At 32.8% G+C, this 72,089-nt stretch overlaps 6 protein-coding genes across 6 annotated transcripts; 5 read left to right on the top strand and 1 right to left on the bottom strand.

Annotated features, from left to right (window-relative positions):
* Nucleotides 1-6,888: 6,888 nt before the first annotated feature.
* On the top strand, nt 6,889-8,149 carry LOC115975257 (abscisic stress-ripening protein 3-like). The gene is made up of 2 exons (XM_031095969.1): nt 6,889-7,190; nt 7,752-8,149. Exons 1-2 carry the CDS (start codon nt 7,044-7,046, stop codon nt 7,929-7,931), a joined length of 327 nt encoding a protein of 108 aa, XP_030951829.1. The 5' UTR covers nt 6,889-7,043; the 3' UTR covers nt 7,932-8,149.
* Nucleotides 8,150-14,106: 5,957 nt separating this feature from the next.
* Nucleotides 14,107-15,382, top strand: LOC115975258 (abscisic stress-ripening protein 3-like). Its single transcript, XM_031095970.1, has 2 exons — nt 14,107-14,412; nt 14,982-15,382. The coding sequence occupies exons 1-2, from the start codon at nt 14,266-14,268 to the stop codon at nt 15,159-15,161; spliced, it is 327 nt and encodes a 108-aa protein (XP_030951830.1). The 5' UTR covers nt 14,107-14,265; the 3' UTR covers nt 15,162-15,382.
* A 14,669-nt stretch (nt 15,383-30,051) lies between these two features.
* On the top strand, nt 30,052-31,183 carry LOC115975256 (abscisic stress-ripening protein 3-like). Its single transcript, XM_031095968.1, has 2 exons — nt 30,052-30,311; nt 30,873-31,183. The coding sequence occupies exons 1-2, from the start codon at nt 30,165-30,167 to the stop codon at nt 31,050-31,052; spliced, it is 327 nt and encodes a 108-aa protein (XP_030951828.1). The 5' UTR covers nt 30,052-30,164; the 3' UTR covers nt 31,053-31,183.
* Nucleotides 31,184-36,995: 5,812 nt separating this feature from the next.
* On the top strand, nt 36,996-38,246 carry LOC115975255 (abscisic stress-ripening protein 3-like). Its single transcript, XM_031095967.1, has 2 exons — nt 36,996-37,255; nt 37,795-38,246. Exons 1-2 carry the CDS (start codon nt 37,109-37,111, stop codon nt 37,972-37,974), a joined length of 327 nt encoding a protein of 108 aa, XP_030951827.1. The 5' UTR covers nt 36,996-37,108; the 3' UTR covers nt 37,975-38,246.
* A 2,755-nt stretch (nt 38,247-41,001) lies between these two features.
* Nucleotides 41,002-41,869, top strand: LOC115966118. The gene has a single exon (XM_031085458.1). It carries the CDS (start codon nt 41,062-41,064, stop codon nt 41,680-41,682), a length of 621 nt encoding a protein of 206 aa, XP_030941318.1. The 5' UTR covers nt 41,002-41,061; the 3' UTR covers nt 41,683-41,869.
* Nucleotides 41,870-55,153: 13,284 nt separating this feature from the next.
* LOC115975254 (probable serine/threonine-protein kinase clkA) lies at nt 55,154-57,977 on the bottom strand. Its single transcript, XM_031095966.1, has 5 exons — nt 56,782-57,977; nt 56,246-56,346; nt 56,054-56,137; nt 55,822-55,932; nt 55,154-55,703 (listed from the first exon to the last, which is right to left on the bottom strand). Exons 1-5 carry the CDS (start codon nt 57,656-57,658, stop codon nt 55,665-55,667), a joined length of 1,212 nt encoding a protein of 403 aa, XP_030951826.1. The 5' UTR covers nt 57,659-57,977; the 3' UTR covers nt 55,154-55,664.
* Between the last annotated feature and the right edge of the window lie 14,112 nt (nt 57,978-72,089).

Genomic DNA, 72,089 nt, shown 5'->3' with positions numbered 1-72,089 from the left:
GAAATCATTGTGCCTTCTAAGAGAAGGACTTTTAGTCTTTAATGTTCATATGCCTTCCATGAGAAAGGGCTTTTGTAATGTGTTCTTGGAAGAGTGTTTGGTATCTTTTAAGATGTATAGAGATGGTAAGAAATATATATGTTTTGTGAGATATGTTGTTTGTAAGGTAGATTAGAAATATATGTAAAAAGTATGTATGGATAGTTTGTGAGGAATTTGTTTGTAAAATATATGGGAGTAAGAGATAGATAATATGAAGGTTAATTATAGTAAATACATGAGCTTATAGTTGTTGCTGGAGTTGTTTTTTGTGTTATGACATTGGTTATGTAGCTTTCTACGAAAGAGGTATTGTAAGAGAAATAGAGAAAGAGATGGAGATGTGTTTATGGGCAACAAAATGATGATATTTCAGAATAATAGAGTGTGGGAAAGATGGATAATGGATAATGGTGTGATGTAATAGGTGTGTTGTAATGGTGTTATCTAAAAAGAGATATTTTTGTAAGAGAGATGGAGAAGTATAAAAATGCTTAGAGATATGGGCAACAAAGTGAATGAAGTTTCCGAATGAGGGGGTAAGAGGAATGGATGGTGGTACCCCTTGTTAGTGTGTAGCTTGGTCCTCTTTATATAGAGCCAAGTATGTAACTAGATTAGAATTAGTTGAAGGGAAATTTAGCAAATAAGGAAAAGTCTTTGACAAAGTAAGTGGTTTAATTAGTGAGTTTTTGTTTTTAGCCAAAAGAAGAAAGTTTGAGACTTTAATGCTACTAGAGCTGCTGTTACAGTTGTCAGTCATAACTGTCAGCTCTACAGTAGTAGCTGTTGTATGATGTCATCTGAATGACATCTTCTACTGGAGGAAAATATTTGGCATTAAATTCGTGGTTTGGTTGAAAATGGTAAGATAACCTTTATGAGACCTTTCTATTTCTGATATTGCAGTTGGAAGCTAAGGATCTTAGCTTAAAATGGTAGGATTTCTTTTATGGCATCCTTACTTCTTTTGGTATAGCTGGCAGTTGCTGGGATTGACCATTAATGGGCAATTGATGTCATTTTAGGACATGTGTCAACTACTTAAGTTGCTGTTGGAACTATTGCAGTTGCTGCTAGAGCTACTGCTGCTTCCATTGGAGTTGTTGCAACTTCTACTGGAGCTGTTGCAGCTTTTGCTGGAGCTGTTACAGCTTCCACTAGAGGTGTTCAACTTCTATTGGAGCTGTTGCAGCTTCCGTTGGGGTTGTTGCTAGTATTTTTTTTGCTAGGTTTCCTCTTTTGGAAAGTTATATGTTTAGTCTACGGTTTTCTTACAATATAATTTTGGTAAGTAATAAACTAGTTGGTTGATATTTAATGAAGTTTTAGAAATGTAATTATAGCTCTTTGTGTTTTGACCAAAGCAAGGAGAGCATTTAATGCTAGATATTAATATAGATTTAGCCATCTGCTTGAGATTGATTCAAATGAAAATAATAATATAATTAATATGAAATGATATAATTACATTTTTAAACTTTAATATATGATGGACATTAATTTTTATGTAAAGAGCATGGAGAGTTTTATCATTTTAAGTATTATGTGATATGAGAGGCTTACCAAATGTTACCTAATGCACACTCACCCGTCAGAGTTCAGGGAATTGGGGAAGACATGTCAAGCAACATGTTGTCCCTTATCAACTTTGAACCACTAGAGCTTAACTAAACATACTTCCTAGTCCTCCAAACCACGACTCCCAAAATTCCCCCGACGAGACTCATGAGCTTGGATCATGAGCCGAAAATGAGATGTTGTGCCACGAGATTGAACCATGGGCTTTGATGAGATAATATCGCTATGGGTTTTGGACCATGGGCTTTGACGTCTTTTTGTGTAAATATGGGCTCTTTTGGGTTTTAAAAGAGATTTTCCTAAAATCCATGATAATATTGATGTGGTGTGGGTTGCCAATGAAATAAAGGCATGTGGTGTGAAAAATTTTTCCTCAACACCCATTTTGGCCCAAGATAGTGTCTCATAAAGATTGATAGCCATTACCATTTTTTGTGCATAATACTAAAGTTCTGTTGTAAAATAAAGGATTTAGTAGGTTATAAATCTATATTTTAACTAGAAATTAAAGGTTTTATTTTTTTCATATATACAATATATTAATGATACATATATAAGTAAAGATATATATTTGTTTACTAATTCAATCGAAGTTTGAAAATTATTTACCCTCATTCTTTATAGATTAGTTTAATTTAAAAGTTTTAGATCTATAAATAATATGACCATTTTAAATAAATAAATATTGTGTGATCCAATGTGCTTTGGAGGGTGCTGTCCTATCATATGTAGTTTCTTCCATAAAATTTTATATATTCAATCCAACTAAAAATATTTCAAACAAATTATTTGACTATATATAAGAGAAGAATAAAAGAAAATTTCTTGCTAATTATTTCATAGAAAAGTTCTTGCTAATTATTAGTAAATTAAGAAAGTGAACATAGAAGTACTAACGATATATGCAGTGGCAAAGTCATAAAATTTCCTCAAGGGGGGCTCAAGCCAAATATATGATTGTATTCTGTAGCTTTAACTCTTTAAATATAAATGTGAATGACTTTATTTTTGAAAAAATAAAAATAAAAAAATTTTGCTGAAGAGATTTACTTGTATATTTTTATAAAATTATGCTTTAAATGCTCCTAAAATTAATAACTTATATATGACAAAAAAGTGAATATAAAAAAGATAATAAATAGACAACAATAAATTAAAGAACATTTACACTTTAAAAAAAAAAGGGGACCGTTAATTAAAATTTATTCAATATTTTAAATTTTTAACATTAAAAAAGAGGGTGAGGGGCATGTTAGAAAAATCCAAGGGCGGCCCAGGCCCTCCTACCTCCGCCCCTTATATATGATAAAAGATTAATAAAAATTTTCAAAATTCCTTGTATCTTTTTTATTATATTTTTTAAAATATAATACTCTCTCTTCCTTTCATTCTTCTCGAATTTTAAAGCAATAAAAGCCAAATTACCAACAAGACTAGGAATATGTTTTTCTCACAAAAGCCAAATTACTAGCAAGACTAGGAATATGAGAAAAGTAGAAAACAAAATAATTATAAATTACTTGGATAGTTGAATATTATTTAGGAAGTTGACATATAGATGTATAGAAAGTTGGTATGGATGTGTGTGTATATGAGAAAACTGCTAAACAAGAATATTTATTAAAATATCATATAGGAAGTTGACATATGGATGTATAGAAAGTTGACATATAGATGTATAGAAAGTTGGTATGGATGTGTGTGTATATGAGAAAACTGCTAAACAAGAATATTTATTAAAATATCATATAGGAAGTTGACATATGGATATGTAAGTACGCTCACTCCTAAGGGTTTGAGAGGTAGATGTCTCAAGTTGAATCCTGCAATGGGGAGCAATTGAGAAATAAATTCATGCTCTCAACTCATTCTCACTAACGTCCTCAATAGGGATGGGCACACAATTACGATTCATCCAGATTCCTTGCTCTATATCCTCAAGCCTAATGGGTAGTATGGGCGCAACGGGAGGGGAGTATGCCTCAGCCGAGTGGACCTAGATTAGGTCTAGAAACCATATAAATAACGTCCTTTATGGAAAGAAATATCTTACTACCAAAGTATGGGTTCGGAGTTTAAGTACAATTTGGGAAGGTGTTAGGCACCCCAGACTGCTTGACTCGTGGGTTGGCTTCCACTCATTGTGTCTTACGTCTTAATCTTGTTAAAGGCATATTCAATACTGTCATTCTAGACTCACACATACACTAACATACATCTAGCAAACAAACATGGCATTTTATCCCAAACCCTAACATACATCTATCATGCATCTCATATTATATCTTAGCATACATCTATCACACATAGCATTATATTACATCCAAGGCAGAAACATGTAAATATCAAATCAAGGTAGAAAAATAGGCATGGCAAGATCAAAACAACATGTTCACATATTCATAGCAAACCTAGATTGCATATCTAACGTCATATCCATCACATCCACAACTAGATGCATGTACATGTGAATGCATAACTTACCTCACTCCATCACAGTACCTATGCATCAATGTATGGTCATATGGATGCGTGTTCATGGCAAAACAAAGAAAAACAATAAAGGAACCCTAATCTAACATGTGAAGAACAAACCAACAAACAAACAGAGAAACAGAATATAAAATAGATGGGGTATATTCTCTTCAAAGTAGGTTTTATCTAGTACTCTTGCTATGTGAAATATTATAGTGTCAATGTTCAGAATATAATATCGTAATCTGAGAACTTTTCCTTATTATTTTTTTTTTATAAATGAAAGATCTTTCTATATTTGAGTTTCTTTTTTCTATAATCTTCTATGAAGTTTTTGTAGTCCTCCCTTTTCGCATAAATTTTGCACGATGAAGTCTAACGCCAGCGCCTAACCTTTGAGTAAAGGACATAACAAGGTTCCTGCGGGTTGCTTTCAAAAAAAAAACCTCCTATGGGTGAATCTTTTACATACATAACAAGGATCAACATTAAGTCCATATCTCTTTGCACTGATAACGGATGAGCTCATTACATCAATCTAAAAGTCCCTTAATGTATGCCTTTTGTAGATGATATAGTTTTGGTGGATGGAATTAATGCCAAATTAGAAATTTGGCAAGATACTATAGAATCTAAAAAAAAAATCGATTAAGTATGACTAAAATGGAATACATAGAATGTAGGTTTAGTAAAGGTAAAAACAAAAATGAAAGGGCAGTAATACTTAATGGTCAAGAGATACTAAAGAAAGATAGTTTTCTATTTCTTAGATCAATATTTCTTAAAGGTGAAGAAATTGAAAAGTGTGTGAATTAAAAGATATAAGCAAGGTGGATGAAGTGGAGAAGCACATCCAGTAGAGGAAGAGTGAAATAATCAAAGTCGAGGGAACAAAAAAGGTAGAGAAAACCAAAATTCACTTTGGTAAAAGTAATAAAAAAAGCCACGTCAGTTAAGGAAGTAATAAATAATATGACTTTAGATATAATCGAATGGAAAAAAAAAAATACATGTGGCAAACTCTAACTAATTAATCTTAAGGATTCATAGCACATCCCCAAATTTTGGGACTAAAAACTGTGATTTAAAAAATGTTTTGAAAACACGTGTTTATAATATTCATAAAGCAAAAAATTTGTTTGGTTCAATGTTTCAAATAGCATGTTTCAATATGCAAAAAAATATAAATATAATTTTGCAGCTTAAATATGTTCTCGAGTTTGGGAAAGGTGTAGAAAATTTTGCAATGGGGAATTGTTCTCCCAAAGGGGTCACTTTGGTTTGTCAAAACTCTATCCGGATTCTGATGGATTCTGGGGCTGTACTAGAATTTAATGGCCCGATTAAAGCTCGGGAAATCCTCGATGATCACCCAGGGTATGGCATTTTCCAGCAGGGTCAAGCTTCATCATCATTGCAAGACCTTGAGTGCTTAATTAGTGGCAGATTGTATTATCTACTTCCACTAAGCAAGGAGCACAAGCTTTGCAAAAAAGGGGTCACTGAGCAAGTGAAAAATATAGGGATCATTGAGCAATTGGAGGCTGAGTGGATGAGTGTGGTTGAGCCAGCTAAGATGTCATCACACGTTGCATCAAATTTTGTTGATAACTTAGCAAATGGTTCAACTCTTGAAGTCCTACCAATGGTTCGAGATAGAGTTTGGAGAGTGAAGTTGGTGATGGACACAAAACAATTGGAGGAAATCTTGTCAGAATAAGTGTATACTGAGGCATTGATTGAGAAAATGAGAATGGTTGCAAGCTCTGGTAGCCTAACACCAAAGAGAACAGAGAGTGCTTGGGGAATGTGTTGGAAGCCAACCCTCCTGAACCTTTTCAAGTTGCCACTTGATAATGGCAAATAAAAGCCAAGTTTCAAGCCTATGCTTAACTTTATTTTCCTTGCTCTTAGAGTACCTCTAATTCTCTCATGAGTTTGTTCTACTGTCCCAAGAGCAAACCAATCTTGTCTTGTACAATTAATGAGGGAAATGGGAAAGATGTTAAGTTGCTTGGTTAGGAAACTAAGAAACAAACTCAAGTTCAACGGTGATGGCAGCACAGTGGCTAATGACACAACTCCAGCGATCGGTGTCAACAATCTTGTGGCAAGAGACACCTTACTGATAATCTATGCTGGCAATTCGATGGTCAGAGACACCTCACCGGCGACCAGTGACCAAAAACGTGACCCCGCAACTAGTGTCGGAGGTCCGATCATTTTATCAATCAATGTTGGCGGTCCAGTCACTTGAGATACTGCTCCAACAGTGATTGTCAGTAGTCCGATCGTCAAAGCTATTGCTCACACTGCCAATTCTAGTGGTCTACTCACCGAGCCTTTGGTACCAACGACTTTGGTGTTGAGCCATCGCTTTGATGATTTACTTGAAAAGTTTTACCCGACATATTTAATACCTGAAAATATTTTACTAACAATGTTTTATACATAAAAATTTTTACATATAAAATATTTTACATTTAAAAATATTTTACTTCAAAACAAACAGAAAGTAAATATACAAATTGAATTTCAATTGAATACCTTTTATAAAAGCCTAGATTTAATTCTAAGTGGTCAAATGACTAAGCCCTCCCCAGGCCATGAATTTTGTCATCAAAGGTCAAGACTTAAGGAGTAAGTTATATTTATAATCTACAATACATTGGCCTGAATTTTTGTCATCATAGGTCAAGACTTAGAGATTAAGTTTTATATATATACACACACGTTACACGCTTATAGATATATACACACACGTTACACGTTACACGTTCATGTCCTGGGGGAGGGCTTAGTCATTTGACCATGATCACCACTATATATAATCACCCTAACCCAAACCCTTAATCCACATCACACAGAGTAATTAATAACCTTTCTCATTGATTTCTGGCATTGTAGTTCTTCTGCTTTCTCAAGTCACATATTACTTTACCACCACGATGGCTTACCACCACCACCATGACCGCCATCTCCACCTCAATAAAGATGAAGAAAAACCTGTTGATCATAAGAAGGAAGAGAAGCACCACAAGCATCGCGAGCACCTAGGTCAGCTTGGTGCTGTTGCTGCTGGAGCTTATGCCTTGGTAATCTTCCTCGTCTAGTAGCCATTTTTCCTTTTAATTCCATCAGTTTTTTTATATAATTGCCTGTTTACGTTTTAAAAATTGCTATTTTCATTGTATTGAAGTTTTTCTATTATTGTTACAGATACTGTTTTTTATCTCGAGTACCATGAACCAATATCTTTAATTAATCGAAAACGCTATAGAAAAGAATGTTTTTTTGGGGATCAATGAGAGATTTCATTGAAAACAAAGCACTATACAATAGCATATATGATCCTACACATAATACATATACACTAGAGAAATCAAACAAAACTTGCTGCGAAGACAAACAACCAAACCTTTTACAAATTAAAAGCAGCAAAGCTAGTATATACATAGCACTTCATTAGTTATTTAGTCATGTGTTGTGTTGGCTATATCAGGTGTTTCTGTGAGCATGCATGCATATTCGGGATTTCTTGATGGAAATAAAATCTATGTTGAATCCAATTGACCTTAAAATTTATTTGTGTATAGTTGTTTTAGCCCTTTTCAAATTCGTACTAGAACTCTAATTTGTTTCAATTATTGTTTCAGCATGAAAAGAAAAAGGCAAAGAAAGATCCAGAGCATGCCCACAAGCACAAGATAAAGGAGGAGATTGCAGCAGCAGTTGCAGTAGGAGCCGGTGGGTACGCGTTCCATGAGCATCATAAGAAGAAAGAAGCAAAGAAAGAAAAGAAGGCTCATGGAAAGAAGCACCACCATCTCTTTTAAGAGTCTATAAAATATTTATATATGTTTTGTTTTATTCAGAATATTTGAGACGTACATGTTAATCGTCAATAAGCGACTACCCCAAATAATATTATTATTATTAGGAATGAATAATGAGTTTATGAATCTCTTCTAGATGGGGTATATTCTTTTCAAAGTAGATTTTATCTAGTACTCTTGCTATGTGAAATTTTACAGTGTCAATGTTCGGAATATAATATTGTAATCTGAGAACTTTTCGTTATTTATTTATTTTTATATAATTGAAAGATCTTTCTATATTTGAATTTCTTTTCTCTGTAAGCTTCTATGAAGTTTCTGAAGTCCTCCCTTTTAGCTTAAATTTTGCATAATGAATTCTAAGGCCCGCACCAAACCTTTAAGTAAAGGAAAGTTCCTGCGGGTTGCTTTCAAAAAAAAAAAACTTCTGTGCGTGAATTTATTGCATACATAACAAAGATCAACATTAAGTCTGTATATCTTTGCACTAATAACGGATGAGCTCATTACATTGATCTAAGAGTAAGTCCCTTAATGTATGCCTTTTATAGATGATATAGTTTTGGTGGATGGAATTAGAAGTGGGATTAATGCCAAATTAGAAATTTGGCAAGATGTTGTAAAATCTAAAAACTTTCAATTAAGTATGACTAAAATAGAATACAGAGAATAGAATACAGAGAATGTAAGTTTTGTAAAAGTAGAAACAAAAATGAAAGGGCAATAATACTTAATGGTCAAGAGATGAATTATAGGATATGAGTAAGATGGATGAAGTGAAGAAGCGCATCCAATGGAAAAAGAGTGAAATGATCAAAGTCGAGGGAACAAAAAAGGTATAGGAAACCAAAAATCACTTTCGTAGAAGTAATAAAAAAAAAGACACGTCAACTAAGAAAGTAATAAATAATATGACTTTAGATATGATAGAATGGAGGAAAAGAATACATATGACAAACCCTAACTAATGAATCTTAAGGACTCATAGCACATCCCAAAATTTTGGGACTAAAGTTTTGTTATTATTGTTGTTGCATTGATCAATATGCGTGAAATGGCTACATCTCATTCTAATTTAGATGCACATTTTTGCTAAAATTAATAAAGGTTTCAAGCAAAAACTGTCCTTAGAAAGGTTAGTATACATTGCTATCATACAATCAGGGGCAACTGAATGCATTTGGGGGCCTAAGCAGAGGCGGCATTATGTACTGGCCAGGGGGTTCAAATGAACCCTCTGACCTGCAATTTTTTTTTTCATATATAACTTATTTTACAAATTTTTTTTGACTCCGATCAAATAAATTTCTAAACGCTTTGATTATAAATTATGTTTAAATCTAGCTAAAATAAACTTGAATATAATCATTTTAATGCTATTTTCACAATAATTTCACAATAGAGAGTAAGTGACAATTGTAACTAGTTTTTATTTTGACTCACAACTAACATCACTTTTTTACCTTTCTTTTTTGCTAATATGTCACTTTTTTTTTTTTTTACCTACCTTTAACAACTTGCCACCTATATTTTGTGGTGAAATTTTTGTGCAAGTGTTGTGTCAACAGTACTACTCTTAAAATATTTAATTTTATAATAAAGAAAAAATGTTTCAAATTTTTGCTCATTCGTTAAAAATAAATAAATAAACCTTCTATCTGGGACTCTAACTTACTTTTTGTTGACAACAAAATGAAGTTGTTTTTCCTACACTTTTCTTCTTCAGTAGCAAAAAATTACACTATCGTTCCAACCAACTTATTTATATTTATATCTGTGATTTCTTTCTTCATTCTCTCCATCTCTCTTTCTCCAATCTATGTTTTCTTAGCTTTTATCTTTGTTTGATCAAGTAGTTTTCTTAGCTTTTATCTCTGTTTGCTCCAATTCTAAGAGAGTGACCATGTGTATGGTTAAAAAAGCATACGCTTCAAAAGCAAAAATTTATATGAGTTTATTTTTTTTCTTAGTTCACATTTACTCCTAGTCCCACTCCTAGGTTTGTTATTATTCTTCTCTATCATATATTTTATTTAATTAATATTACTTATAAATATAATAAGTTACTATGCATTCAATGGTTGTTGTCTTACTAATCTTCAAGTTATTAATAAATTTCTTAGACTATTACACGATATAGTTGTATTGTATTTTAAATTGTATATAATATAGAAGTTGTATATACAAAAAAAAATTAATAATAATAATAATAATAATCATTTTATTTTATTTTTTAATCACCTCCATGATCAATTCCTAGCTCTAATACTATTGACCCTCCTAAAAAACAATCTTGGAGTCGCCACTGGGCCTAAGACGAAAATCGATTATCTTGTTTTAGATGCAAAATTACTACAAAAATAGATTATCTTGTTTTTAGAAATTTTATAGACACAAAAAATTAGACAAAACTTTTGGCACTTGACATGGCAGATTGATAGTAGTAAGTAAAAGAGTGGTGTTGGTGATAGATCTAGATGAGAACTAGTAAAAGTTTGCTAACTCAACTCTTGTTATTATTCTTTTTTTTTTTTTTTTAGAAATGCAAAATTCACAATATTTTTCACAACAAATCTTAGGTTTTAAGTTGCTTCTTGTTTTCAATTTGAAAACACCACTATAATTATTTTTTTTGTCTTCAATAACAGGCTATAACAACCTGCTACTTGGCATTTATTGTTTAAATGTGGTGAAAAATATTGTGGATGTAGTATTTTTCTCTTTTTTTTTTTCATTTGGTAAAAAAAAAAATTATTTTATTTATTAATTATGAATAACCCTATTGGTCAAAATTTGGGGCATTTTTTTTACTTAGGGCCTTAGGCGACCACTTCTATTACTTCTACTATTCAGCCCGCACTACATACAATAACTCTATTTTGATTAAAAACAAACTCCCTACTCTCTAGAAATAAGAAACCAAAAAATTCTATAAAAAAAAAAAAAAAAAAAAAAATCCATTTATGACACCGAAATTAACAATATAAAAAATTAATTCCACATTTTATCCTAAATAAATCACATATATATCGAAATTATGATCCTTCCTTTATTAAAATAGTTTACCAAAACTAATCTTACGAACTCCATCTGAGTTGTAATATTCTTTTGGATTCACGTAGAACTTATTGATTTGAGAAGTATAGCAAGATGGTGCATGCATGCATAATCTCAAGTTGGCATTTTTGAAGGCGGCAAAATGAACATCAAACAAAGGGTTAGTTTTGGGAGAGAGGGGTATGCTGGCTTGCTTTTGTGGGCATGGGCTTAAGTAATTTAAGCCATGGAATAATCATCATTTGAAAACATTTTTTTTATTTCTTGGGGGGAAAAAGACTATTGGTGTAAATTTCTAGAATTCTTGAAAGAATATTTTCATTTGATTAGACTAGAGTATAATTTTTATATTGTAAATAAAATTTAAAAAAAAAAAAAAAACCTAATACCAAAATTTATATATATATATATATAAACATATTCAGAAAAGGATCTCATCCCATGTTCAGCTCACTTCCACTTGTTCACGGTCATATCTATATTATATTCATTGAGAATATTTCTTCAAGCCCTGTGTGTGCAAGGCAATTCACGGAAGTGAAATCACTGTGAGTGCAAATGATGGTAACTTTTTAACTATTTTAACTGTGGAGCTGTGCACCTTGATTTCCGTTCAATTTTTTACCTGATGATGACATCTTTGTCATAATATTAACTGTTGTAAATTTAATGATTAGCCAAGTTTTCTTCTTGATGTTGATACATTGAACCTATGGTTTCAAATAAAATTGAAATCTGTTAGATACCTATTGGATCAAAATGGAATCAAACATAAAAAATTACACATCCCCTAGCAAAGAAATTTGAGCTTGGTCTGTTTCTCAATTGTCGTTTCCAACTGTTTTTACTTTACCTAACTCTTATTATATTCCTTTACCTTGGATCATTTCAATTTTTTCTTAAATAATTGTCCCAACGGTCCAATTTACATGGCACCGTTTCAAGTTTCTGAAAAAATCACAGGCCTTAAAATGTCTCTTCTGACACACCTTCGTTGTCTCTCCACTAGTGTTTGCTTATAGGTTCTACAACTTAAATATGTGCTTGAGTTTGTGAAAGAAGGTGTAGAAAATTTTGCAGTGGGGAACTGTTCTCTCAAAGGAGTCACTGGGGTCTGTCACAACTCTATCCGGGTTTTGACGGCTTCCGGAGCTGTATTAGATTTCAAAGGCCGGATTAAAGCTTGGGACATCCTCAATGATCACCCGGGGTATGGCATTTTCCAGCTTAATCACCATTGCAAGACCTTGAGTGCTTAATTAGTGGCAGATTGTATTATCTACTTCCACTAAGCAAGGAGCATAAGCTTTGCAAAAATGGGGTCACTGAACAAGTGCAAAACATTGGGATCATTGAGCAATTGGAGGCTGAGTGGATGAGTGTGGTTGAGCCAGCTCCTGAAGTCCTGCCAGCGGTTGGAGATGGAGTTTGGAGAGTGAAGTTGGTGATTGACACAAAACAATTGGAGGAAATCTTGTCAGAACAAGTGAATACTGAGGCATTGATTGAGAAAATGAGAATGGTTGCAAGCTCTGCTAGCCTAACACCAAAGAGAACAGAGAGTGCTTGGGAATGAGTTGGAAGCCAACCCTCATGAACGTTTTCAAGTTTAATTTCCACTTGATAATGGCAAATGAAAGCCAAGTTCCATGCCTATGCTTAACTTTATTTTCTTTTCTCTTAGAGTACCTCTAATTCTCTCATGACTTTGTTCTACTGTCCCAAGAGCAAACCAATCTTGTCTTGTACAATTAATGAGGGAAATGGGAAAGATGTTAAGTTGCTTGGTTAGGAAACTAAGGAACATACTCAAGTTCAACGGTGATGGCAGTGCAGTGGCTAATGACTCAACTCCAGCGATCGGTGTCAGCAATTTGGTGGCAGAAGACGCCTTACTGATGATCGATGCTGGCAGTTCGATTGTCGAAGACACCTCAACGGCGACCAGTGACCAAAATCGCGACCCCGCAACTAGTGTCGAAGGTCCAATAATTGAAGATGTCATTTTGTCAATCGATGTTGGTAGTCCAGTCACCTAAGATACTGCTCCGACAGTGATTGTTAGTAGTCCGATCGTCAAAGCTATTGCTAAGAAACATACTCAAGTTCAACGATGATGGCAATGCAGTGGCTAATGACTCAACTCCAGCGATCGGTGTCAGCAATCTGGTGGCAGGAGACGCCTTACTGATGATCGATGCTGGCAGTTCGATGGTCAGAGACACCTCATCGGCGACCAGTGACCAAAATCACGACCCTGCAACTAGTGTCGAAAGTCCGATAATTGAAGATGTCATTTTGTCAATCGATGTTGGCGGTCCAATCACCTAAGATACTGCTTCGACAGTGATTGTTAGTAGTCCAATCGTCAAAGCTATTGCTCTGACTACCAGTTCTAGTGGTCTAGTCACCGAACCTTTGGTACCAACGACTTTGGTGTTGAGCCATCGCTTTGATGATTTACTTGAAAATTTTTACTTATCATACTTAACACCTGAAAATATTTTACTAACAATATTTTATACATAAAATTTTTTTACATATAAACATATTTTACTTCAAAACAAACATAAGGTAAATATACAAATTGAATTTCAATTGAATACCTGTTACAAAAGCCTAGATTATGCTATTTAATTCTAAGTGCAAAGTCATGTGGCTTAAGCTAAACTACCTTACAACTATAAGTTTGGTAATTCTTTAATTAAATAGTCTTAGCCAAATTGAAATTTTTATATAAATAAAAATGAATTTTTTTTTTTTAAGTATCTCAAACGTATGATTTGCTTGTAAGATCTTTAAAGTTGTCGGGACAAAAAAATGTAAACAACAACTACAATGCCATAAATCAATGAGAAAGGTTATCAATTGCTCTGTGATGTGGATTAAGGGTTTGGGTTAGGGTGATTATATATAGTGGTCAAATGACTAAGCCCTCCCCAGGCCGTGAATTTTCTGATCAAAGGTGTAAGTTATATTTATAATCTATAATATATTGGCCTGAATTTTTGTCATCATAGGTCAAGACTTCGAGATTAAGTTTTATATATATACACACACGTTACACGCTTATAGATACATACACACACGTTACACGTTACACGTTCATGTCCTGGGGGAGGGCTTAGTCATTTGACCATGATCACCACTATATATAATCACCCTAACCCAAACCCTTAATCCACATCACACAGAGTAATTAATAACCTTTCTCATTGATTTCTGGCATTGTAGTTCTTGTGCTTTCTCAAGTCACATATAATACTTTACCACCACGATGGCCTACCACCACCACCATGACCGCCATCACAACCTCAATAAAGATGAAGAAAAACCTGTTGATCATAAGAAGGAAGAGAAGCACCACAAGCATCGCGAGCACCTAGGTCAGCTTGGTGCTGTTGCTGCTGGAGCTTATGTCTTGGTAATCTTCCTTGTCTAGACTCTAGTAGCCATTTTTCTTTTTAATTCCTTCAGTTTTTTTATATAATTGCCTATTTACGTTTTAAAATTTGCTATTTTCATTGTATTGAAGTTTTTCTATTATTGTTACAGATAATGTTTTTGATCTCGAGTAGCATGAACCAATATCTTTAACTAATCGAAAACGCTATAGAAAAGAATGTTTTTTTGGGGATCAATGAGAGATTTCATTGAAAACAAAGCACTATACAATAGCATATATGATCCTACACATAATACATATACACTGGAGAAAACAAACAAAACTTGCTGCGACGACAAACAACAAACCTTTTACAAATTAAAAGCAGCAAAGCTAGCATATACATAGCACTTCATTAGTTATTTAGTCATGTGTTGTGTTAGCTCTATCAGGAGTTTCTGTGCGCATGCATGCATATTCGGGATTTCTTGATGGAAATAAAATCTATCTATGTTGAATCCAATTGACCTTAAAATTTATTTGTGTATAGTTGTTTTAGCCCTTTTCAAATTCGTACTAGAACTCTAAAGTTTCAATTATTGTTTCAGCATGAAAAGCATAAGGCAAAGAAAGATCCAGAGCATGCCCACAAGCACAAGATAAAGGAGGAGATTGCAGCTGCAGTTGCAGTAGGAGCCAGTGGGTATGCGTTCCATGAGCATCATAAGAAGAAAGAAGCAAAGAAAGAAGAGAAGGCTCAAGGAAAGAAGCACCACCATCTCTTTTAAGAGTCTATAAAATATTTATATACGTTTTGTTTTATTCAGAATATTTGAGACATGTTAATACGCGACTACCCCAAATAATATTATTAGGAATGAATAATGAGTTTATGAATCTCTTCTAGATGGGGTAGATTCTTTTCAAAGTAGATTTTATCTAGTACTCTTGCTATGTGAAATTTTACAGTGTCAATGTTCAGAATATAATATTGTAATCTGAGAACTTTTCCTTATTTATTTTTTTATAATTGAAAGATCTTTCTATATTTGAGTTTCTTTTCTCTATGATCTTCTATGAAGTTTCTGAAGCCCTCCCTTTTCGCTTAAATTTTGCATAATAAATTCTAAGGCCCGCACCTAACCTTTAAGTAAAGGAAAGTTCCTGCGGGTTGCTTTCAAAAAAAAAAAAAAAAAACTTTTATGGGTGAATTTATTGCATACATATCAAGGATCAACATTAAGTCTATATATCTTTGCACTAATAACGGATGAGCTCAATACATTAATCTAAGAATAAGTCCCTTAATATATGACTTTTGTAGATGATATAGTTGTGGTGAATGGAATTAGAAGTGAAATTAATGCCAAATTAGAAATTTGGCAAGACAATGTAGATTCTAAAAACTTTTGATTCAATATGACGAAAATAGAATATATAGACCGTAAGTTTAGTAAAAGTAGAAACAAAAATGAAAGGCAGTAATACTTCATGGTCAAGAGATACTAAAGAATGATAGTTTTTTATTTCTTAGATCAATATTTAATAAAGGTTAAGAAATTGAAAACTGTGTGAATCATAAGATGTGAGCAAGGTGGATGAAGTGGAGAAGTGCATCCACTAGAGGAAGAGTGAAATGATCAAAGTCAAGGGAACAAAAAAGGTAGAGTAAACCAAAAAATGACTTTGGTAGAAGTAATAAGAAAAGACACATTAATTGAGAAAAGTAATAAATAATATAACTTTAGATATGATAGAATGGAGGAAAAAAAAATACATGTGATAAACCCTAACTAATAAATATTAAGGATTCATAGCACATTCCAAAATTTTGGGACTCAAGTTTTGTTATTATTGATGCTGCATTGATCAAAATGCTTGAAACGACAACATCTCATTCTAATTTAGATGTTCATTTTTGCTAAAATTAATAAAGGTTTCAAGCAAAAACTGTCCTTAGAAAGGTTAGTAAATATTTCTGACATACAATGACTCTTTTGATTAAAAACGAACTCCCTACTGATCACTAGAAATAAGAAATAAAATTCTAAAATATTAAAAAATCCAATTATGACACCGAAATTAACGATATCAAAAATTTATTCCACATTTTATCCTAAATAAATCACATATAGATCGAAATTATGATCTTTCATTTCTTAAAATAGTTTACTAAAACTAATCTTACGAACTCCATCTGAGTTGTAACATTCTTTTGGATTTATGTAGAACTTATTTGATTTGAAAAGTATGGCAACATGATGCATGCATAATGTCAATTTGGCATTTTTTATATCTATATGAAGAAATCATGAGCAAGGATAGAGCTAGAAATTTAGTTGAGGAAGGGCAATACTGAAAGAAAACAACTATAGAACACGAATAATTTTTACAAAAAGAAAATTGTAACCTTCATATTTGCAAGACTATAAATGCAGCAACATTATTACTGATCAGTTTGTTCATTCCAATCATGCCATCAAGTCTGGTTCAGCCTCACAAACCTCAGGTACAAAATACCCCTTATCTCATTTTCTTGGTTCTTCTACTTTATCTCCATCCTATGCCCATTTTTGCTCTCTTATCACTGCTGTTTCTGAACCCCAATCCTATCATGAGGCTGTCCAAGATCCCAAATGGCAGAATGCAATGGCTGCTGAGATTGCAGCATTAGAATCTAACCAGACTTGGTCTCTTACTCCCTTACCATCCCATAAAAGGGCTATTGGGTGCAAATGGGTCTATAGAGTGAAGTATAAAGCTGATGGCACAGTGGAAAGGTATAAGGCACGTCTTGTGGCTAAGGGGTTCACACAGCAGGAGGGTTTGGATTTCACTGAAACTTTTTCCCCTGTTGCTAAAATGACCACTGTTAAAACTTTGCTTGCCATATCTGCTGTGAGGGGTTGGCATCTAACTCAGCTGGATGTAAACAATGCTTTCCTTCATGGAGAGCTTCATGAGGAAGTTTACATGCAGCTGCCTCAAGGTTTCCACAGCAAGGGGGAGAATATAGTGTGCAAGCTTAACAAATCCTTGTATGGCCTTAGACAGGCATCAAGGCAGTGGTACTCAAAATTTTCATCCACTATTCTCAAATGTGGATTCAAACAGTCAAGGTCTGATTACTCTCTTTTTACCAAGAAGTTCAATCAATCATTCATAGCACTTTTAGTCTATGTAGATGATATTCTTATAGCCAGCAATGATATTCAAGCTGTTGAAGAGCTTAAAGTGTTCTTGGATCAAGAATTTAAGCTAAAAGATCTTGGAAACTTGAAATTCTTCCTTGGCCTTGAAATAGCTAGATCGGATAAAGGCATTTCCTTATGTCAAAGGAAATATGCTTTGGAAGTGCTCAAAGATGCAGGCATGACAGGATGCAAGCCTAGCAAAGTTCCTATGGAGCAAAACTTAAAGTTAAGCAAATACCATGGGGAGCTGTTACCTGATCCTGGCATTTATAGAAGGCTGGTTGGTAGGTTAATATACTTAACTATTACCTGACCAGATATCACATACTCAGTGAACAAGCTGAGTCAATTTATGTCAAAACCAAGAAAACCCCACTTGGATGCAGCCTATAAGGTGTTACAGTACATAAAGGGAAGTCCTGGACAAGGTATTTTGTTATCATCCAATTCAGATTTGCACTTAAAGGCATTCACAGATGTAGATTGGGCATCCTGTGTTGACACTAGAAGATCAACCACTGGTTATTGTGTCTTTTTGGGTAATTCTCTGGTTTCATGGAAGTCTAAGAAGCAGTCCATAGTCTCTAGATCATCTGCAGAAGCAGAATATCGAGCCATGGCAGTGACTGTGTGTGAGATGACTTGGATTTTGGCCTTGTTGAAAGATTTAGAAGTGTATCATCCAAAGCCTGCAATGCTGTTTTGTGATAATCAAGCTGCTATATACATTGGTGAAAACCCTGTATTTCATGAGAGGACCAAACATATAGAAATAGATTGCCACTTGATCAGAGATAAGGTTGAGGATAAAGTCATTAGGTTGTTCTTCACTCCTACTCACTCACAGCTAGCTGATCTACTTACAAAGGCACTTAGTGGTCAACAATTGAAGTCTTTACTTGCCAAGATGAACATTGTAAATATTCACAATCCTGATTGTCATCTTGAGGGGGAGTATCAAAGTTGTGATTCAGATCAGAAAGCAAGAAAAGGAACGAAGCAAGTGCAGGGATGAAAATCTGATATAAACGACAGCTTAGCATTGTAGTTTAGCTGTACAGTGTAGCTTAATAAAATGCTGTAGTTTAGTGACTTGTAGTTTAGTGATGTATTTAAGTGTGAAATGATTCACACGTGACTCAGCTGACAAGCAAGAGTGTTGTAATTGTTTCCGTATTGTTAGGGATATTTTACTTGCTCTGTTTTTCTGTATTTAATCACTGATTCATGTATAGATTCATTCAATTGAGTAATATATAGAAGTTTCTCTTCATTCCAGAATTCTCTCTCTAGCTTTAGCTTCCTTTCTTCTTCCAATACTTGCTCTCTGTACTTTCTTATAGTAAGGTAATATTAAATAATAATAAAAATGACAATACACTTCCTGCGGGAAAAAAATGACAATAAATTTGTAATAATTCCTTTCTAATCTTGAGCACAATAAAAGCTAGGAGAAACTAATACAGGATAGTGAGCCAAAATGGATATTTGTCCCTTTCGCCAAAACTTTCCAGTTAAATGCCCATGTTTTAAACTCGATTTTCTAAAAATCGAGTTTCAATGAAAAACTCGATTTTAAGAAAATCGAGTTATGTGAAATCAAACTTAAAAAAATAAATAAATAAAATAAAAATAAAAATACATGGAAACTTTAGTTTTTCTCACATTACTCGATTTTCATCAAAATTGAGTTTCAAAACAGAGGCATTTTACTATACATCTTTTGGGTGAAAAGGGCAAATGTCCATTTTGGCGCAGGATAGTGTCTCGTAAAGATTGATAGCCATTACCATTTTTTGTGCATAATACTAAAGTTCTGTTGTAAAATAAAGGATTTAGTAGCTTATAAATCTATATTTTAACGAGAAAATAAAGGTTTTATTTTGTTCATATATACAATATATTAACGATACATATATAAGTAAAGATATATATTTGTTTAATTATTTACCCTCATTCTTTATAGATTAGTTTAATTTAAAAGTTTTAGATCTATAAATAATATGACCATTTTAAATAAATAAATATTGTGTGATCCAATCAGCTTTGGTAGGGTGCTGTCCTATCCTATGTTGTTTCTTCCATAAAATTTTATATATTCAATCCAACTAAAAATATTTCAAAGAAATTATTTGACTATATATAAGAGAAGAATAAAAGAAAATTTCTTGCTAATTATTTCATAGAAACGTTCTTGCTAATTATTCGTAAATTAAGAAAAGTGAACATAGAAGTATTAACGATATATGCAATGGCAAAGCCATAAAATTTTCTCAAGGGGGCTCAAGCCAAATATATGATTGTATTCGCTAGCTTTAACTCTTTCAATATAAATGTGAATGACTTTATTTTTGAAAAAATAAAAATAAAAATAAAAATTTTTTGCTAAAGAGATTTACTTATATATTTTTATAAAATTATGCTTTAAATGCTCCTAAAATTAACAACTTATCTATGACAAAAAAGTGAATATTAAAAAGATAATAAATGAGACAAAAATAAATTAAAGAACATTTACACTTTTTAAAAAATAAAAATAAAAGGGGACCATTACTTAAAATTTATTCAAAATTTTAAATTTTTAACATTAAAATAGAGGGTGAGGGGCATTTTAGAAAAATCTAAGGGCGGCCCGGGCCTCCTACTTCCGCCACTAATATATGATAAAAGATTAATAAAAAATTTCAAACTTCCTTGTTTCTTTTTTTATTATATTTTTTAAAATATAATACTTTCTCTTCCTTTCATTCTTCTCGAATTTTAAAGCTGTAAAAGCTAAATTACCAACAAGACTAGGAATATGTTTTTCCCACAAAAGCCAAATTACCAGAAAGACTAAGAATATGAGAAAAGTCGAAAACAAAATAATTATAAATTACTTGGATAGTTGAATATTATTTAGGAAGTTGACATATAGATGTATAGAAAGTTGGTATGGATGTGTGTATACGAGAAAACTGCTAAACAAGAATATTTATTAAAATATTATATAGGAAATTGACATATGGATATGTAATTACGCTCACTCCTAAGGATTTGAGAGGTAGATATCTCAAGTTGAATCCCGCAATGGGGAGTGATTGGAAAATAAATTCATGCTCTCGACTCATGCTCACCAACGTCCTTAATAGGGTTGGGCACACAATTATGGCTCATCTAGATTCCTTGCTCCCGTATCCTCAAGCCTAATGGGCAGTGTGGGCTCAACAGGAGAGGAGTATGCCTCGACCAAGTGGACCTAAATTAAGTCTAGAAACCATATAAATAGCGTCCTTCATGGAATGACTGATCTTACTACCAGAGTATGGGTTCGGAGTTTAGGTACAATTTGGGAAGATATTAGGCACCCAAGACCTCCTGACCCATAGGTCGACTTCCACTCATTATGTCTTACATCTTAATCTTGTTAAAGGCATATTCAATACTGCCATTCTAGACACACACACACACTAACATACATCTAGCAAACAAACATGGCATTTTATCCCAAACCCTAACATACATCTATCATACATCTCATATTACATCTTAGCATACATCTATCACACATAGCATTATATTACATCCAAGGCAGAAACATGTAAATATCAAATCAAGGTAGAAAAATAGGCATGGCAAGATCAAAACAACATGTTCACATATTCATAGCAAACCTAGTTTGCATATCTAACGTCATATCCATCATATCCACAACTAGATGCAAGTACATGTGAATGCATAACCTACCTCACTCCACCACAGTACTTATGCATCAATGCATGGTCATATGAATGTGTATTCATGGCAAAACAAATAAAAACAATAAAGAAACCCTAATCCAACATGTGAAGAACAAACCAACAAACAAATAGAGAAACATAATATAATATAGATGGGGTATATTCTCTTCAAAGTAGATTTTATCTAGTACTCTTGCTATGTGAAATATTACAGTGTCAATGTTCATAAGATAATATCGTAATCTGAGAACTTTTCCTTATTTATTTATTTTATTTATTTTATAAATGAAAGATCTTTCTATATTTGAGTTTCTTTTCTCTATAATCTTCTATGAAGTTTTTGTAGTCCTCCCTTTTCGCATAAATTTTGCATGATGAATTCTAACACCAGCACCTAACCATTAAGTAAAGGACATAACAAGGTTCACGACAACAACAACAACAAAAAAAATAAATAAATAAATAAAAACTCCTATGGGTGAATCTATTACATACATAACAAGGATCAACACTAAGTCCATATCTTTTTGCACTGATAACAGATGAGCTCATTACATCAATCTAAGAGTAAGTCCCTTAATGTATGCCTTTTGAAGATGATATAGTTTTGGTGGATGAAATTAGTGCCAAATTAGAAATTTGGCAAGATGCTATAGAATCTAAAAAACTTTCAATTAAGTATGACTAAAATAGAATACATAGAATGTAGGTTTAGTAAAATTAAAAACAAAAATGAAAGGGCAGTAATACTTAATGGTCAAGAGATACTAAAGAATGATAGTTTTCTATTTCTTAGATTAATATTTCATAAAGGTGAAGAAATTGAAAAGTGTGTGAATTATAGGATATGAGCAAGGTGGATGAAGTGGAGAAGTGCATCCAGTAGAGGAAGAGTGAAATGATCAAAGTCGAGGGAACAAAAAAGATAGAGAAAACCAAAATTCACTTTGGTAGAAGTAATAAAAAAAGCACGTCAATTAAGGAGGTAATAAATAATATGACTTTAGATATAATCGAATGGAGAAAAATAATACATGTGGCAAACTCTAATTAATTAATTTTAAGGATTCATAGCACATTCCAAAATTTTGGGACTAAAAACTGTGATTTAAAAAATGTTGCGAAAACACGTGTGTGTACCCAAAATATAAGACTATTGGGCTAGACTTCTATTTGGGCTCACAATCTATTTGTTTTGTGGGCTTTCGGGTTTCCTACTGTGGGTAGTCCAGTACTCGGTAGACCCAAATATACTTCTATTTCCTCACACCTTTCACTCTTCCTCATAGAATCACTCTTTTGCTTTCTCTGAGTGTTTACTCTCTTTTCCTAGTGCTCTTCCCAGAATTGCCAACCCCCTTTCCTCATTCTCTCTTCCTATTTATAGGCAAGGATGAGTGGAGGAGTTATAATTACTTCTCCTTCTTAGTACGAATGGCGGTCCAATTTCATCGTCTCAAGGTGGACATTTCGTTAGGAAGGTGGGAGTGGCATTGGAACTGATTCCCACTTCCGTCATTTGTTCAGTAGTGACATTGTCAAATGCACGGTCGGGTAGCTGGGCATAAGGCGCCTCCGGGCAATAACTCTCCCGTCCAGGTCAGGAATGAAGGGGGGGGGGGGCTTACTTGGGGTGTTTGATATGGTCTTATTCCAGGTTCCCGGGTCCAAATTGGGCTCAAAGGCATCTGGGCCGAGGTTTAAGGTCCAAGTGTGAGGATGGGTGTATGACGTGCTGTGGGCCTTGGGCCTGGGGAGGACAAGTTCAAGGGCCCAATCCCTATTTTGGGGGCCTAATTCCCGTACAATGTGTTTACAATATTCATAAAGTAAAAAATGTGTTTGGTTCAATTTTTCAAATAACATGTTTTAGTATGTGAAAAAACATAAATATAATTTTGCAACTTAAATATGTGCTTGATTTTGTGAAAGGTGTAGAAAATTTTGCAATGGGGAATTGTTGTCTCAAAGGGGTCACTAGGGTTTGTCACAACTCTATTTGGGTTCTAACGAATTCCGGGGCTATACTAGATTTCAAAGGCCTGATTAAAGCTCGGTACATCCTCTAGATTTCAAAGGCCTGATTAAAGCTCGGTACATCCTCTATGATCATCCAAGGTATGGCATTTTTGGGTAGGGTCAAGCTTCATCACCATTGCAAGACCTTGAGTGCTTAATTAGTGGCAAATTGTATTATCTACTTCCACTAAGCAACGAGCATAAGCTTTGCAAAAATGGAACTAAGCAAGTGAAAAACATAGGGATCATTGAGCAATTGGAATTTGAAGGCTGAGTGGATGAGTGTGGTTGAGCCAGCTAAGATGTCATCATATGTTGCATCAGATTTTGTTGATAACTTAGCAAATGGTTCAGCTCTTGAAGTCCTGCCAACTGTTGGAGATGGAGTTTGGAGAGTGAAGTTGGTGATTGACACAAAACAATTGGAGGAAATCTTGTCAAAACAAGTGAATACTAAGGCATTGATTGAGAAAATGAGAATGGTTGCAAGCTCTGCTAGCATAACACCAAAGAGAACAGAGAGTGCTTGGGGAATGAGTTGGAAGCCAACCCTCTTGAACCTTTTCAAGTTGCCACTTGATAATGGCAAACAAAAGCCAAGTTTCATGCCTATGCTTAACTTTATTTTCCTTGGTCTTAGAGTACCTCTAATTATCTCATGAGTTTGTTCTACTGTCCCAAGAGCAAACCAATCTTGTCTTGTACAATTAATGAGGGAAATGGGAAAGATGTTAAGTTGCTTGGTTAGGAAACTAAGAGACAAACTCAAGTTCACCAATGATGGCAATGCAGTGGCTAATGACTCAACTTCGGTGATTGGTGTCAGCAATCTAGTGGCAGGAGACGCCTTAGTAACGATCGATGTTGGCAGTTCGATGGTCAGAGACACCTCACCAACGACCAGTGACCAAAAACACGACCCCGCAACTAGTGTTGGAGGTCTGATAATTGAAGATTTCATTTTGTCAATCGATGTTGACAGTCTAGTCACCTGAGATACTGCTCAGACAATGATTGTCAGTAGTATAGTCGTCGAAGCTATTGCTCTGATTGCTAGTTCTAGTGGTCTAGTCACTGAACCTTTGGTACCAACAGCTTTGGTGTTGAGCCATCGCTTTGATGATTTACTTGGAAATTTTTACTTGTCATACTTAACACCAAAAAATTTTTTACTAACAATTTTTATACATAAAAATTTTTACATATAAAATAGTTTACATTTAAAAATATTTTATTTCAAAACAAATAGAAGGTAAATATACAAATTGAATTTCAATTGAATACCTTTTACAAAAGCCTAGATTATGCTATTTAATTCTAAGTGCAAAGTCATGTGTCTTGCTAAACTACCTTACAACTATAACTTTGGTAATTCTTTAACTAAATATTCTTAGCCAAATTGAAATTTTTATATAAATAAATAATGATTTTTTTTTTAACTAACTCAAACGTATGATTTGCTTGTAAGACCTTTAAAGTTGTCGGGACAAAAAATGTAAACAAGAACTACAATGCCAGAAATCAACGAGAAAGGTCATTAATTGCTCTGTGATGTGGATTAAGGGTTTCTCCCCAGGCCATGAATTTTGTCATCAAAGGTCAAGACTTAAGGAGTAAGTTATATCTATAATCTATAATATATTGGCCAGTATTTTTGTCATCATAGGTCATGACTTAGAGATTAAATTTTATATATATACACACACATTACACACGCTTATAGATTATAGATATAACTTACTCCTTAATAAGTCTTGACCTTTGATGACAAAATTCATGGCCTGTGGGAGGGCTTAGTCATATGACCATGATCACCACTATATATAATCACCCTAACCCAAACCCTTAATCCACATCACAGAGCAATTAATAACCTTTCTCATTGATTTGTGGCATTGTAGTTCTTGTGCTTTCTCAAGTCACATATAATACTTTACCACCACGATGGCTTATCACCACCACCATGACCGCCATCACCACCACAATAAAGATGAGGAAAAACCTGTTGATTATAAGAAGGAAGAGAAGCACCACAAGCATCGCGAGCACCTAGGTCAGCTTGGTGCTGTTGCTGCTGGAGCTTATGCCTTGGTAATCTTCCTCGTCTAGTAGCCATTTTTCCTTCTAATTCCTTCAGATTTTTTATATAATTGCCTGTTTACGTTTAAAAATTTGCTATTTTCATTGTATTGAAGTTTTTCTATTATTGTTACAGATACTATTTTTTATCTCGAATAGCGTGAACCAATATCTTTAATTAATCGAAAACGCTATAGAAAAGAATGTTTTTTTGGGGATCAATGAGAGATTTCATTGAAAACAAAGCACTATACAATAGCATATATGATCCTACACATAAGTATCAACATTAAGTCTATATATCTTTGCACTAATAACGGATGAGCTCATTACATTGATCTAATATTAAGTCCCTTAATATATTCCTTTTATAGATGATATAGTTTTCGTGGGTGAAATTAGAAGTGGGATTAATGCCAAATTAGAAATTTGGCAAGATGTAGAATCTAAAAACTTTCGATAAAGTATGATTAAAATAGAATACAGAGAATGTAAGTTTAGTAAAAGTAGAAACAAAAATGAAAGAGCAATAATACTTAATGATCAAGAGATGAATTATAGGATATGAGTAAGGTGAATGAAGTGGAGAAGCGCATTCAGTGGAAAAAGAGTGAAATGATCAAAGTCGAGGGAACAAAAAAGGTATAGGAAACCAAAAATCACTTTGGTAGAAGTAATAAAAAAAAGACATGTCAATTAAGGAAGTAATAAATAATATGACTTTAGATATAATAGAATGGAGGAAAAGAATACATATGGCAAACCCTAACTAATTAATCTTAAGGACTCATAGCACATCTCAAAATTTTGGGACTAAAGTTTTGTTATTATTTTTGTTGCATTGATCAATACGCGTGAAATGGCTACATCTCATTAAAATTAATACAGGTTTCAAGCAAAAACTGTCCTTAGAAAGGTTAGTATATACTGCTATCATACATTTAGGAACAGCTGAATGCATTTGGGGGCCTAAGCAGAGGCGGTGTTATGTACTGGCTAGGGGGTTCAAATGAACCCCCTGACCTGTAATTTTTTTTTTTCATATATAAATCTTTTTACAAAATTTTTTTTTACTCCGACAAAATAAATTTCTAAACACTCTGGTTATAATTTTTTTTTAAATCTAGCTAAAATAAACTTGAATATGGTCATTTTAATGCTATTTTCACTATAATTTCACAATAGAGAGTGACAATTGTAACAAGTTTTTTTTTTGACTCACAACTGACATCACTTTTTTACCCTTTTTTTTTTACTAATATATCACTTTTTTTTTTACCTACCTTTAACAACTTGCCACCTATATTTTGTGGTGAAATTTTTGTCTAAGTGTTGTGTCAATAGCACTACTCTTAAAATATTTAATTTTATAATAAAGGAAAAATATTTCAAATTTTTGTTCATTCGTTAAAAATAAATAAAACCTTCTATCTGGGACTCTAACTTACTTTTTTGTTGACAACAAAATGAAGTTATTTTTCCCTGCACTTTTCTTCTTCAATAGGAAAAAATTACACTACCGTTCCAACCAACTGATTTATATTTATATCTGTGATTTCTTTCTTCATTCTCTCTATCTCTCTTTCTCCAATCTATGTTTTCTTAACTTTTATCTTTGTTTGATCAAGTAGTTTTCCTAGCTTTTATCTCTATTTGCTCCAATTCTAAGAGAGTGATCATGTGTATGGTTAAAAAAGCATATATTTCAAAAGCAAAAATTTATATCATTTTTTTTTTCTTAGTTCACATTTACTCCTTGTCCCACTCCTAGGTTTGTTATTATTCTTCTCTATCATATATTTTATTTAATTAAAATTACTTATAAATATAATAAGTTATTATGCATTCAATCGTTGTTATCTTATTGATCTTCAAATTATTAATAAATATTTTAGACTATTACACGATATAGTTATATTGTATACTAAATTGTATATGAAAGTTCAAATATGTGTGTAAACACCCTTGAACGTTTAGACCCCCAAATTACAACTTAACCAATTCAAGCATTATGTCAAACAACTAGTGTGCGGAAACTTAACATAAGCTACAATATGGAATTGGTAAAACTATCTAAGCCAAATTAAAATCACAACCCACAGCAGATAATAAAAAGGCAAAGATAAAGAGGAAGGAAGATGCAAACACAAAGACAACACGCGATGTGTTATCGAAGAGGAAACCAAAACCCTCAGCATAAAACCTCTCCGCCGCCCTCCAAGCGATAAACAATCCACTAGAAAATATAGTTGGGATACATGGACAGCAATAGACCCTCCAAGCCTAATCTACCCAGTGTACCTAAGCCTTCCAAGCTTCTTGCTCCAACGAGGTTGCGCCGAATCTTTTTCTTTTCTAACTTCCCGGATTCCGCTACTAGACCGTAGCATCAACCAATGAAGATTGGTTCCTTCCTAACTGCTTTCCAGAAATCCAAACAGCTCTCTCACAGTAATGAAAATGGTGAGAATAAGGTTTGGTAAGACGCCTCTCAAGGATTTGACAATGGAGAGGAAGAGAGTTGAGGAATTTGAAGAGACTCTAATGTATAGATTGTGGGTGAATCAATCTTGTTTTTCTTTAGGGTTTCTCTCTCAAAATTCTCTCTGGAAGCTCTCTTACATTTGTGGGTAAAAGAGGTATTTATACTGGAGTGGGAGAGGAATGTGAAACGTCAGGTTTTATAAAACAGGGGTGGCTCGCGGCTTGACCTCGCGGCTTGACTAAGTCGCGAGATCTAGTCGCAAGATAACCGTATGGCCAATTGTCATGTTTTGTCCTGTAGTGCTCCAGCTAGCATGACTGTTCACCTTCCGGCATGCTTGGCACGTGTGCTGCATTTGGCGGCTTGCAGCCGCGAGTCACCCGCGAGGCCAAGTCGCGAGTCTCTGTTTTCTTGCACACTCTTGAGCAAACTTCACTCTATCTCACTCACTACCCTTACAACAAACCCACCTAAATACAGGGTTACTAAATGCTGAAATACAAGCAAATTTGGCACGGAATAAAGCCAATTAGATGGTTGAATAAATTCAACCTTACAGTATATAATATAGAAGTTGTATATACAAAAAAAATAAATAAATAAATAAATAATCATTTTATTTTTTAATCGCCTCCATGATCAATTCCAAGCTCTACCACTATTGACCCCCCTAAAAAACAATCTTGGAGTCGCCACTGGGGCTAAAACAAAAATTGATTATCTTGTTTTAGATGTAAAATTACTACTAATTAACATGAACTACATAGAATTTTTTTTTCTCTTTTTTTTTAGAAATTTTATAGACATGAAAAATTAGACAAAACTTTTGGCACTTGTTAACGTGGTAGATTAATAGTAATAAGTAAAAGAGTGGTGTTAGTGGTAAACCTAGATGGGAACTAGTAAAAGTTTGTTAACTCAACTCTTATTATTATTCTTTTTTTCTCTTAGAAGTGCAAAATTCACAATATTTTTTACAACAAATCTTAGGTTTTAAGTTACTTCTTATTTTCTATTTGAAAACACCACTATAATTATTTTTTTTATCATCTATAACAGGCTATAACAACTTGCTACTTAGCATTTATTGTTTAAATGTGGTGAAAAATATTGTGGATGTAGTATTTTTCTCTATTTTTTGTTTGTTTTTCATTTGGTAAAAAAAATATTATTTTATTTATTAATTATAAATAACCCTATTGGTCAAAATTTGAGACCTTTATTTTACTTAGGGCCTTCGGCGACAACTTATATTACTTCTACCATTCAGCCCGCACTACGTACAATAACTCTATTTTGATTAAAAGCGAACTCCCTACTCTCTAGAAACAAGAAGAAAAAAAATTCTAAAAAAAAAAAATCCATTTATGACACCGAAATTAACAATATAAAAAATTTATTCCACATTTTATTCTAAATAAATCACATATAGATCGAAATTATGATCCTTCCTTTATTAAAATAGTTTACCAAAACTAATCTTACGAACTCCATCTGATTTGTAATATTCTTTTGGATTCACGTAGAACTTATTGATTTGAGAAGTATAGCAACATTGTGCATGCATAATGTCAAGTTGGCATTTTTGAAGGCGGCAAAATGAACATCAAACAAAGTGTTAGTTTTGGGGGAGAGGTGTATGCTGGCTTGCTTTTGTGGGCCATGGGCTTAATTAATTTAAGCCATGGACTAATCATCATTTGAAAAATAAATAGTCTTAGCCAAATTGAAATTTTTATATAAATAAAAATGAAATTTTTTTTTTTTTTTAGTATCTCAAACGTATGATTTGCTTGTAAGATCTTTAAAGTTGTCGGGACAAAAAATGTAAACAAGAACTACAATGCCAGAAATCAATGAGAAAGGTTATCAATTGCTCTGTGATGTGGATTAAGGGTTTGGGTTAGGGTGATTATATATAGTGGTCAAATGACTAAGCCCTCCCCAGGCCGTGAATTTTCTGATCAAAGGTCAAGACTTAAGGACTAAGTTATATTTATAATCTATAATATATTGGCCTGAATTTTTGTCATCATAGGTCAAGACTTAGAGATTAAGTTTTATACATATACACACACGTTACACGCTTATAGATATATACACACACGTTACACGTTACACGTTCATGTCCTGGGGGAGGGCTTAGTCATTTGACCATGATCACCACTATATATAATCACCCTAACCCAAACCCTTAATCCACATCACACAGAACAATTAATAACCTTTCTCATTGATTTCTGGCATTGTAGTTCTTGTGCTTTCTCAAGTCACATATAATACTTTACCACCACGATGGCTTACCACCACCACCATGACCGCCATCACCACCTCAATAAAGATGAAGAAAAACCTGTTGATCATAAGAAGGAAGAGAAGCACCACAAGCATCGCGAGCACCTAGGTCAGCTTGGTGCTGTTGCTGCTGGAGCTTATGCCTTGGTAATCTTCCTCGTTTAGTAGCCATTTTTCCTTTTAATTCCATCAGTTTTTTTATATAATTGCCTGTTTACGTTTTAAAAATTGCTATTTTCATTGTATTGAAGTTTTTCTATTATTGTTACAGATACTGTTTTTGATCTCGAGTACCATGAACCAATATCTTTAATTAATCGAAAAAGGTATAGAAAATAATGTTTTTTTGGGGATCAATGAAAGATTTCATTGAAAACAAAGCACTATACAATAGCATATATGATCCTACACATAATACATATACACTAGAGAAATCAAACAAAACTTGCAGCGAAGACAAACAAACAAACCTTTTACAAATTAAAAGCAGCAAAGCTAGTATATACATAGCACTTCATTAGTTATTTAGTCATGTGTTGTGTTGGCTCTATCAGGAGTTTCTGTGAGCATGCATGCATATTTGGGATTTCTTGATGGAAATAAAATCTATGTTGAATCCAATTGACCTTAAAATTTATTTGTGTATAGTTGTTTTAGCCCTTTTCAAATTCGTACTAGAACTCTAATTTGTTTCAATTATTGTTTCAGCATGAAAAGCATAAGGCAAAGAAAGATCCAGAGCATGCCCACAAGCACAAGATAAAGGAGGAGATTGCAGCTGCAGTTGCAGTAGGAGCCGGTGGGTACGCGTCCCATGAGCATCATAAGAAGAAAGAAGCAAAGAAAGAAAAGAAGGCTCATGGAAAGAAGCACCACCATCTCTTTTAAGAGTCTATAAAATATTTATATATGTTTTGTTTTATTCAGAATATTTTAGACATGCATGTTAATCGTCAATAAGCGACTACCCCAAATAATATTATTAGGAATGAATAATGAGTTTATGAATCTCTTCTAGATGGGGTATATTCTTTTCAAAGTAGATTTTATCTAGTACTCTTGCTATGTGAAAGTTTACAGTGTCAATGTTCGGAATATAATATTTTAATCTGAGAACTTTTTCTTATTTATTTATTTTTATATAATTGAAAGATCTTTCTATATTTGAATTTCTTTTCTCTGTAAGCTTCTATTAAGTTTCTGAAGTCCTCCCTTTTAGCTTAAATTTTGCATAATAAATTCTAAGGCCCGCACCTAACCTTTAAGTAAAGGAAAGTTCCTGCGGGTTGCTTTCAAAAAAAAACTTCTGTGGGTGAATTTATTGCATACATAACAAGGATCAACATTAAGTCTGTATAGCTTTGCACTAATAACGGATGAGCTCATTACATTGATCTAAGAGTAAGTCCCTTAATGTATGCCTTTTATAAATGATATAGTTTTGGTGGATGGAATTAGAAGTGGGATTAATGCCAAATTAGAAATTTGGCAAGATGTTGTAGAATCTAAAAACTTTCAATTAAGTATAACTAAAATAGAATACAGAGAATGTAAGTTTAGTAAAAGTAGAAACAAAAATGAAAGGGAAATAATACTTAATGGTCAAGAGATGAATTATAGGATATGAGTAAGATGGATGAAGTGAAGAAGCGCATCCAATGGAAAAAGAGTGAAATGTTCAAAGTCGAGGGAACAAAAAAGGAATAGGAAACCAAAAATCACTTTGGTAGAAGTATTAAAAAAAAGACACGTCAATTAAGGAAATAATAAATAATATGGCTTTAGATATAATAGAATGGAGAAAAAGAATACATATGACAAATCCTAACTAATGAATCTTAAGGACTCATAGCACATCCCAAAATTTTGGGACTAAAGTCTTGTTATTATTGTTGTTGCATTGATCAATATGTGTGAAATGGCTACATCTCATTCTAATTTAGATGCACATTTTTGCTAAAATTAATAAAGGATTCAAGCAAAAACTGTCCTTAGAGAGGTTAGTATATATTGCTATCATACAATCAGGGGCAACTGAATGCATTTGGGGGCCTAAGCAGAGGCGGCATTATGTACTGGCCAAGGGGTTCAAATGAAACCTCTGACCTGCAATTTTTTTTTTTCATATATAAATTATTTTACAAAAATTTTTTGACTCCGATCAAATAAATTTCTAAACACTGATTATAAATTTTGTTTAAATCTAGCTAAAATAAACTTGAATATAATCATTTTAATGTTATTTTCACAATAATTTCACAATAGAGAGTAAGTGTCAATTGTAACTAGTTTTTATTTTGACTCACAACTAACAACACTTTTTAACCTTTCTTTTTTGCTAATATGTCACCTTTTTTTTTTTTTTTACCTACCTTTAACAACTTGCCACCTATATTTTGTGGTGAAATTTTTGTGCAAATGTTGTGTCAACAGCACTACTCTTAAAATATTTAATTTTATAATAAAGAAAAAATGTTTCAAATTTTTGCTCATTCGTTAAAAATAAATAAATAAACATTCTATTTGGGACTCTAACTTACTTTTTGTTGACAACAAAATGAAGTTGTTTTTCCTGCACTTTTCTTCTTCAGTAGCAAAAAATTATACTATCGTTCCAACCAACTTATTTATACTTATATCTGTGATTTCTTTCTTCATTCTCTCCATCTCTCTTTCTCCAATCTATGTTTTCTTAGCTTTTATCTTTGTTTGATCAAGTAGTTTTCTTAGCTTTTATCTCTATTTGCTCCAATTCTAAGAGAGTGACCATGTGTATGGTTAAAAAAGTGTACGCTTCAAAAGCAAAAATTTATATGAGTTTATTTTTATTCTTAGTTCACATTTACTCCTAGTCCCACTCCTAGGTTTGTTATTATTCTTCTCTATCATATATTTTATTTAATTAATATTACTTATAAATATAATAAGTTACTATGCATTCAATGGTTGTTGTCTTACTAATCTTCAAATTATTAATAAATTTCTTAGACTATTACATGATATAGTTGTATTGTATTCTAAATTGTATATAATATGAAAGTTGTATATACAAAAAAAAAATAATAATCATTTTATTTTATTTTTTAATCACCTCCATGATCAATTCCTAGCTCTACCACTATTGACACCCCTAAAAAACAATCTTGGAGCTGCCATTGGGCCTAAGACGAAAATCGATTATCTTGTTTTAGATGCAAAATTACTACAAAAATCGATTATCTTGTTTTTAGAAATTTTATAAACACAAAAAATTAGACAAAACTTTTGGCACTTGTTAACATGGCAGATTGATAGTAGTAAGTAAAAGAGTGGTGTTACTAGTAGGCCTAGATAAAAACTAGTAAAAGTTTGCTAACTCAACTCTTGTAATTATTCTTTTATTTTTCTTAGAAATGCAAAATTCACAATATTTTTCACAACAAATCTTAGGTTTTAAGTTACTTCTTGTTTTCAATTTGAAAACACCACTATTATTACTATTTTTTTCATCAATAACAGGCTATAACAATCTGTTACTTAGCATTTATTGTTTAAATGTGGTGAAAATTATTGTGGATGTAATATTTTTCTCTCTTTTTTATTTGTTTTTCATCAGGTAAAAAAAAATTATTTTATTTATTAATTATGAATAACCCTATTGGTCAAAATTTGGGGCATTTTTTTTACTTAGGGCCTTAGGCAACCACTTCTATTACTTCTACCATTCAGCCCGCACTACATACAATAACTCTATTTTGATTAAAAACGAACTCCCTACTCTCTAGAAATAAGAAAACAAAAAATTCTATATAAAAAATAAATAAATAAATGATCCATTTATGACACCGAAATTAACAATATAAAAAATTAATTCCACATTTTATCCTAAATAAATCACATATATATCGAAATTATGGTCCTTCCTTTATTAAAATATTTTACCAAAACTAATCTTACGAACTCCATCTGAGTTGTAATATTCTTTTGGATTCACGTAGAACTTATTGATTTGAGAAGTATAGCAAGATGGTGCATGCATGCATAATGTCAAGTTGGCATTTTTGAAGGCGGCAAAATGAACATCAAACAAAGGGTTAGTTTTGGGAGAGAGGGGTATGCTGGCTTGCTTTTGTGGGCATGGGCTTAAGTAATTTAAGCCATGGAATAATCATCATTTGAAAACTTTTTTTTATTTTTTTGGGGGAAAATGACTATTGGTGTAAATTTCTAGAATTCTTGAAAGAATATTTTCATTTGATTAGACTAGAGTATAATTTTTATATTGTAAATAAAATTTTTTTTTTTTAAAAAAAAAACCTAATACCAAAATTTATATATATATATATATATATATATAAACATATTCAGAAAATGATCTCATCCCATGTTCAGCTCACTTCCACTTGTTCACGGTCATATCTATATTATATTCATTGAGAATATTTCTTCAAGCCCCGTGCGTGCAAGGCAATTCACGGAAGTGAAATCACTGTGAGTGCAAATGATGGTAACTTTTTAACTATTTTAACTGTGGAGCTGTGTACCATGATTTCCGTTCAATTTTTTACCTGATGATGACATCTTTGTCATAATATTAACTGATGTAAATTTAATGATTAGCCAAGTTTTCTTCTTGATGTTGATACATTGAACCTATGGTTTCAAATAAAATTGAAATCTGTTAGATACCTATTGGATCAAAATGGAATCAAACATAAAAAATTACACATCCCCTAGCAAAGAAATTTGAGCTTGGTCTGTTTCTCAATTGTCGTTTCCAACTGTTTTTACTTTACCTAACTCTTATTCTATTCCTTTACCTTGGATCATTTCAATTTTTTCTTAAATAATTGTCCCAACGGTCCAATTTACATGGCACCGTTTCAAGTTTCTGAAAAAATCACAGGCCTTAAAATGTCTCTTCTGACACACCGTCATTGTCTCTCCACTAGTGTTTGGTTATAGGTTCTACAACTTAAATATGTGCTTGAGTTTGTGAACGAAGGTGTAGAAAATTTTGCAATGGGGAACTGTTCTCTCAAAGGAGTCACTGGGGTCTGTCACAACTCTATCCGGGTTTTGACGGCTTCCGGAGCTGTATTAGATTTCAAAGGCCGGATTAAAGCTTGGGACATCCTCAATGATCGCCCGGGGTATGGCATTTTCCAGCTTAATCACCATTGCAAGACCTTGAGTGCTTAATTAGTGGCAGATTGTATTATCTACTTCCACTAAGCAAGGAGCATAAGCTTTGCAAAAATGGGGTCACTGAACAAGTGCAAAACATTGGGATCATTGAGCAATTGGAGGTTGAGTGGATGAGTGTGGTTGAGCCAGCTAAGATGTCATCATAGGCTGAGTGTGGTTGAGCCAGCTCCTGAAGTCCTGCCAGCGGTTGGAGATGGAGTTTGGAGAGTGAAGTTGGTGATTGACACAAAACAATTGGAGGAAATCTTGTCAGAACAAGTGAATACTGAGGCATTGATTGAGAAAATGAGAATGGTTGCAAGCTGTGCTAGCCTAACACCAAAGTGAACAGCGAGTGCTTGGGAATGAGTTGGAAGCCAACCCTCCTGAACGTTTTCAAGTTTAATTTCCACTTGATAATAAAAGCCAAGTTTCATGCCTATGCTTAACTTTATTTTCTTTTCGCTTAGAGTACCTCTAATTCTCTCATGAGTTTGTTCTACTGTCCCAAGAGCAAACCAATCTTGTCTTGTACAATTAATGAGGGAAATGGGAAAGATGTTAAGTTGCTTGGTTAGGAAACTAAGAAACATACTCAAGTTCAACGGTGATGGCAGAGCAGTGGCTAATGACTCAACTCCAGCGATCGGTGTCAGCAATCTGGTGGCAGAAGACGCCTTACTGATGATCGATGCTGGCAGTTCGATGGTCGGAGACACCACATCGGCGACCAATGACCAAAATCGCGACCCCGCAACTAGTGTCGAAGGTCCGATAATTGAAGATGTCATTTTGTCAATCGATGTTGGTGGTCCAGTCACTTAAGATACTGCTCCGACAGTGATTGTTAGTAGTCCGATCGTCAAAGCTATTGCTCTGACTGCCAGTTCTAGTGGTCTAGTCACCGAACCTTTGGTACCAACGACTTTGGTGTTGAGCCATCGCTTTGATGATTTACTTGAAAATTTTTACTTGTCATACTTAACACCTAAAAATATTTTACTAACAATATTTTATACATAAAATTTTTTACATATAAACATATTTTACTTCAAAACAAACATAAGGTAAATATACAAATTGAATTTCAATTGAATACCTGTTACAAAAGCCTAGATTATGCTATTTAATTCTAAGTGCAAAGTCATGTGGCTTAAGCTAAACTACCTTACAACTATAAGTTTGGTAATTCTTTAATTAAATAGTCTTAGCCAAATTGAAATTTTTATATAAATAAAAATGAAATTTTTTTTTTTTTAAGTATCTCAAACGTATGATTTGCTTGTAAGATCTTTAAAGTTGTCGGGACAAAAAAATGTAAACAAGAACTACAATGCCAGAAATCAATGAGAAAGGTTATCAATTGCTCTGTGATGTGGATTAAGGGTTTGGGTTAGGGTGATTATATATAGTGGTCAAAGGACTAAGCCCTCCCCAGGCCGTGAATTTTCTGATCAAAGGTCAAGACTTAAGGACTAAGTTATATTTATAATCTATAATATATTGGCCTGAATTTTTGTCATCATAGGTCAAGACTTAGAGATTAAGTTTTATATATATACACACACGTTACACGCTTATAGATACATACACACACGTTACACGTTACACGTTACACGTTCATGTCCTGGGGGAGGGCTTAGTCATTTGACCATGATCACCACTATATAATCACCCTTAATCCACACCACACAGAGCAATTAATAACCTTTCTCATTGATTTCTGGCATTGTAGTTCTTGTGCTTTCTCAAGTCACATATAATACTTTACCACCACGATGGCTTACCACCACCACCATGACCGCCATCACCACCTCAATAAAGATGAAGAAAAACCTGTTGATCATAAGAAGGAAGAGAAGCACCACAAGCATCGCGAGCACCTAGGTCAGCTTGGTGCTGTTGCTGCTGGAGCTTATGCCTTGGTAATCTTCCTCGTCTAGTAGCCATTTTTCCTTTTAATTCCATCAGTTTTTTTATATAATTGCCTGTTTACGTTTTAAAAATTGCTATTTTCATTGTATTGAAGTTTTTCTATTATTGTTACAGATACTGTTTTTGATCTCGAGTAGCATGAACCAATATCTTTAATTAATCGAAAACGCTATAGAAAAGAATGTTTTTTTGGGGATCAATGAGAGATTTCATTGAAAACAAAGCACTATACAATAGCATATATGATCCTACACATCATACACATACACTGGAGAAAACAATCAAAACTTGCTGCGAAGACAAACAAACCAACCTTTTACATATTAAAAGCAGCAAAGCCAGTATATACATAGCACTTCATTAGTTATTAAGTCATGTGTTGTGCATGCATGCATATTCGGGATTTCTTGATGGAAATAAAATCTATCTATGTTGAATCCAATTGACCTTAAAATTTCTTTGTGTGTAGTTGTTTTAGCGCTTTTCAAATTCGTACTATAACTCTAATTTGTTTCAATTATTGTTTCAGCATGAAAAGCAGAAGGCAAAGAAAGATCCAGAGCATGCCCACAAGCACAAGATAAAGGAGGAGATTGCAGCAGCAGTTGCAGTAGGAGCCGGTGGGTATGCGTTCCATGAGCATCATAAGAAGAAAGAAGCAAAGAAAGAAGAGAAGGCTCATGGAAAGAAGCACCACCATCTCTTTTAAGAGTCTATAAAATATTTATATATGTTTTGTTTTATTCAGAATATTTGAGACATGTTAATCGTCAAGAAGCGACTACCTGCAAATAATATTATTAGGAATAAATAATGAGTTTATGAATCTCTTCTAGATGGGGTATATTCTTTTCAAAGTAGATTTTATCTAGTACTCTTGCTACGTGAAATTTTACAGTGTCAATGTTCAGAATATAATATTGTAATCTGGGAACTTTTCCTTATTTATTTATTTTTATATAATTGAAAGATCTTTCTATATTCGAGTTTCTTTTCTCTGTAATCTTCTATGAAGTTTCTGAAGTCCTCCCTTTTCGCTTAAATTTTGCATAATTAATTCTAAGGCCCGCACCTAACCTTTATGTAGAGGCAAGTTCCAGCGGGTTGCTTTCAAAAAAAAAAAAATTTCTATGGGTGAATTTATTGCATACATAACAAGGATCAACATTAAGTCTATATATCTTTGCACTAATAACGGATGAGCTCATTACATTGATCTAAGAGTAAGTCCCTTAATGTATGTCTTTTATAGATGATATAGTTTTGGTGGATGGAATTAGAAGTGGGATTAATGCCAAATTAGAAATTTGGCAAGATGTTGTAGAATCTAAAAACTTTTAATTAAGTATGACTAAAATAGAATACAGAGAATGTAAGTTTAGTAAAAGTAGAAACAAAAATGAAAGGGCAATAATACTTAATGGTCAAGAGATAAATTATAGGATATGAGCAAGGTGGATGAAGTGGAGAAGCGCATCCAGTGGAAGAAGAGTGAAATGATCAAAGTCGAGGGACCAAAAAAGGTATAGGAAAACAAAAATAACTTTGGTAGAAGTAATAAAAAATAGACATGTCAATTAAGGAAGTAATAAATAATATGACTTTAGATATAATAGAATGGAGGAAAAGAATGCATATGGCAAACCCTAACTAATTAATCTTGAGGACTCATAGCACATCCCAAAATTTTGGGACTAAAGTTTTGTTATTATTGTTGTTGCATTGATCAATATGCGTGAAATGGCTACATCTCATTCTAATTTAGATGCACATTTTTGCTAAAATTAATTAAGGTTTCAAGCAAAAGCTATCCTTAGAAAGGTTAGTATATATTGCTATTATACAATCAAGGGCAGCTGATTACATTTGAGAGCCTAAGGCGAAAATCGATTATCTTATTTTAAATGCAAAATTACTACTAATTAACATTAATTACGTATAATTTTTTCTTTTTCTTTTAGAAATTTTATAGATACAAAAAATTAGACAAAACTTTTGGCACTAGTTACTGTAGCAAATTGATAGTAGTAAGTAAAAGAATGGTGCTAGTGGTAGACCTAAATGAGAGTTAGTAAAAGCTCAACTCTTATTATTATTCTTTTTTTTTTCTTAGAAGTGCAAAATTCACTATATTTTTCACAACAAATCTTAGGTTTTAAGTTGTTTTTGTTTTCTATTTGAAAACACCACTATAATTTTTTTTTTTTTTTTTGTCATCAATAATAGGCTGTAACAACCTGTTATTGTGAACATAGTATTTTTTTCTCTTTTTTGTTTGTTCTTCATTTGGTAAAAAAATTATTATTTTATTTATTGATTATAAATAGTCCTATTGGTCAAAATTTGGGGCCTTTTTTTTACTTAGAGCTTTAGGTGACCACTTCTATTACTTCTACCGTTCAGCCTGCACTACATACAATAACTCTATTTTGATTAAAAACGAACTCCCTACTCTCTAGAAATAAGAAAAAAAATTCTAAAAAAAAAAAAATCCATTTATGACACCGAAATTAACAAAATAAAAAATTAATTCCACATTTTATCCTAAATAAATCACATATAGATCGAAATTATGATCCTTTTAATTCCTTTATTAAAATAGTTTACCAAAACTAATCTTACGAACTCCATCTGAGTTGTAATATTCTTTTGGATTCACGTAGAACTTATTGATTTGAGAAGTATAGCAACATGGTGCATGCATAATGTCAAGTTGGCATTTTTGAAGGCGGCAAAATGAACATCAAACAAAGGGTTAGTTTTGGGGGAGAGGGGTATATATGCTGGCTTGCTTTTGTGGGCCATGGGCTTAATTAATTTAAGCCATGGACTAATCATCATTTGAAAACTTTTTTTTTTTTTTTTTTTGGGGTGAAAAAAGGCTATTGGTGTAAATTTTTAGAATTCTTGAAACAATATTTTCATTTGATTAAGTTAGAATAGAATTATTCTATTGTTAAAAAAAAAAAATTTTAAAAAAAAAAAACCTGATACCAAAATTCAAAAATGAATAAAAAAATTGTGCATAAAATGAAATTAATACCCAAAAAAAAGTTGAGATTTTGTATAAATGATAAAATAAAACACAAATTTAAACTGATATATATATATATATATATATATATAAAAACATATTCAGAAAAGGATCTCATCCCATATTCAACTCACTTCCACTTGTTCACAGTCATATCTATATTATATTCATTGAGAATATTGCTTCAAGTCCCGTGAGTGCAAGGCACTTCACGGAATAGAAATCACTGTGAGTGCAAATGATAGTAACTTTTTAATTATTTTAACTGTGGAACTGTGCACCATGATTTCCGTTCAATTTTTTACCTGATGATGACATCTTTGTCATTATATTAACTGATGTAAAGTCAATGATTAGCCAAGTTTTCTTCTTGATGTTGATACATTGAACCTATGGTTTCAAATAAAATTGAAATCTGTTAGATACCTATTGGATCAAAATGGAATCAAACATAAAAAATTACACATCCCCTAGCAAAGAAATTTGAGCTTAGTCTGCTTCTCAATTGTCGTTTCCTACTGTTTTTACTTTCCCTATCTAACTCTTATTCTATTCCTTTACCTTGGATCATTTCAATTTTTGCTTAAATAATTGTCCCAACGGTCCAATTCACATGGCACCGTTTCAAGTTTTTGAAAAAATCACAGGCCTTAAAATGTCTCTTCTGACACACACCGTCATTGTCTCTCCACTAGTGTTTGCTTATAGGTTCTACAACTTAAATATGTGCTTGAGTTTGTGAAAGGTGTAGAAAATTTTGCAATGGGGAACTGTTCTCTCAAAGGGGTCACTGGGGTTTGTCACAACTCTATCCGGGTTTTGACGGATTCCGGAGCTGTATTAGATTTCAAAGGGCCGATTAAAGCTCGGGACATCCTCGATGATCACCCAGGATATGGCATTTTCCGGCAGGGCCAAGCTTCATCACCATTGCAAGACCTTGAGTGCTTAATTAGTGGCAGATTGTATTATCTACTTCCACTAAGCAAGGAGCATAAGCTTTGCAAAAATGGGGTCACTGAGCAAGTGAAAAACATTGGGATCATTGAGCAATTGGAGGCTGAGTGGATGAGTGTGGTTGAGCCAGCTAAGATGTCATCATATGCTGCATCAGATTTTGTTGATAACTTAGCAAATGGTTCAGCTCTTGAAGTCCTGCCAACGGTTGGAGATGGAGTTTGGAGAGTGAAGTTGGCGATTGACACAAAACAATTGGAGGAAATCTTGTCAGAACAAGTGAATACTGAGGCATTGATTGAGAAAATGAGAATGGTTGCAAGCTCTGCCAGCCTAACACCAAAGAGAACAAAGAGCGCTTGGGGAATGAGTTGGAAGCCAACCCTCCTGAACCTTTTCAAGTTGCCACTTGATAATGGCAAATAAAAGCCAAGTTTCCTGCCTATGCTTAACTCTATTTTCTTTGCTCTTAGAGTACCTCTAATTATCTCATGAGTTTGTTCTACTGTCCCAAGAGCAAACCAATCTTGTCTTGTACATGTTATATATAAAGTCTTTGATTTTGTTTATTTTTTCTAATGTTGTTATTTAAACTTTTGAAAGATTATAATTTCAAGTTAATATTCTAATATATTTTTTATTTTGGTTTAAGGTTACAAATAATGTTAAATTAAGTTAGTTTAAACTATTTAGAATTTACCGTAATAAAGCAACCCAACATAAAACAAATTTAATTAAATTAAGTTTGATCTTCTTTAAACAAGTTTTAATTAAATTAGATCAATTATTTTCTTCAAATTCTCTAAATTTTTATTTATTTATTAAAACTATTAATAATTAAACTTGAAATTGTTCGGGGTTAGCCACTAATTATAATGTAAATGAATTTTGTTAATGACAAAAACGTGGGCTTATGCATCATCCTCAAATTTTTGTTGGGGCTTGTACACTAGTTTTCTTTATTTATTTTTAAATCAGCTTATACACTAGTATGGGTGAGTGATATGTAGAAAATTTAAGGTCAGCTCAAAATTGCTAATATAGTTTTTGAACTTAGGTTTTATTAATATCTTTTTTACTAGTTGTTAAAAAAAATTGATCTTCAATTATTATTTGACACTTTCATAACAAACTCATAGCAAGTTTTCTTTATGTGAGACAATTTAGGGTATTGGCTCAATATTTTAGGGATTTTGTTGAAGATGAGGGACAATGCAAAACCCACATCTGTCTTGTAGCTCTCTCAAGCTCATTGGAGCTTTCAATATGGCATTGGCTGATTAGGGGATCAAAAGTTGACAGAATTTTTTGGATGCCAAGCCATATTTGGTCTTGCTGCATTAACTGAGATACCAACAGATAAGTTGGTTGAGCTTCATCACTTCTGGGTTTGGGAATGAATCCTGAAAGTATGGGAACCAAGGGTTCTCCCAGATTCTATTGCTATTTCCATTGCCAATTTGAATACAGGCTACTTTGGTATTACCTTTTCGGCTTCTTCAATATTGCACCATGTCCATGAAGCTTTGTGAGAGTTCTTGCAATTTAGCTAGTTTGCTTCACCCTTATATTTCGAAACCAGAAGTTTGGTGCATAGGCCGTTCTTCGAGGTTAAGACCATCCAAGCCATTTTTACCACATTGAAATCTCCAAATCTTCTAAATCCCGGCCTCCTGATTTTCTGATTGACATAAATTTGACCCAGCCATAGGTGTTTGAAACTTGTTGGAATCTTTCCGGGTTCCAACAAAATTTAGTTAAAAATTGCATCCAACTGCTCAAAGTCCCTTGGGAAGGATAAATGCTGATGCAGTCATGGTATAGGATGGAGTGGTCTATGCCACAGCATTGTTAAGGATGACCCGTCCAGCCCAGGAATAGATTCTGGTTTTTCCAACCACTTGTTTTGCCTTCTAGCCTCTATAAAATAAGCAAAATCCTTCTTTTTGTTGTTAGAGAGGAACAGTAGGACTCCCACATATTTTGTGTCTGACAGAGTTTCTCTAGTCCAAACACATTCTAGATTTCCTTAAGAAACTGGTTGTGGACTCCTTTTGAAGCAAAAAATCCCAGTCTTGTCCAAACTAACACATTGATATAACCAAGCACAGTAAGTATCGAGGCATTCTGTGAGTTTGCTTACCCTGGCATAATTTCTGTTGCTTTGTCTCATAAGTGCAAAGCACATGCCAAAATACCTAAAAATGATCAATATGAGAGTTTTGTCCAAAATTGTTGCTTTCTTTCTTGATCAAGAAATTCCTTCCCAATTGAAAATGTGGTTCAAATCAAAACAAAATTTGTGCTCAATCACATAGGCTCTCGCGTAAAATCATAATTTAAAAGTTTTAAATATAAAATATAACTTGAACCTAAGATGTAGCTTGTTCATAACAGATTGCATCTATTGAAATCATTTATCAACATATATCACATTTAAGGAACCAAATAGGGTGTCTACAAGTATGCCTCTCTTTGGCAGAGGTCATGAGTGGGGGGAGTGCATATGCATATGAGCAATGAAATAGTGAACATTGAAGCAAAAGCAAACGAAAAAGCATGAGACCATAACTTTACTACTGATGATAAAGAGCTATTTGCCACAAAGAAAGGGAAAAACATATTTGGCACAAAGAATGGAGATAGGTATTTATACATTACCCTATAAAAATTGTGCTGAGGCAGTGAAAGGACTGGCTTTTCATTTTAAGCCTGAGCAAGCTTCCTTTCAGCAGAACTCAAGTGAAGATCCTCGGGGTTAAATACTGCAACCACAATTAACTTTTCTCTAAAAGGAACAGTGCAATCTTTTGGAAATCCTTTAATCTTCTCCATATCATCCTCGATTAAATTCTATAAGACAAACAGTCAAACAGAAATTTTCAAACTGAATTGTTGTACCAACAAAACCATAGGGTGAAAGATTATATTCAATGACAAAAAGCCCATGTAGCCTTACTTGTAAATTTATCAATGCATAATGCCATTGAATTTTTTTATAATTCTCCAATAACACCCCCCCCCCCAAAAAAAAAAATCCTTGGACATTAGAGTGTCCCCTATATTGAGAAAGAGGACCTGCAACTATTAACTATAATATAGCTAAAATCCCAATGCTGCAGTACTTATAATAGGTTCCATTTTTTCTTTTGATAAGTACTTATAAAGGTTCCATTAAATGATAATGACCATTCATCAGAAAAAGCCATATGATCTATGCAAAATATACATGTAAAAAAAAACTGTTCTCAAATTAATCATTCAGACTCTCTTTAAACTACTAAATTTCACAAAACATTGATATCTTTTTTTGATAAGTACAAAACATTGATATCTTCTTCTCACATTGCCCTCCTTCCTGATTTGTAATTGTTGAATGGTCGATGTGTCTCCATCATTCTAGCCAGCCTATATTATACTCCAATCTGGTATTCCCTACCCAAGATTAAGAACTGCTGTCTATTTTAATCTGTTTGACCCACCCAGTGAGTTAGAAGATATCTAACATCACCTTATCATATTTTGAAATTGCAATACCAAAATGGCAACATTTTAAGAACTGTATATAAGAATGGAAAACTCTTCATTGTACTTCAAAGTGAACAGTCTGATGAATCTGAACTATCCATTGTAATATTTAATTCCTAATAGTAACATCCTCATACAAAGCTATTGATACAATGCAAAAAGGCTAGAATGAAAGGCAACAATTTCATAGATTGAAAGCATAGGAAGGCATTATTGCTGATTTTAGATGTAATCGTTTGAAATGATTTATAATATCTGAACATTGAAAATGTAATTTACCCTTGGCATTAACTACCTTCCAACTGTACTATATGATCAAACAAACCGTCAAGACTCCACTTACAAGTATCTTGATCCGATTTTTCTAGTTAATCACAGAAAAGGGTATCCACCATTGTCTTTCTAACATGAAAGGAAATTGTTTGAAATCACATGAAACAAGCTAAAGATTCATGTACATACAACAGAATAATGCTAAAGATTCACAATTTACTAATAATATAGCAGAAGAAAGAGCACTAACTATGTAGCCATTGCAATCAACAACAACAACAACAAAAAATCCTCTCTACAAATCTATATAAACAAATCCAATCCACATTTACACCTTTGAAATCAATAATGATGGTCACCACGACCACAACAATTATACAAGCCACTGCCCAATCAGCCCAAAATAAAATAAAATAACTCATTTTCTACATCCCAATTGAAAGTCAACCAAACAAACATTAACACCATGGGAATCAACAATGAAGGTCACCATGACCACGACAATGATAAAACACACATACATACAACAGGGTAATAATCATTGCAATGAAAAAAAAAAAAAAAAAAAAACCTCTATGGCTACAATAACACCATGGAAATCAACAATACGGTCATCATAAACATAAAAGTTGTTGAAAAATAAAACATTTTCGAGCTCAACTTGAACCTCCTGCAACTTCTCCTTCTTTCTTTCCTTTTGGTTTTAGGCTTTGCAGAACCTGGAAAAGAACAGATAGAGATTGAGAGAGCGTAAGAGAGACACCAGAGACTCTGAGTGAGAATGACAAATACGACGACGTTGTAGTATTACATGGTACTCGAATAAATCTCTCCCTTAATGGGCCGATTTCTTTTTTTTCTTTTTTCTTGGGTAATCATCTTAAGGGCTGTCAAACCAAACCTTATGGGCCTGATAATAAATCTAGTATGGGTTGCACCAACCTGTTTACAAACAAATAAAACAAGCCACTTTAGACATTGAGGCCATTTGGTTGGAGATTTTTAGGTATGTTGTTCAGTTTTTAGTGTTAAGAAAATACGTATTTGAGTGTTATAGAAATATGTATCGAAAGTGTTATTGTTATTTAAACACTAAAAACTGTTATTTAAATACTAGTACTAAACAGCCCCTCAGCATTTAGATTCATGATTTATCAATTTATGTATCACTTTTATTTCTTATCTTATCTAAATTATGTTGGGAGATAAATAGATAATACTTTGGGAGACTTCAAATGAAGGCTATTTTTAAGAGTAAAATTAATGAATATAAAAAATTTCTCTTCCCATTAATACTATAGATAGATGCTTTTGTGCTATTATTAATATTATTATTATTATTATTATTATTATTTGGTTGAAGAAAAACACATAGAGATAAAGAGAAAGAGATTTATGCTCTACCAATTGTGGTATGTCATGTGTTTGATTTTCTTTCCATTTTAAACTCTAGTTACTTTATAATGAAAGTAAAAAAGAATATATGTCAAGTTGTAATTGATAAAGTATAAAGTGAAACACAAAAAAAATGGGACAAAGGATTTGTATTTGTAAAACGTGAATATATTCAATGTATTTATGTTCACTAATCTAAAAAAAAATGTATTTTCTATAGAAAGATACTAAAAATTATAGAATATTCTCATAGTACAATAAGTATGTATTCGGTACTCCATCTCACACGAAGTATGTGTTTGACTATGTGAGGAGAAAGAGTATGCATTTATTATATCTCTTTTTGAGTCTGAATTTGACAAGGATGGGGTGTAAAACCCATGTTTTACACCACCCAATAAGTGATTGTCACATCAGCATTTTACTTAAAATTCAATACATCTTACCATACCTAATAACATCTCAATAAACTCTCAATTTGGTTATATTTATATATGGATGTTAGAATTGATTGAGTGTGATTGTGATTGTGCTTATTCTTAAATATATGATAAGATGATGTGGCATGTTGGGATTAAAGGGGTAAAACATTAATTTTACACCACATCCTTACAAAATTTAATCTCTTTCAAGAATGCTCAACTTTTTTTTTTTTTTTGAGAAACAAACCCGCTTATTAAAATAAATTGGCTGCATCAGACTGAATTACAACGAAAACTAGTGGTGGAACATTTTCCATCCACACAACAAAGTCAAAAATATTTGAAGCATATCGCGCAATGCAATGAGCAACCTTATTACCTTTCCTCTTAGAATGCTCTAAACTTAGAGTGAAAGATGGAAAATTATTAGCTACTTCAGGAGTATGGTGACGTAGTGCTCCTTTCTCTCACATGTATGGATCTTATAATCAATTTAATTAGTGAGACCTATTATATATAAATGTGAAAGGAGAAAGTACAATGTCGCTATACTCCAAAGTATCTAATAATTACTCCCTAAAAATACATCCATAAAATTGACAAAAGCAAACAAAAAAATCATTGATTGAGACTAAAATCAAGTACACAACTTCTATCCAAAAAAAAAAAATCAAGTATACAACGATCGTCCTTGATTTTAGAGATTATGCTATATATTGTTTGTAGTATGTACAATGTATATACTAACAATTTTTGGAATGATAATCTGGTTTTTTTTTTTTTCTTGGAATCATTTAGGAATATTAATCTATATCCTTCTCAAAATTACAACGAAACAGAAGTTTTTTTTTTTTTTTTAATGAGATTTTTTATAAGATTGAGTCACACACACTATGTCCTCCATTATAGTTGGACAAAACCAATCTGGAGGATTTTGATTATCAAAATAAATAAATAAAAGTTGTCAAAAAAAAATTATAAAAAAAATGAATAAATCTAGACTCTAGAGAATCTTCTTCGGACTAGGTTTCTTACTTCAATTTGGACTCATAATTCAGTGAAAAAAAATATAAAATTGTACTCATAAAACCACTGCTACTTCCTATGTACTCGATATAAATAATAATACTACATAAATTCACACAAGTTCCTACTTCCTACAGTATCTCTTTCTCTCTTCCATATTGACTGTCACTGATTTCTTGTGTAATTTTTTTCAAGTTTCTTCCTAAGGGGGGATGAACTGTTGCAGTTGCACCAAACTATTTCCTCTATGGCTGATTCCACAGAGGCAACCAAAGGAGCTATCCCTGATAGGTATATTTCCCAATGAGTTAATATTTTTTTTTTTTATTCAATATTGATGAGTGCCTTGGTTAATTGGAATGACAATCTTTTTGGGTTTCTCTTTGATCAGTTTTTTTTTTTTTTTTTTTTTTTTTTTTGTCCCTTCTCTGCAATGTAATTCAATAATTGAATTATCAAAATACCTTATTGTGAAGCAATGTAACGTCACAAAAAGTTACACATAATTTAACTTGAAGTCAACCTTATATATATTGATAATTGTATTTTTGTTAGAAAAATAATCATATTTAGTGATGAATAAAAAAGCCCTATATTGGAACCAGTGTTTTGTGCTTATTTGTTCATGGGAGAAAGATTAAAAGAATTTTTGTGTTCATGTACCACATCTTCATCAATATCTTAAATTCTTAATCAACATATTTGTTTTCTGAAACAAATAACATGGCAACTATGTGTACTTTAATGTAGACTCGAACATAGAACGTTTTAACAGTCCTGTAAAATAGAACCTAATATTTGTTTGTTATTTATGAATCTTTCTATTATTTGTTTATTTACTTGAGGTCAGGATCTTGTTGAATCCCCTAATGGAAGGTGTGGGGAATAATAAAACTCATTTTTTTTAAATTTTATGTAATAGTATGTATTAGTACATGAATTAGTCTCTTCAAAATTAGGGATAAAGTTACCTATTAATTATCTCTCTAAGATCTAGTAAAAGTGAGAATTTTGTTCACTAAATATCACCTAATCCTAAGTATTAAGGCTATTTGCACCTGTACAAAGGCAAAAGCCAAGCCAGCCCCTCCTTCCCGTTCCCCAAGTTACAGTCCAAGTCTCAATTTGTATTAAAAGATTCTCTGCAACTAGAATCAAAATTTGGCACCTTTTTAAAAAAAATAAAAAATAAAAAATTCTGATGATGAATAGGATTTGGCACATTGCAACGATTCAAGATTGGTGTGTAAATATTTTTCCTTTTTTTTCTTTTCCTTTTTTTATTTTTTTTTTATTTGTCTTTGTTGTAGTATAGATGAATGTTAAGGTTTACCCAAGTTTATTTGGATGAGCTTATTTTCACTCAGAAAAGAATGTAATGCTGATATTCTGTACAGTAACAAAATAAATTAATGAAAATAAGCTCATTCAAAAGCACACTGTGAGTGGACATTGAAGTTTGTGAATGACTCTTTCTTTAGTACCACATTCTGCTGTAGTTTGTGAATGACTCTTAATTTTAGTACCACATTGTGCTTTATAGATGATTCAAAGGAAAGAAGGTTGAAAATGATTGCTGGAGCATTCTACATAGCAAAGACCAAAGTAAATTCAACAGCTCAAGGTGATGATGCCTACTTCATATGTGGAGAAAAACAAACAATTGGCGTGGCAGATGGTGTGGGTGGTTGGGCCAAGTTAGGTGTTGACCCTGGAGAATATGCTCGGCAACTAATGATTAACTCTTTTAAAGCAATTCTAATGGAACCAGAGGGAAAAATCAATTTAAAAAGAGTTTTGAATCAAGCTTTCTTAGACACCAATGCTAAAGGATCATCAACTGCTTGCATAATAAATCTGAAAGACCATGTATGTCTTTTTCTTTTCTTCTCAAAGTACAAACTCCATGTACATTCTTCTTAAAAGGGTATTGATTACTACACACTCGTTAGTGTATATTGTATATTATCCATATTCATCATGCATTTCATGTTTTAAGTGTGAACATATGCTTCAAAAATGTGGATAACGCATATGAAATTAATAACAAATGTGTAACAATATTTTTTCATCTAAAATTTGTACAATTTCAATCATTCATATATATATATATATATATATATTTCAGCTTATATAGTTTGTTTATAAAATTTGCAAACATACTGTTGTCTTTTGTTTTGTTTTGGTAAACAGTGCTTACATATTGCAAATGTGGGAGATAGTGGTTTTATGTTGATTAGAAAACGAGGAGGTATATACAAATCAGAGATTCAACAACGTTCTTTTAATCATCCATTTCAGTTGGGTAAATTATATGCCGATGTTCTCGATTCGGTACAGGTACATACCTTCAGTTTTCTTGTTTTAATTTAGTTGTATGTGTTGTGTAATGTTTGTTAAGTTTGCACTACTCATCCTCTAAAAAATGAATATTTTGTATTAGTCAATTTATTTTGAATTCTTGCAGTTTGAAAAATATTATCATTGGTTTTTTTTTAGAATGGTTTAGGAATTAAACGGACAATTTAGCTTAAATTATTTTTAATTTCTTCTCTTATTTAGCTTTAATTATTTGTTACTAGCATGGAACTCATGCTTATGCACGGGAATGATGAATTATAATGATACTATTGATTTTAGCTTAGGTTAGAAAACATATAGGATATTAGTTCGATCAGGATATTTGGAAATACTAAAATAGTTTTTTCTTATAATTTTCATGATATTGGTTATGCCAAATTTCTTATTACACTGCTATTATATATATAATTTTAAAAATTATTATTGGATACTACATATATAATATTAATTCACAATCACTATCCATGAAATTCTACCAAATACAACAAAAAATAAAAGAATAAATTAGTCTAATAGTATCTCCTAAATTGAATAGGGTTAGGTGCATGAGGTCATTCAACTCGATTACAATTTTACATTCAAGATCCTGACATACAAAATATCTGAATAGAAACGGTATAAAAAACATGTTCATTAGTTCAAAGAAAAAATCTAAACAATTTAATTTGTATGGAAAGCTAACAAAAGAAAAATTCAGTTTTGAATCTAATTAAATTTTCTCTAATATATATATTATGTTTTATGGTTCATTTATATTGAACTCCTCATTTTCTATATTGAATTAACTCACTTAGTACAAAAATTAAAAAAACTTCCATTAGATGATTCACGTGGTGCAAAATTAACTTTAATTGAATTCCAATTTTTATACTGAATTAACTAATTTGGCACAAACATTTAAAAACTTAAATTAGATGGGACACGTGGCGCAAAATTAGACTTTAATTGAACTCAAATTTGAAATCTAATTGGATCTTCTCTTAGTTTTACTTATTAATATATATATATATATATATAGAGAGAGAGAGAGAGAGAGAGAGAGAGTACTCACAGTTATTTTGTGAAAAAAATATGGATTAAATGGGAGAAATGATATCAAATTTATACAAAATAAAATGAGGAGAAGAAAAGTCAAAATATAAAGAAGAAGAAAAAAAAAGGGGGGGGAGGAAATGAAAGAAGTGTAACAGTGAAGTAGAGAGTAGTGGGAAGATAAAAAGGTAAAAAGGAAAGAGAAAAGTTAGAAGAAATGTAATAATGACTATCGAGAAGAATCTTTTTTTTTTTTTTTTTTGAGAATAGGAAGAATAAAAGTTAAAAAGAGATAATAAAAAAATGTAGAAAATAAGTGGATGATGTAGTCCCTAATATCAATAATAAATACTACGTTTCAACTTTTATATATATAGGGATGGCCATGGGTGAGGTATGGATTGGATATACCCATACCCTACCTGAAATGTTTACCCATGGATACCCGAATACTGACACCCATTAGTATCCATACCCAATTCTTACCCGGATTTATTATACATGGATATCCATACCCTACTCGAAATCTATTTAATTTTTTCTTTATAAAATCCAAAACATTTTAACTTAAAAACTAACCAAAAAATTTATCTTAAAAAAGAAAAAACTAATCAATAACTTTGAAATCAGATGTATTTGCTTCTTTTTTTTCTTTTTCTTAGATAGAGATAGAAATTTTATTAAATAAAATTTTATTATACACTCTCTGATACATGCTTACAAAGCCTTACAAACACAAAGCACATAAGCACAAAAATCCCAATAACTTACCCTTTGTCATACCTGTGTTGTTCACGCACTCACGTGCCACCACAACCACGGTTCTTGGCAAATCCATGAAGCCTTTAACCTCAACAACACCAATTCATGTTCCACGCACCATTTGGGGCTCTCCTAGGTAGTAGATCGAGAAAATGAGTTCTAGATTTTAGAGAGAGAGAGAGAGATCAAATGAATATGAAGTGTTTGGCTTAGGTTTAGAGAGAGAAAGGATGAGAGGTTGGGAACCACCATCTTGTTGATGGCGGTTGGGCTTCACGACGGAGCTAGGAGGCTGTGCCTCGTTTAGATCGAAGAGAGGGTCAGACCGATCTAGATCAAGAGAGGTTATATGTTTCGGTTTTAGAGAGAAGTTAAGGTTGAGATGTGAAACCACTGCTGATGGTGGCGGTGATGAGCTTAAGAGGCTTCTGCCATGGTGGTTTAAGATAGAGAGATAGTTTAGATCTGAGGATTAGAGAGAGATTTCGAGGTTGAAAGAGTTGGTTCAGGGATGGAGAAGACCACTGTAGTGGTGGTGCTAGTGATCAAAGTGATGAGTTCAAGGTATTGGGCCATGAAAGCTCAGGAGAGAGAGATTGTTAGGACTGAGGAAAGGCGGTGAGAGAGAGAGTGTGTGAGTGAAAGTGAGAGAATTAGGGGTTTTTTTTATTTTAAATACGAGTTAGGTATGGATAATATTCATACCCTACCCAATTAGGTTTTACCCATGAAGAACTGGGTATTATTCAAAACATTTGGATCAAGTAGGGTAGGATATTCATTACTCAATAAGTATGGTCATCCCTATAAATATATATATATATATATATATATTCCATACCCTACCCAATTAGGTTCTACCCATAAAGAACCGGGTATTACTCAAAACATTTGAATCAAGTAAGGTAGGATATTCATTACTCAATGGATATGGTCATCCCTCTATATATATATATATATATATATATTCCCAAGTAGGATCACCAAATTTATAATGACTAATGATAGATTGAGGTGAAGTACATAATGATTCAACACCAGCAACTTCATTGTTTCATAGAAGAAATATTATTGTTGCTATGTTATTATAGAATATGATTGAGAACGATTGCTTTTTAGTGATCTCATTAAAGTAAATAACATCGTCTATTTGATGAAGTCCAGCCGGCCAAATGAGACAGGATAAAAAGTCTCTTAGCTCGTTGTTGCAACATATAATATAGTCAATCATCTGATTTGTTGAGACATTTCATCACCATCTTTTGAAGCAGTCAGAGAATGCTAAAATATAAGGAGGTTCTAGTAGGTGAAGATAATGTTGAAAAAGAGGGGTTAACACCCAATTTCTGCCGTGGGGGTTAAGCTGTAATAATGGATGACAGCTTTTGGGTTTATATTGGTTTTTTCAAAACTTCCTAAATAATCATAACCAGTGGCCCACCCCTTGTATTGTATGGACTGTTTCTAACCTACACAGTCCAATTTCACCAACAAAAAACAAGTGATCACTAGCTCTCCTTAGTCCTTTTGTTTGGCTTGAAAAATTGAATAAAGTATTTGGTAAGAAATTGTGAACCAGAAACATGCAAAGGGTTCTCAAATATCCCATCTACCGACGACAAGAAAATAAGACACAAATTAATTCTTTTAATTTTTTTTTTCTTTATCCTTTCTGTTTTTTTGTTTGACTTTATCACAATCTAATTTAGAAACTTTCAATAGTTACGTTTTTTTTTTTTTTTTTGAGAAAGTTCAATAGTTATGTTGGACACCCTAAGTTTGGATTAAAAAAAATCCATAAGATTTCATTGAAAGACCTCTTAATAATCTTATTTTAAGCCAAATTTTATGGGTCAAGATGTACCACTAAAATGTTTTGTAGGAATAAATTATGATAGGGTTGACCCACACAAAGATAACTTGTAATTGATAATTTGTTTATAAAATACAAATTTTGAAACTTTCATTTTGATCCAAAATTTTAAGGGTCAATTCCAAAAAAAAAATTATGAACTTATGATGAAAAGAAATCAAATCATGGAGTGAATTGGAAAATTTTTCAAATTTTAATTATTTTGTAGCCATTCTCTACTCCTTTCTATGAATACTACTGAAGTAGTCCTCCCTACTAATGAAATAAAATCTCTTATGCAAATGTATGAGTCAAATTCTTAGATAATGTTATACTTACATAAATAATAGTATTTTATTGATTAGAAGAATCCAAAAACCACTTCATTAATTCTTCCTCTAACTTAATAATTTCTCCCTTCCTTTTGTTTTTCCCTTTGATACATGCTTTTACCAAAAGAAAAAGTACCATCCAGAGGTCATTATGAGTCCATGTTGCAGCTCAATTTAGAACCGTTCGTGTCCCCAAAAAAAAACGTGACTTTCATTAGTTGCTTTAATTCCAGCAATGGTATCCAACGAAATGCCAATTATGAAAAATAGCTCACTTTATAAAGGTAAAGTGAAGATATGCTTAGATTTTTGGTTGTTGCCTCTGAAAACAGGAATATGCCAATATAGAAACTTGGATACCATTTTAAACACATGAAAATGAAAGCTAATTTTATGTTTCATATTGCAAGTAGCAACCACTTTATGTAGAAATATTTAAGTATGTTACATATCCAGTAATTCATTGCAAGACTTTATTACTCTCTCTCTCTCTCTCTCTCTCTCTCTCTATATATATATATATATATATATTTTTTTTTTTTTTAATTTTAAGAGATTTCAAGACTATACTAATTTTGTACAAACTGGATGGTAACCATTTTAATGGTACAGATTGTTTTTATTTGTTTATTTTGGTTAAAAATTAAGTAGATTAAAGCACAGCTTTTTGATTTTTATTGATTTATTATTATACTCGCAAAAATTTTAAGATAAAAGTACAGTTGTGTTCTGAAATAGGTTTTCATTTTGGAAAAAAAAAAAAGGTAAATTTGATTGCAAATGGATAGACCATTTACCATAAACCTAAGGAGGAAAGAAAGATGGAATTTAGAGTAAACCATATCTGATATCTGTAAAGTTTTTAAAAACTGTATATTCACTTTTACTAAGAATGAAAACTCAAACCAAGCAGCTCTAAAGGGATGTGTTACAAAGATGTTTCACAGGAAGAAAATTCTTATTGTGCATTAGGATATCTTAACAATCCACAACCCACTTCCAAATGAATACAACAAAAGCCTCTCAAATTTTCTACCCAAAGCTTTCATATGGAATGGTTCAGAGGGTCTGGTACTTTTTAGCATTCAGACTGCCACAAATCCTCGATTTATTATAACACCAAACAAATAGAGAAGTTCATTTTTATATCTTATTAGTTATTTTTATATATATTTATACTCTAAATACAATAAAAAGGACAACCATACACAACAGCCTCTATGCAAAAACAACTTAATACATGACATAGGCTGCATATTCAAGCGAGTCCTAAAAATATAATTGTTCGCCAAATTATCTGTGTGTAAACTCCATAATATTTAAGTCAAGAACCTCTCTATCCTGCTATTCTTTTCCATCAGCTCTTTTTTCTTTTCACTATCTTTACTTGTACCAGTATGCCTGTGTAGTGTGTTGTTCAAGCCCTCAATTCTGTCCTTCAAATATATCCAGGAGAGAAAGTGCCTGCAAAAAATTAAAACCATAAGATTGTTTAGACTAGGCAAACTGACCACGAAAACCAAATCATGTCGATTTTTAAGTATTTTGTAGTAAAATCGGTAATAATTTTAGCAATCAATACCTCTGGTATGTTTAGTTCAAGGCGGAATTTAGGACCATCATAATGGTGAAGAATTGGCCTGAAGGAATCCTCTTCAAGTGGCTCACAAACTTTCCTTGTTATAACTTGTACCTGTTACAAATAGAGTAATGAATAAAAACAGGATACAAGCATACATAGGATAGTTATTTTCATATGCTTACTAAAAAAAAAATCATAATTTGACATAAGAATTATTATTCACTATGAATACCTGAGCAGGAAAGCGTGATTCACCAGCGCATTTTTTGTCCTCCCATGCCGTTGGATCAATGTTAGTTCCTCCAAAGCCTGCAGCCTGAACAAACCATATTGATAATTGATATTAGCCAAATTGTGAAAACATTAAAGATGCACCATAAAATTTCATAAAAAAGATACTAAATATGAAAAGAAATATACAAACCTCGAATACTCCATGGAGTTGGTGAGTGGAGTAGTTGTAAAGGAAAAGTGGCAAGCCTGGAGTTATAGCCCGAACTGAATCACGGTAACGTGGAGGCAGACCTAGAAATATTTCAAAGCATATGTTTAGAACTAGAAGCAAAGAATAAAAACAAATACTTAATTACAAAAGCAAAATGGAAAAATTCCTTCATTTATAAAAAATAATAAGATTTTTAGACCCAAGGAATGAGAAAATTGGATCAATACTCCTTGTTCAATTTTAACCAGATTCTAAAATAAGTTTTGACTTAAAAAAGGATATTCCTTCATCCAAAGAGAATCATCATTTTGAAATACACAAATTGAACACCCAACACAACAGACACACAATCAGAACCCTTCAATTGAAAATTGGAGAGCAAGTCCATATAGAACAAGTACAATTCCAATATTGTATAAACAAGGATAAACAAAAATTGAATTTAAATAGAAAATAAATAATAAAAACAAGTCTAAATAGCAAAAACAGGTTGAGAAAGAGGAAGAGGGACTTACCAAAAAGCTGTCTTTTGAGGTTCTCTTGCATAGTATCATTGTTGCAGACAAAGATATATCCACCGACGGTTTCATTCCTAGGCAGAGACTCAGATGGTGGAAGTGTCTTGAACCTCTTGTCCACACCACTCTTACCATCATTATTATTATTGTCACCATTATTCTTCTTACCATTACTGTTCTTCTTCCCAACTTTCCCTACATGATCATCCTCACCCTTACCATTATTCTTGTACCCCTTAACATTAACATTGTTGTTAATATTGTAATTCCCAGTCTTAGAATAAATACCCTTGTTGAACCCACCATTAATACCACCATTCTTCTGAGATCCACCAAGAATTAGACTATTTCCAACACTGCTAGACCCCATCTTCCACCCATCATTGAAAGCATTGAAATCAGTTCCCTTTGTCTTGAAACTGTTCCAACCATCATTGAGGCCATTGAAATCAGACTCCTTTGGCTTCAGATTAAGATTGTTCCACCCATCATTGAAGCCATTGAAATCAGACCCCTTTGGCTTCAGGTTAAGATTGTTCCAGCCATCATTGAATCCATTGAAATCAGAACCTTTAGGCTTCAGATTAAGATTGTTCCAGCCATCATTGAATCCATTGAAATCAGACACTTTAGGCTTCAGACTGTTCCACCCATCATTGAAACCATTGAGATCTGACCCTTTTGGATTGGAGTTGCTTAGAGAAGAATTAACCTCTCCACCAACTCTTATATCAAAATTCCTCCTTTCCTCAGTCCTCTTTGTCGGAATATTAGAGCTCCAGATCGAGTCGTTGACTGACAGATTAGCCAGATTCGAAGTCTGAACTCGAAGCTGATCACTGAATTGAAAAAAAGATTGCTGATTATTCTCCATCCCCACCTCAAATTACTTCAAAACTCGATCTGGGTATATCAAAGATCTCAACTTTATATAACTATAGTAAAGAAAAAACAGAGAGAAAGAAGAGAAAACAGAGGAGGAAGTGAAAAAGTTTGAAACTTGTTTTGTGAGTATGAGAGATAGTGGGTGAGGAAGAGGCATCTAAATATATGGGAGTGAATTAGATTAAGTTATAATGGAATTGGAAATTACAAGGAAAGAGGCCAAAGAGGGATTGCGTGTGGATTTGTCAAAGTTGAAAGTTTTACATAGAAAAAAAATTAATTGAAAACAAAAAAATTTGACAACAAAAATAAAGGTTTATGATTGATTTGTGGTTGAGCGAATAGTAGCGTGATGACGGCAAAACCGCGTATTATAAGTGTGGAAATGCCAACGTGGCGGGTTAAGAGGAGGAGAGAGAGAGAGTGAGTATGTGTGTGTGTCTGTGTTTGTGTTTGTGTTTGTGAGTGGGGGAGTTTGATTTGGACTTTGATTTTTGTACATTTCTAGAAGGTGTGGAAGGCGAGGTTTTGTTCACACCAAAGGGCAAGCTTAGCTGCTAAGGTTTGATTCGTAGTAGTTGACATTGGGACGCGTAAGTTTGGAGAGAGCACACGTGTGTCAACAGTTGTTACAAGTGAGAGAGGTGGAGGTGCTTAAAGAGGGAGATAAATTCTACAGTATTTTCACAACAAATTTTAAGTGACAATTTGTTATTTATTGTTATTATTGAGGAAAAAAATAATCTTAGTATAAGGTTTAAATTTGAAATAATAACAACTAACCACTTATAATTTTTTATGAAAATATTATAAAAATATTATGGATATAGCGTCTACCCTTTCAGAGATGTGGTTTTTGTGGCCCATGTTCAAATGGTTGAATTTGTGAATTGTGATTAGAAATGTGATAGGTATGATTATTTTCAGTATTTTTTATTTACTAGAGATCTTTTACTCAATGATAAAAGACTTTACCAATCGGATTAATCGAAACTTGCTTCAATAATATATTTCGTAACAGTTGAATTGAAACTTTTTATTGATTTTCATTTAAGTTTATTATTGAATACATGTGGTAGTTATTAAATTTTTTTGTGTTTATAAATTTATTGTTTGTGATTGTGTTTATAATAAAGGAACAGTATGTTCTTTGTGATGCTCGGATTAATTGAAAATTCTATATAAAAAAATTGTATTTTAAAAATATTATCAGAACTTTAGTGAACTGTTTGAAATTTTAATAGATTTAATCTAATATTAAATTATAAAAATGTAAACATATATTGAGTTTATTAACATAATAATGGTATGTAATGTGTAAATTTTATTATTATATTAAAATAAAAAGTTATTATGATCTCTATAATAATAATAATAATAAATTCTAGATTTTTATTTTAAATTTCTTGATTTTTTTTTTTTTTAACTTAGCTAATAGTGTTTTACCTAAACTTGGACAATTGTTGGAGTGGAATTTTTAATTTCTTGAAACTTTGAAAATAGAATTTACCACCACGCTCCTTTGACGCAATGGTCACTTCACAAGTATAAGTGCTTGTAGGGTGTGGGAGGTAAGGGCTGGTCTTCAAGTTTTCAGGAGAGAGCTTCACACATATATACAATTAGATTAGCCTAAAGTAGAATTTCTATCTTGTATAAAATAAAATAAAAAGAATTTTATCTAAAGTGAATTATCCAATTTAATGAGATTCTTCTTTTGAGAAAATAATTAAGGAGAATTTTTTTTTTAGAATACTGAGTATTTTAACACACGTGGCATAGCTACAATTTCTAGTCCCAACTTTTATAATATAGTATATAATGTAGGGTAATAAGTTTAGATACATAACAAATTTCACATTTATTTATTCATTTATGGTTTTATAATGGTTAAGGAGAGAGATAGTGATATAATAAAAATAAATAAAAATAACGTCAACAATTGTGTCATGTATTTCCATAAAAAATAAAACAAAAAGAATGGTATCATATAAAAGTGATGTTGCACTAATTACAACATGTCATCTTAATATTGTGAATTTTTTTAAAAATTTTGTTGTATCATATTATTGAATTTGAAAATACAAAAAATTTCATAATTATTGACTTATATTATTTGTCTATATATCTTATTATAATCGGTGTATACTAAAAGTAATATTAATAATAGCCTATATAAAAGTGATCTTTATTACTTTAAAAATTTTATAAAAATAGTTGTCTCCCTAGTTCCTAGTATTTTTTTTTTTTGAGTAAACGGTAATACTTATTAGAACACACACAAAAATAATAATAATAATAATAGTGTTTTAAATCGGGTTTATAATACACTACAAAAGTGCCTAACCTTTGTAATTGTAGACTAAGGTTATAAACAGCGGATACTAGACACACACAACCAATATGAGGCAAACTTCCCTTCTTCTTTTTTGAGTAAATAGTAATACTTATAATTAGAATACACACGAAAATAATAATAGTGTTTTAAACCGAGTTTATAATACATTACAAACGTCTCTAGTATTGTTATTGTGTTTATAGTCAAATTGTAAAAGCTTCATTATCTATGGCATCTTAGTTTCATCTTATGAATTTAGACGGTTGAATTTTCTCATGTTCACAGGCAAGACAATAGATCTATTCATTTATTAGCAATATGTTAGCCTATTAGGAGAATCCTGATTTTCTTATCCACTATCTAGAATGTAACTGATGTTATTTTTCCTTAATGAAGTTTGAACTTTGAAGTCTTCCTAAAAAAAATAATTAAAAAAAAAAAAAAAAAAAAAACACGTAAAAGCTGTGTGTGCGGTGTGCCACTGTGGAATGAAAATGAAAAAAAGAAAGAAAGATATCCGCCAATTATGCCGACCAATAACTGTTCAAAGTCAGACTCAAGAGTGATTGACTGAGTTTTTTTTTTTGGTTGTCTAATGAAATTAAATCAATTGACTGACCGACTTCATTCTCAAAAATAAAAAAAATAAAAATAAAAAATGATTGACCGACTTTAAGCTAGCCTCACTCTGAAATTAATTAGAAATTAATGGCTTGTTTGGATGTTAAAAAATGGAGGGGGAGTAGAGTAGAGGGAGGGAGAGTAGTCTAATTACCTTATTTGGAAAAATTTTAAGGAAGGAGGGGGAGGGATTTGGAGGGGTTTCAACTCCCTCTAATCCCTCATTTTTAATTCCCCCAAATTGGAGAGATTTGGAAGGAGAGTAGAGTTGATAAATTATTGTCCAAGTAAATTCCCTAATTTATCCTTTCTAAATTAACAAAATTACACACAAATTTTATAAATAATGTTTGATTGTTTCCTGAGAAAATTTAAGCATTGACTTCCTGTTTGTTTCCTGAGAAAAAAACCCACATCCGGTCCAAGTCTTCTCCTTCATCGATCGGAAAATCCAACCCTGTCTCTGGATGAATCCTCATACTCCTCGCGAAAGCCTAAACCTCATCAGTGATTCCGATGCCACCAAAACCACACTCCTCCAAAACCGATTCCGATTCCATCTTCGATCCGAACGAGTCGGCGCTCATCTTCGTCGAAATCATGGTTGGAAGTTTGCCTTTGTCTGACGTCCTCGACTTGAAGAAAAGAGAGATGAGCGAGCGATTTGAGTTTTCGGTGATGGAAGAAAGCATGGTGGCGCGTCACTCCCATCGGGACCCGACACGAAGAAGCGACGCGTGAGCTACTTCTATCAGTCCTCCGCCAGCGGGTCTATCGGCGCCGCCGTCAAGCTCAACCGTGGCGACGCCGATATCGCTTTCAACTAGGCCGGTGGGCTCCATCCACCATGCGAAGAAGCCTGAGGCTTCTGGGTGTTGCTACATCAATGATATTGTTCTGGGTTTTGCTAAGATTCAATGAATTTTTGAATTTATTTTTATTTTTGTTAGAATTTATTTTGAGGTAATAGAAATTATTTTATAATAGTAGTTTTATATTTTATAAGTAGTATTTGATGGAATTAAAATGTTGATTAAATAATTATTTAATCTAATAAATTAATCATAAACTAATATTGTAAGTTCATTTTTAAAATAAGGGTAAATGTGTCTATTTAAATCATTTCCTCTCCTCTCTCTTTACTAATTTTAAAAACATCCAAACAAGGTGAAAAATAATTATTTCACTCTACTCTCCTCCCCACTACTCTCCTCTCTTCTACTCCCCTCTACTTTCCCCTCTCTCTAAACTTCCAAACAGACCATAAGGTCGGATATGGTGGGGGCGTACTTGGGATGGGATCTTGTTTTTAGGCTTTTTAACATGTTCCTAGACTAAGTTCGCGAACCTGAACAAGAACCATTCTTCTTATAATTTATATCTATATAACAATATTTAAAATTTAAAGTATAACATATAATGTTGTTGTACTTTTACTGAGTCTTCATGTCATTTTTTAAATTTAAAAAAAAAAAAAAATCTTCTTTTCTTTCAATACTAATATATAAATATATAAATATGACTTTACATATTCTCTAAGCTAATTGAAACTAACCGATCATGATAATTGCTATTATAATTTTCATTGAAAACACATTAGTCATCATTTTTCTATTTTCTTCTATTTTTAAAAATACTAAATATATTAAAAAAATTTAAATATTCAATCTATATATCATATCATATCATCTATATATATATATATATATATATATATATATATAACTGAAACTTTTGAAACTCTCATAATTTTTCACGTAAGCACAATATTTAAATAAAATTATCATTTTATTTAAATAAAATTTTTATCTTTCTAACAAGTCCAACTTAAACTCAAACTCATCAATATCATTTTTTTTAAAAAAAAATTATTTTTATTTAATCCAAACTTAATAAGGAGTGAAACTCTATCTCTCTAACAAGTCCAACTTTAACTTTCACTCAAACTTAAACATTAATAATTTATTTCCAAATTTGCGAGGTTAATCATGAACACTATAAAAGCAAAGCAAACCCCAATATATATATATATTTTTTAAGCCGAGTAGAGGTTGTGGTGGGCCTTTTTATGTGCTGGGCTGGCTGCTCTTGCCGTACTATGGCCCAATGACTTTGCGGTAGAAGAGTCGGGACTAACTTAATTGAAACTCACCTTAAACCAGCTTGTGCGCAATTTAGAACCCCTGGTAAGAATCTTGATGGAGTCACGAGTCCATGGCAGGAAATACTGTCACAAAAAGTGTTATAGTAGGAGAAACATAATACGGCAGGATAACTAAAATGTTTTAACTAAATCACTTGCTACTGACAAAGATGATGCTTAAACAATTTCACAAAAGAAAAATATGATAATGTAAGTATGGCAAGAGTAAATTAATAACAAAAAAAATGTGTTAGTCCTTGAACAATCATAACAGAAGAAGGAAGAGAATTTGTCTGCTAAGCTTGGCTCCTTGGCAGATTCAGGTCCAAGAAGGGAACCAATCTCCAATGTGGGCAACCTCATAGGGGAATCCTGCCATAGAAATTGCTCACTTTCGAGAACGGGTCTTGGTGGCTTAACCTCAGATTCTTAACTTGTTAGAGAGTGGGCTATTGAGAGAGAGAGAAATTAGTAGCCTACTAGTGCATGCTCTTTCACTCCTATCACTCTTATTTCTTTACTCACTCTCAATTATTTAGTTTTCTTTGTTTGTCTTCTTTGTTTTCTTTGTTTCCTCTACTTCTCTGTTTTCAATATTTTCTCCGATCCCTTCTTATTGTTTCTCACTGTGCACGGCTAAGGCCTTTTTATAATGCCTACCGTGATAAGATTTACCATTTTTATCCATCAACTACTTTTGGCCTGTTATGGGTGTCCTTCCCGGACTGCCCTCTGGTCTGCTGGCTGCCTAGCCATCACTACTACCCTGTATGGGCCACCCCATGCTTCATTCCCAGACAAAAGTTGTTTTGTTTTGTTTTCTTACTTCTCTTGGCATTTTCATCCGAATAAGGGCTGAGTTTCTCTCTTACTAACTCCTATAGCATGCACCTAGTGATTCCAACTCATGCTTGCCTCTTTTGGATGGTATGTCATCCCAACAGGACATTTCATCCAAAAGAGTTCGAGCGGAAACCCCAAAATAGGCTCCTCCCCTTTCCACACCGCCAGACCACACCCTCTCTTACCTCTGACCTATGGCCCACCTCCCCTGTATTGGTTAGGTACAAGTAGGTGGTACCTGAGCCTTGTGCGTGATCCACTCCCCATATGAGTCCATTGCTTTTCTAGCGTTCATGCATTTGCCGTTGCCTGTAGGTTTATCTGGTCTTGCTGCGTGTTCTGCTGCTTATTTGACTCTTTGTGGCGTGGATGAGTCAATGGCTTCTTCATCAAATTGTAACACAAATTGAAATTATACAAGAGCAAATCATGCAATGGTGTAGTTTCTTAAATTTTTTATAAAATTATTTTGGTCTACCTCACAAATAGGTAGGTTCCTATGCATAGCACAGGTTAACGACTAATCTATACATATATATATATAACCGAAACCTCTAAAACTTTCACAAAATATAACTATATAGCAAAAACATATATTACAAATTAACAGTTATATGTTATAGAAAGGGGAAAAAATAGAAGAAAAATATAGCATTCACACACTAACTTCAAAATAAAATAAAATAAACATAAAAACATGATTATTTGATAAAATACAAATTGTACATAGAAGTAATTAAAACAATGGAAATCTTGAGATGAAACAATTAAACCAAACATAAAACCAAATTTGAGATAACCAAGAAATTTAAATATGCAATCACATTCCAATTTCAAATTCTTTCTAGAAACATGTTACCAATAAATATGCAAGAAACAATACAGAATAAAGGAAAGAATGGTACATACCTTACTGTCCTCGTCTTGTAGTTGTATTACCAAATAACCCAGATGACAAAATGCCAAATCCCTACCTACAAAACGATAAGAACCCAATTTTCAGCCAACATTTAAGAAACATTAATAGAAGAGAAATAGTGCAGTGCAGAAAGTTTGAAACAGTGCGGATTTTAATGAAACAGTGTAGTGTAGATTTTTGTGAAACAGTGCAGTGCAGATTTTGGTTGTAAAAAAGTGTAGATTTTAAATGTAAAATGCAGATTTTATGCTGATTCATATTTAAACTCACTAAAAATAAAAAATTCAGTTTTAATCTCCCTATATTTTTACAAAACCATCTCAAGCAAGGTAGTTCCAACAATTTTCCTCACTTTCTCATGAATTGAGTTGCTAAGATAGGATAATATTAGACATCCAATTAAATGAGCAAAAACCCAAAATCAGTGTCATTGTCAACATGAATTAGTAACAATTAAAAATCTGGCCAAAAAATTAAGATTATCTAAATAGGTAACCTATTCATATAAATCATGCTCTTAATTGCATATAGTCTTCCAATCAATTTAAACACTCTTATACTTCTACAATCTCCAAAAACTTGGGTCACATGGCCCACAAAAAATCTACCCCATCTAATTTTCTCACCCCTAATATCTTATTCTTTATTGAGAGAAGTGTTTTAGTAAGAGGTAATTACCATAAAGCAATCAAATTAAAAAGAATTTGCAACCTCAATCCATGCTTAAAAATCCAAACTAAAAGAAAGCTATGAAATCCAAACTATTCTAAGTCTGAACTTAAAACAATCAAAACATAAACCATGAAGCTGTATTTTTTCGGCAAAAAAACATTCATAGCTTTTTACTTGAGTGTCATGAACTTAAAATGAAATAAATGGAGATCCTTCATTTATAAATTGCTTTTTGAGCTACTATGTACTGCATTAAATGGACCAAGATCCTCCATTTGCAAAACTGATATAACTGATTTAGTGATATATGCCAAACGCGTTTCCGATCATGTTCACTTACATTTCTAACCAATGAATATTCATAATTGGGAGAAACCCAACATCAGAATTAGTACAATGAAATTATAATCAACATTAACATTCAAACTCACTCATGTTCCTCCAATCAAACCATAAAAAACAGAATATTGGTTTAAAATAGTAACCATATATTTGTTGTGTGTTTAGAAGAGAGCATACCCAAACAACCTTCAAGGACCCTTTCTTGTTTCTTGAAATAATCAGCTACTCAGTTTCCTTTTCCTACAATTAAATGCATAAGATGAATGAATGCATCAAAAATCATCAAATTTTGATGTTTTAACTTCCAAAAGAGCTTAACATCAACTATGTCAAAGAATAAGAAATTGTTCAATGATATCAAAACTCCAAGCATAAAAGTAGAAAATTTTTCTTTGTTTCAATATGTCTTTAGTACCAACCTTCATGACTCTTTTACAATTTTTTTTGGATTGTGTGTCTCAATAGCATACCAATGCAATTATTAATTACTTAATGTTAAAACATATGTGGATATTGTTAGAAACATATGTTATGTAAATTGGTTAATTCTTTAACAAAACACACTTTACTTGTAATTGGGTAGATCTAGGATGGTTTAAATTTTCAAGAAACATGTTGTTCAAGTCAAAAGTTAAAACCATGTAAATCTGTTCAAAAAACAAGTGAAGAAGTGTTGTATTTTAAAACTCGACAGATATCTCAACAGATTGTATCTATCGGGGTTTAAAAGGCAATTTTAGCTTGATGTTTGACAGCTGCTCGACAGATACCCTATCTATCGAGAATTACAAAATTCAGATTTCCAGATATGTTTTTCACGCATATCCAAGTTATGTGTTTATGTTTTCTTTTCTCACAACCCTAAACATGTATAAGGATTATTTTAAGAGTCGTCTCACTTTATGCAAAGGTTGTTGCACTTATTGTTGCATGCATATTGTGACCGGAGACAATCTGCCCTAGTTCATCTTTCTCTTGAAGAAACTGCAATGTTTGTACATCGTAGGGTTTTGTGACCAATGAGCTTTTTGATTTTCATTGTGTGGATGAATTGAAGAACTTTGCAGCCAACATGTTTCTCAAGTTGGTGTGTTAGTCACGTACTTGGATTCGTACATTGATTGGTTAGTCACGTATTGAGAGCTGTGCATTGAAAAAAGAGATTGGCACTACATTACAAGTCCAATTGTGTATTGGGGTAAGGGTTCAACTGTAAGTTGGTATAAGGTACTGTGATTCCTTTACTTGTAACCACTTGTTTTGATAATAGTGGATTCTTGGGAGTGGTGACCTTAAATTCATCTGGTAGGGTTTTGCCTTGATGATTTTCCCTATTCGTAAACAAGTCACTTGTGTCAAATTTAATTTCTGCTGCATTTAGTTATTTGATGATTTGTTTGCGCTACCACGCATATTGCATGTTAAATTGACTTAATTAATTCACTTGGCTAATTAATTGGTTAATTTACCTAAGGGATCAATACATTCTTGGCATATCACTTAAAATAATTAATAAAAATTGGGATTAGACGTCATGGTTGTACCAAGTGGCTTTACCATATTGAAGAAAAAAAGTTTAATACATTTTAAATTGTAGCAACGTATACTACACTAAAAAAAAAAAAAAAAAAATTTAATGTATCTTAAATTGCAGCAATGTATATTACACTAGAAAAAAGTGGTTTAATGCATCTTGAATTACAGCAACGTAGAATTAGAGTAAAAAAAAAGGTCTACTGCATTATTTTTGCAATGTAGTGTATTATAAAAATGTATTTAAAAAAAAAAAAAAAAGCAGTAACCACTTATTAAACAAATTGCAGTAAATTAAATAATAGAAATAATTAGATAAAAACAACCACTTATTTGTTTTTATCTGTATTTTTTATTGGATGTATTTGATTCTTACATAAACTACAATTTTATCTCTTGCATTGTTCAGCCATTTTTTTTTTTTTCGAGTTTATGAATTATCAATAATTTTTACTCTCCTTTCCGTCTCCAAGTTTATCAACAACTTTAGATTAGATCATAAAGAATTATTTGATGGAAGCTTATCAATCTGAAATGCTAAAATCATATTTATCTCCAAGAACAATTCAATGGAGGCTAATCAATCCGAAATGTTAAAATCATAAATATCTCTAAATATATCTAGAACTCTACTTAATAGGCTAAGAATGTATTGGTCTTGATGAATTAACCAATTAATTAGCCAAATTAATTAATTAATTCAATTTGCATGCAATAAGCGTGGTAGCACAAATAAATCACCAAATAACTAAATGCGGCAGAAATTAAATGACACGATAATTTGTTTACGAATGGGGAAAACCTACATGGCAAAAACCCCACCGGATGATTTTAAGGTCACCACTCCCGAGAATTCACTATTATCACAACAAGCGATTACAAGTAAAGAAATTCCAGTACCTTATACCAACCTATAGTTGAATCATTACCCCAATACCCAATTGAACTTGTTTTGTAGTGACAATCTCTCATTTTAATGCATGGCTCCCAGTATGTGACTAACCAATTCGATGCGCGGATCCCAATACGCGACTTACTCACCAACTTGAAAAAGATGTTGGCTGCAAAGTTCTTCAGTTCATCATACAATGAAGATCATGAAACTCCTTGGTTACAAAACCCTACGATGTACAAACACAGTAGCTTCTTGAATAGGAAGATGAACTAGGGCATATGTTTCCGGTTCACAATATGTTTGTGAAAAACTTTTGCATTAAGTTGCATTAGCTATGACTGCCCTTAAAAAAATCATTATATATGTTTAGGGTTGTGAGAAAAGAAAGCCCTAGCATTTATTCACGGATTGGATTGAAATCAAATCTGACAAATTGATTTTCATAAACCTCGATAGATAGCTTATCTGTTGAGCTAGCTTTCAAGTATCAGGTTTCAACAGCTTTTTAAACCTCAATAGATAGCTTATCTGTTGAGCTAGCTTTCAAGTATCAGGTTTCAACAGCTTTTTAAACCTCAATAGATACTAACTGTCAAGTTTTAAAATCTAGCACTTTTTCACCTATTTCTTGGATAGACTTGCATCAATTTAAAACTTGAACTTGAAGCATTAAACACATCCTAGATCTACCCAATTACTAATAAAGTGCGTTTTGTCAAAGGATTAGCCAATTCTATATCGACATATATTTCTAACAATGAATCACATATGTCCTAACAATCTCCTCCTTTGGCAATCCGTGACAAAACCACAATAAATAAATGAACATATGAGAGAAGTCATAAATCACTCAACTCATATTCACTTATTGAATACAATAAAATCTATCTTAACACAAACTTTTGAAAAACTTTGCAAGAAAAGAGTTCATGGCAAGAAGACTTTGGCAACTTGTATTTCTGAAACATTTTAAACAAAACTCATCACGACGAAACAGAAATAAAAGATTGCATACAATATATAAGAAGCATGTACATAAAGAGAGAAAAGAAACAACACATGTAAAGATAGGTGAAAAAACTGTAATAACAACCTCATCATATATATAACATCATAAGTACAAGGTTTGCTATCACAATGTAAGAACAATGTATCTCTAAAAGAAGAAAAAATATATATATATAAGTCCTCACTACATCCCTAAAAAATATAGACACTCTCCCTAAAAAAAATCTCCTATACTAACTCTCCCCCTATGTATATGACTACTCTCATATCAAAATTACTTCCACTTTTTGTTACAAGTGACAAAGGGTAAGTACATCAAATAGACATCTCATTATCACTGGGCGAGTTATCATCCTCATCCTCATCGTCGTCAGAGTCACCGTCGTCATTCTCGTCCTCAAATGCCACTAGAGAAGGAGAAGGAGACTCCATGAAGGTGTTCACCTAATACAACTCAGTAGTGAGTGTATCGAGCATCCATGCGCTCAAGCTGTGCCATGACCGCCTCGAGGGTCATACCACCCACCGATGAAGAAGGAGCGGAAGAAGCCGGAGGAGCTACTGTCTCTGTCCGTGGCCGTTTTGGTCGAAATTGGGCCTCACTCCGTCGAACGGTAGCAGCATCTATGGCATATATGACCGAGAAATGAGGGGACGCGGGGTAAGAGGCAAAAAAATGGCGAAGGATCTGCGTGATAGCCGAAGGAAAAATAAGTTTATCGTGGGTCGCCGTATCCCTATAGACATCTATGAGGGATAGGATGAAGTGAGAGGGAAAATCAATAAAAAGTCCCTCAAGAAGAGATAACAAAAATTGAGCATGAGGCTTTGTGATGGAGTTATAGTGAGACAATGGATGGAAAAAGAATGTCATCACCATGTTAAGGAATCTCGAACCTTTTGCAAAGCCCGAGCAAGGGGTGTTTTAACAGTCACCCCAAGATGAAGGTGTCTCATAAAATAGAGATGAGAGTTCATCTTTGGACAGACGATCGCAGCTAGGGTAGTTAGGATGCATTACCCTAAGAACGTGTAGTACTTCAGATACAATATTCAGAGTAACTACGATTCGCGTACCTCAAACGCAAGTGATAAAATGAGGTACAGAAGTGTCGTATCCATGCATATTGGAGTAAAAATCTTGTATGATCATGGAGGGATAAGTGACCGGGATGCCATACAGTGACTCCCAACCTCGACTGTAGATGACAGTGGGAAGGTTAGTATCGAAAAAATCCAATAGAACGACTTGGCATTCCGAATGAATGCCATATCGTGAAAAGTTCTCCAAGAAGTCCAACTTGGCATTCTCATCACGGAACCAGACATGGGAGGGGGTAGGATCATAGGAAGATGCCCCAGAATGAAGAGAGTTTTGGGACGGAGTAGATTTTCCTTTAGGTGCCATAGAGTAGACTAACACAAGAATAAGAGAGAGAGAGAGAGAGAGAGAGAGAGAGAGAGAGAGAGAGAGAAAGAGAGAGAGAGAGACGTAGAAAAGCACCAACAATATCAATATCAATATAAGGATAAATGAAAGTATGTATGCATGAAGATGCATGAACATGTGACATGCACACTTAAAAACATCATGGGCTCAGCCTAATCCAAACCTAAAAGCACACAACAATTCAACATATATAGCATACATCTATAATGCATGAAAATATGGTTAAAATGCAAATACGATGCAATGTATGGACATTTAAGATCATATACACAAAACCCATCATAAAAATTTCACCAAAACTTCATCAATTTTGAAAAACCCCAAAAATTCTTCAAAAACCTAAAAACCTAGGTCTAATGCGTGAAATACATAAAGAATGAAGGTTTCAGGACCCTTACCAATGAAGAAACTCTTGATCTAGGCCAAAAATCACAAGGGAATGAAGTTTGGAGTAAGAAAGGAGTGTTTGGGAGGTGAAAAGACGCAAACTATTGAAAGACATCGAGGAGAAATGAGAGAAATGTCGCACAAACCCTATATATAGAAGTCCTAGTTTCTTGACAAATCGAGAGGTGTCGAGAGCTATTGAGAATAAAAACGCATGAATTAGCTATCGAAGAGCTATCGAGGATCTGTCGAGAGGTGTCCACAGCAAAAGGGTCTCGATGGATCGAGAAGCCATCGAGCATTTATTGAGCATCCAGAAAGTTCATAGATGGATCAAGAATGCAATAAAAAGAAGTTAGAAGGGCTCGATAGATAGCCTAGCTGTCGAGAGGTGTCTAGCAGCTGTCAAGATTGCTTAAAAACAATTTTTCAAGAAGAGAAAAACACAAACATGAATGCAATCAAGCATGCTACACAACTACAGATCCAAACAACATTTTAAGCTCTCAAAATCATCTCTCAACAAGAAATATGTCAAGCACATAGATCCAAAACACACACACACACACACAAAACAAGTCTAACCAATTTTATATTTTAAAAATAAGTTAAGACATTTTAGTGAGCATACATTAACATATGTATTTCTTGTGATGGCCAAATCACATTGTACTTGCACATGTATCAAAAGTAGTAAAGAATATTGCATGTTATGTGTGAAAAACATCGCAAGATTGCATAAGTGTCTATATGTTATAACGATTTGAGATATGAGAAAATTACTTTAACTCACACACAATCATAACTGTTAGATGGGAACTATCACCTTCGAGGTACATCCTATAACTCTCACATCTCTTGAAATACATGCTTGCAATCATATATAAAGCACTTTGATTTTTTTTGTTTTTATTTTTCTTTGCATATGTTTCTTTTAAGCAAACAATGCATGGGCATATAAAAGATAGAAAAGAAATACCCAATGATGTTAAGCACTTGACATTCCACTTTTGCTATGTCGAAGCATACAAATGTCATTTCATGCTTAGTGGGCAACAATGGTAAGATAATTATTTATGTCTTTCTCTTAGGATTTTCTTGTCCTTCTCGTCAAAAAGATTGATACAAGTGTTAAGTACAAGAGATTAATTAATCTTACTCATCACAAACACAAGTCACAAAGCTCACTTGCTTAGTTGTGCATAGAGATGCTCATCTAAGCTACAAAAGATATAAAATTTAGAAAACTTTGTTTCAATGGTCATCCAA

The sequence above is a fragment of the Quercus lobata genome, chromosome 2, assembly GCF_001633185.2.
Source record: "Quercus lobata isolate SW786 chromosome 2, ValleyOak3.0 Primary Assembly, whole genome shotgun sequence".
Taxonomy (NCBI): domain Eukaryota; kingdom Viridiplantae; phylum Streptophyta; class Magnoliopsida; order Fagales; family Fagaceae; genus Quercus; species Quercus lobata.
Note: the sequence above shows the minus strand (reverse complement) of the source record. Positions and strands in the feature narration are given on the sequence as shown.

Coding starts and splice junctions, on each gene's coding strand:
- LOC115975257 (XM_031095969.1), top strand. CDS start 7,044: ATGGCTTACCACCACCACCATGACCGCCATCTCCACCTCAATAAAGAT. Junction 7,191..7,751: donor CTGCTGGAGCTTATGCCTTG/GTAATCTTCCTC, acceptor TTATTGTTTCAG/CATGAAAAGAAAAAGGCAAA.
- LOC115975258 (XM_031095970.1), top strand. CDS start 14,266: ATGGCCTACCACCACCACCATGACCGCCATCACAACCTCAATAAAGAT. Junction 14,413..14,981: donor CTGCTGGAGCTTATGTCTTG/GTAATCTTCCTT, acceptor TTATTGTTTCAG/CATGAAAAGCATAAGGCAAA.
- LOC115975256 (XM_031095968.1), top strand. CDS start 30,165: ATGGCTTACCACCACCACCATGACCGCCATCACCACCTCAATAAAGAT. Junction 30,312..30,872: donor CTGCTGGAGCTTATGCCTTG/GTAATCTTCCTC, acceptor TTATTGTTTCAG/CATGAAAAGCATAAGGCAAA.
- LOC115975255 (XM_031095967.1), top strand. CDS start 37,109: ATGGCTTACCACCACCACCATGACCGCCATCACCACCTCAATAAAGAT. Junction 37,256..37,794: donor CTGCTGGAGCTTATGCCTTG/GTAATCTTCCTC, acceptor TTATTGTTTCAG/CATGAAAAGCAGAAGGCAAA.
- LOC115966118 (XM_031085458.1), top strand. CDS start 41,062: ATGGGGAACTGTTCTCTCAAAGGGGTCACTGGGGTTTGTCACAACTCT.
- LOC115975254 (XM_031095966.1), bottom strand. CDS start 57,658: ATGGAGAATAATCAGCAATCTTTTTTTCAATTCAGTGATCAGCTTCGA. Junction 56,347..56,781: donor CCTCAAAAGACAGCTTTTTG/GTAAGTCCCTCT, acceptor AAATATTTCTAG/GTCTGCCTCCACGTTACCGT. Junction 56,138..56,245: donor AACTCCATGGAGTATTCGAG/GTTTGTATATTT, acceptor TGGTTTGTTCAG/GCTGCAGGCTTTGGAGGAAC.